Below are 72,089 nucleotides of genomic sequence, written 5' to 3' on the forward strand. Positions count from 1 at the left end.
GGCTGTGGAGGGGGAGAGCGGGAACCCCCTGCCCGCCCCCCCGAGGGGCTTCCAACCGGCTTCCTCGGAGGGGTCCTGAGGGCTTCGCGCTGGGTTTTTTTGTTTTGTTTTGTTTTGTTTTGTTTTGTTTTGTTTTGTTTTCAGAAAAACGCTATCAGCAGAACAATTCCCGCACCACACCCCTGTTATCATTTAGGTAACCTCCCTGTTTGAAATATTTCAAGTGGATCATAAAATAGTCACCATATCCGTGTAAATTCCCGCACCGAGGAGCCGGGATACTCCGCTCCCCCCGACGCACCCCACCCGCGGCAGGGAGGCGGCTCTGCCCGGCGCCCCGGCAGCCGCAACCGGCTGCTTCCCCCCCGTGGGGTCGGACCCGGCGCGGCCCCAGCCCCCGCACAGACACCCGATGTGAGTCCACGGTCACGCAGGGCGCGGCGGGACCGAGCCTCCTTGTCATTAGAAGAATCAATCAATCAAAAAAAAAAAAAAAAATTGGAGAGGGCACTGCAGGTACAGGGTGTTGGGGGGGGGGTTGGTGGCGTTTGGGGTTTTTCCACTGCCCGGTGGTCGGGGGCGGCCGCCCCCTCCGGTCCCAGCGGACCCGTCCCGGTGCGGGACAGAGCGGAGATGCTGCGAGCTACGCGGGGTTCGCCCCGGCCGGGAAACCGGGAGGGAGAAGCAACCGCACGTTACGGGCGGGGAGGCAGAGCGAGGGGAGGAGCGACGGGGCCGGGGCGAAGCCATAAAACCGGCCCCAGGTGCTCGGCAGCCCCGGCGAACGGGCGGCTACCGCGGAGTAAAAAACTTCAGCCCCCCCAACACACCTCCCACCCACGCACCCCCGGCGCGGAGGCAGCGCGGGGTGCGGAGGCAGCGCGGGGTGCGGGCCGGGCGCGGCGGCCCCATGCCGCCCGGCGGGCCGGGGCCAGCCCCGGGGGCTCCCCCCGGTGAGACCCCGCGCAGCCCCCGCCGCTTCCCCCCGGGCCGGGCCCGCGGGAGGAGGGGATGATCAGCGCCCTCAGCCTCCTGGCAGGCAGGTGATCCGTCTGCCTCCCCCCCCGCGCTGGACAACTCCCTCCTTTGGAGAACACGCCCAAGTAGCTGAAGAAGGGAGGAAAAAAAGGACAAAAAAAAAAAAAAAAAGAAAGAAAGAAAAACAAAAAAAGAGAGAGGGAGATAGGTAGCAGCGAGGCCGGGCGAGCGCCCGGATCCCGCAACCCATGCGTTGCCGGCGATAAGGCGCGGCGTGCGACCGGCACCCGCAGGCGGGACAGGGACCCGCAGCCCCCGGGGGGCGATGGCGGGGGGCCGGGGGGCGCGGCGGGGGGCGCCCCTCGGGGCCGCGCGGCCCTGACCCGCGGCGGCAGCCCGGCAGGCAGCGTTTCGGGCGGTGGGCTGGGCACGGCAAGCCGGGAATATGACCAGGAAAACACGGCGCTGGATCTTCCACATCTTCCTCAGCCTGGGGATCGTGTACATCAAGATCGGGTGAGTAACTTTTTCTTTTTTTTTTTTTTTTTGGGTTTTCTTGGTTTTATAACAATTGCGCTCGCTCGCAGCCGTAACCTGCCCAGACCTGTTACTATTTAACTCGGGAAGTCTCCCAAAAAAAAAAAAAAAAAAGATGATGATGGTGGCCGTGATCATTTATTAAAAGACAGGTAGAGCTCCCCCGCACCTGTGAGCGACCCTCGGCGGGGTGGGTGGCGGCCCCCGCGTTGTGCCCGGCCCCTGTCACAGCGGGGGGGACACCCGGGGAAACCCCCCCTCCATCCCATCCCGGGGCAGCCGGTCCCTGTCCGCCCCCGCAGCTCGGGGCCGGCGTCCGCTTCCCCGCACGCAAATCTCACGGCCGGACCCCGCGGCGAGAAGGGGACCAGGGAGAGCGCGGGGCTCTCCAGTCCCGCAGCATCCCTGGCCCGGCCACGTGCGGGCGGGTTGCGGGGGAGGCAGCGAAGCCCCAGGGGGCAGAGAGCTTGGCTTGTACCCCCATCCCTCCCTCTTACTTCGACAGGAGAGGGAAAACCCTCCCAGCTCATTGCCCGTGCGTGGCCGGGACACGCACCGCTGCTGCACGCGCTTTAATTTACAAATCGAGGAAGTCAGGTCCCGTTTTGGCAGGAGCCCACGCGCTCCTGATCTCCGCTTTGGCTGCGGAGAGCGAGGGGAGCGACAGCAGGGAAAAAAGCGGGTGCTTTGCCAGGACACCTGCCAAAGCTGGGTGCCGCGGCGGGGTGTCACATCCACCTCCGGGACGAGCCTCCCCTCAGCCACCCCGGGGCGTCTTTGTCGTTGCAGGGGTTTTTCCTCTGTGGTGGCCCTGGGAGCCAGCATCATCTGTAACAAGATCCCGGGTCTCGCTCCCCGGCAGCGGGCGATCTGCCAGAGCAGGCCCGACGCCATTATCGTCATCGGGGAAGGGTCCCAGATGGGCATCAACGAGTGCCAGTTCCAGTTTCGCAACGGGCGCTGGAACTGCTCTGCGCTGGGAGAGAGGACCGTCTTCGGGAAGGAGCTGAAAGTGGGTACGTTGCCTCTCCGCTTTGCTGCTGAGCGGCTCCCACCTGCCTGGCACCCAATGGGGGGTCTGTGGGGAGCGTCGGGGGCACAGCTGTTGGCAGTGGGGAAGACCAGCTAGCTCCCACAGGACAGGGCGGGACTGTCCCCCTGAGCGCGTCCACCTGCATGCTGTGGCTGTCCCTACCAGCGTGACGGACATCAGCGCTCCCTCTTAGCAGGGTACCTGCCACAGCCCTCGCTGCGGTTTGGGAGAGCTCTTCTGCATGTGTTAGCTTCCACTGCAGGGTTTCACTGTCCTGCTCTCAGAAATCCTTCCTGAAAAATGGTCCCTTTGCATGCAGGGGACAGCAGCCTTATTCCTGCGCTGAAGGATGCGAAAAAGGTGTTTGGTTCTGGTTAAAGGTAGCAGGCAGAAATCGGATGCTGAGCGGGATTAGAATTACGTTTCTGGGGTGCAGCTGCCTCAGCGGTGACACTGGGCTGATGTTTCTATCTGTTGGGACTAAGGTCCAGCAGTCAGTCTCGTTATAAGGGATCTCTACCACATAAACCAGTTATTCTGTCACAACGGTATCTCGTGCCCTCTCTCCCACCAGGAAGAACGGTGCATTCTGGTTTGAGATGTCAGGGTATTTACAAACGGACCATTCCCATCAGCAGGCAGAAGATCCCGCTTCCATTTTTTTTTTTTCCCCAGTTATTGCAACAGTACAAAATATATTTAAATTCTTAACTAAAACATGCATTAATAATGATAAACACAAACACCTCAGGAAAGAGAGCTGAGGTTAAAACTCTCATCCCCCTGTACTGCAAAACACATTGTAGTGGAGCTTACCCAGCCTTTGCTGATTCCGCGGCACTTTAAACGCAAAGAACCAGGAAAAGTCTTTTCCACATACAGATGTAGCCATTTTTAGAGGCATCACTGAAAGCTAATCATTCACAGCAGGGCATTCTGCACCCAGAAGGTGAAGCTGGGATCCGTGGTTTCCAGCCTTTAGGTCTTTCTGCCTCCTCCCCATCTAAAATGTAGGTGCAAAAACCCAGAAAACCAGTCACATGATGCTTAGCGTGGTAGAAAACAGGGGTGTTTCATGAGAACGGAAGAAGTGGCGGAGGACAGAAGCTAGAAGAGCCCCCAGGAGCCGTACAGCAGCTGTGCCTGGCTTCTAGCTTGTTGGGAAACCCTTTGGGCTGGACTGGCTCCAGGCGCTGTGTGGTTATACCCAGACCAGCGGCAGGATACGGCCCGAGTACCTCATTCCTTGCATTCTCCTGAAATGCAGAGATACAGCATGGCCGCTCCGCTCTGGAACTCCCGAGAGCGCCTGGCATTAACCGAACCTGTGTTTTATCCCCCGTGCGCACGCCGATACGTGTATTTTCCGAAACTTAAAGAGATATTTAAGGAAAGAACAGAAAGTGAACAAGGCGACTAAATTTGAAAGCTGCGTGTGAGTTAGGGAGCTTTCAACACCTTTGATAATCAAACAGAGTGAGTCAAGCAGGGAATGTAAAAACCACCCTGCACGACATTGTGAAACCTCTCAAAACGCACCATTTATTCAGATTAGCTCATTGTTTCTGTTCCCTGAGCTGAGCTGTTCCTGTCAGCGATCCATGCGAGTGTTTGCCACTTCTGTCAGTGAAGAGTCCGCTTGGATGGCTGACAGGTTGGGGCTCATTTAGTCTGAGAGTAACGTTTCCTTAAACAGAAAATGTGAGGAGGATTTCTTCTCCTCCAACAAATCACAAAACTGCGGAGTTATTGTGGTCTGTTGTATAAACATGCACTCAGTTCCCCCCCCCCCCCCAAAATTGAATTATTTAGCTAGCAGGTTATATATAGGGCCTTTTAAAGAAAGTCAATATTAAAGGAAGTGGACTTTGATCTGTCTTTGAGGTGATAACTCTTAATATGTTCTTGCTATCCATTACGAGCCTGAGATGGATAGGGCAAATTCATCGCTGGTTTCGGAAGGCAGTCAGGTGTTGAACGGCATCCAAATTATAAAACTCACTTAAAGAATAACTGGAACCTTCCAATTTAAACTGGTTAGACATTTACATTTGAAGATAAACTTCGATAAAAATCGTACAGGTTCAAAACCTGGTGACTTTTACACGCACAACAAGATGTGTGTGGTGTCTCAAGGATGCGCTAGGACCCTCAGACACCGTGAAATATCATAATGTAACTGAATTCCTGCTCAGGCTGTCCCATTCCTCACCCTCTTCTTCTCTACCAGCATGTATAGAAACCTAGAATATCTGACACAGCTCATCTTTCTACGGCTATAGGGAAAAAGCATCTGTTCCCTGCTTTTCTCCCTCTTTCCCCAAGATCTCTGGGTTGGGGTGCGCTCCAGGTTACGGTTCAGGGAAATACAGGGCAATATTTACAGGATAAAGATGTAAGTCAAATTTGGTGTCCACGAACGGAAGGCGATCAGGCCTGTGTGCCCTACCAAGAGCTGCGTGACATGAAGGATGCATACCCTACACGTATATTAGGGTTACCGTGCAAGAAGACCATCCAGGTTAACATTAGGGCAAAGATACCGTACCCTTGTAGCTTTTTTAATTAGCAGCCACACCCCTAGCTCCTCAGCCCTCTGGCACGGTATGTTTTACAAAATGCTATTCAAACAGTGTTAGCACTCAAAGACTGACGATGTTTCTCAGCCAAGTGCATCCTCAATGCTATTACCTTCAAAGTACGCGGGGCACCTTTGTCTTGCCACTTGCAGTGAAGCCAGCGGGCCACCCGTGACCTCACTGTGCTTCGCCCTGCCTCTGGAGTGGCACCGCTGCACTGGCGCTAGGATTAGGCTATGACTTCAGCACGACAGTGATGCGGCTCGCCTTGCCGCTGTGCTGCTGAACGCGTGCGACCAGCAGAGTCTAATATCAATTTGGGAGGATGTGCTTAAGTGACTCTTATGCTAATGGGATTTGCGCGTGTTAGCCCATACAAATAAGTTCCCTTGGCTACCACCGATTCCTGTGAACTATTTGCCAACCCATGCTTTTGATGGCACACCGAGCTAAATCCCTTCCAAACCAGGTTTCATTGCTTTCACCTTTACTGTGTAATCTGTTTTATGAATCATAGGATCACAGACTGGTTTGGGTGGGAAGGGAGCGTTAGAGCCCACCCAGTCCAACTCCCTGCCAGAAGCAGGGACATCTCCAACCAGATCAGGTTGCGCAGAGCCCCGGCCAACCTGGCCTGGAATGTTTCCAGGGATGGAGCATCCACCACCTCTCTAGGCAAACTGGGCCAGGCTTCTACCACCCTCAGCGTAAAAAATGTTACGCAAGGGTACCCACATAATTCAAATTCTCTTCTTGACACTGTCAGGTGATTCAGGAGGCCCAGGTTCTCCTCATGACTCTGCCGCTGCGTGGCTGAGGGACACTGGCACACTCCTCCTCTCTGCTTCTCTTTCCCTGTTTTTCTAATGGCAGCAGGGATGCGAGCCTTGGCGACACACTTTGAAGTCTGTAGAAGGAAAGCATCAAGCAAAACTTTCCCGTTCTGATCTGCAGCACGTGTGTATCTGTATTTTACCAAATTTGCATCTAATCTGCCTTCCAGTGCTAATTTAGTTGCAGAGTTATAATTAGCAGCCATTTAAATTCATCCATCCTTCCTACGGTGTATTTGCCATCACAAACTTGAGTTTCCAGCTCATTATAGCGTGCTTCCAACCAGCATGCAGCGTATGCTCCCCGTTTCTTGTGTCATCTAATCTAGTTTGTCCTTCAAGAGAGATTCTTCCCTGCTGACACACCGTGGATATCTTATCGTGACAGCTGGTGACCACAGTGCCAATAACATGAGGAGAAATAACGGAGCAAAAGTGACATCAGCTGAGGACTTGGTCCCGTTGCGACAGGAAATGATAAAGTCGCAGATTGACAGAAGGGTTTTTTTTTCCTAGACAATTCTGTAGACACCTTATTAATAATGTAAAGTCACAAAGAGTATTTTAAAAATAACCATGGAGGTGACGCAATGCTGCAATTATGGACACTTTTAAAAACAAACAGATTTGTTACAGTGGTCAGCAGTTCTGTTCCTGAAGACGGCCACAATCAAAACCAAGGTTTTAAAGCAAGACAGGGCAAAAACTCCTGCCTGCCTCTCTTCGGGTGAAATGTGGCTGAAGCGTAAACATCTGAGAAACCAGAGACGCCTTTGACAGAACCTGAAAATCAGATCTGGGCTCTGATGGATCACAGCAAGAGCAGGTGCAGCGTGCAACCTTGTGAACAGGCAGCCAACAGGAACTTTGCGGTTTGTGATTATCACAAGCCAAGGAGCAACCATCTCAAATCACTGCTTTGGACACATGTACGTTTCATGGTGTCTAGAGGACAGCACCATATTGGCATTGTAGGGCAGAAATACAAAACAATGTCCATTTGTCATAACTGAGCAGCACTGCCACTGTTAAATGAGACTTCCCAAGTAAAACTTGGGAAAAAAAACCCCAAACTGTTGGGCTGCATCCCTACAAAGTGACACGGCAAAGTGGAAGCTTGTTTCAGCGCAGATCTATGAAGAGAAAGGCATGGAAGAAGATGGATGGAGTCAGCCAAGGGCAATGAAGACACGTGGTAGTCCCTGAAGAGCGTCACAGCAAAACTGGTTTAAACCAAGTTTTCATCCTGGTCTTACTGAAATCCATACATTCTTTGGGTTTTTTTACACTGAAAAATGTTTTGGTATAATCATGTTGATACCTTCATCCACCTGACATGACTCTAAGGAATGCTGAAATCAAAACAAGAATCCACATGGACAGAGTGGTCTTAAAACCTCTGAGCGTAGCAGGCCAGGTCAGCGCCTACGTACGATGTGTGCAGGGATGGTCACAGAGGGACCCAGATGTGCACGTTAACGCAGAAGAGGCTGTTAGCTTTCCTTTGTACACTGTGAGCTCTACACTGCTCACTGGACTGAATTTAGCAGTGATTTATTTTCCATATATTAAAATAAACCTTTCTTCTGTGCTTTCATAGAAGGAAGAGGGGACATTCCCACCTTTGCCTGTTGAAACCAATGACAGCTATCCTACAAGGCAAACTCTACTGAGCTTGTTCCGTAGCTATCAGGAACGCTCTCTTGTGCTGCCACGGACAAAAGAACACGATCTAGCTCATCCTCCTATCTGGTCTGGTAGAGTTAAGAGAAAAATAATACAGTAAAACTTTATTTTGTCACTGTGTTAAACGCTTTTGAAAACGTCCCGGTACAGGCGTTTTAAAGAGAGGGTTTCATCTTCAATCATTTTCTAGAGCTTTTTCATTTTAAATACTGGTGTAGTCTCTTGTGTCAGGTTTTGAAGTCTGATTCTTTTAATTACAAAATAACAGACCAAGCAACCAACCACGGGTAGGTCGTAGTGAAAATGTTTCCTGTTTTGTATACTGCATGGAAGATTTCCTGCACAAATCTGTGGGAAACTAGGTCCCAAGTGCTGCTGTGCTATTCGGTGTGGTCAATATTTAAAAGAAAGATTGATAAATACTCTGTCCTCTGAACCAGTGGTGTTACGAACCTCCTGAGATATACAGAAAAGAAAGATTATAATTAGAATCACAGAATGACGGAAGGGTTTGGGTGGGAAGGGACCGTTAAAGCCCATCCAGTCCAACCCCCCTGCAGGGAGCAGGGACATCTCCAACCAAATCAGGTTGCTCAGAGCCCCGGCCAACCTGGTTCCAGGGACGGGGCATCCACCACCCCTTGGGGCAACCTGGGACAGTGTTCCATCACCCTCAGTGTAAAAAAAATTTTCCTAATATCTAATCTAAATCTACCTCCCTCTATTCTGAAACCATGATCCCTCGTCCTGTCACACCAGGCCCTGCTGAACAGTCTCTCCCCACCTTTCCTGCAGCCCCCTTTGGGCACTGGGAGCCGCTCTCAGGTCTCCCCGGTGCCTCCTCTTCTCCAGGCTGAACAGCCCCAGCTCTCTCAGCCTGGCCTCACAGCAGAGCTGCTCCAGCCCTCCCATCATCTTTGTGGCCTGCTCTGGACTCGCTCCAACAGGTCCACATCCTTCTTATGTTGGGGGCTCCAGAACTGGACGCAGTACTCCACGTGGGGTCTCACCAGAGCAGAGTAGAGGGACTTGCTATCTATTCAAGCAAGGTCAGGATTTTCAGTTCTGTGCTAAGTTTCCAGCCCTTACAACCAGTTTTTAACATCAGTATCTTGCAGGAGAACAGTTATTTGCAGGCAAAACAGAGGCCAGGCTGAAATATGGCCTGAACGTCCAAAACCCAGCATACTGCTGTATGCCAAAAAGTCAATCTTTCTCAGGCGGGACTGTCACAGGAAGATGAAACATTGCCCCAAGGTCACAGTGGTTGGAATTCCCATCAGGAGGTTTTCATACCTGCCTTCAGATGTGTCTTGTGAGTACATGTTTGGGAGAAACAAAAAGATTACGTCTCGTTAGGAAGGCAGAAAAGCAGAAGAGGGTCAGTACGTGGGGTTTTGTAGAGTAAGGCAGTGGCGTGGCGGGATCTGAGCCGCCTGAAAAGGAGGAACTTGCTTTAACTCCAAAATACTGGCTGTTATTTTTGTAACACACATGCCTTGGGTAGTAACTTTAAAAGGCTGAAGAGGGTATTTTCAAAAATAACCACCATACCTGGAGTGTTTCCTCTCCAATCATTTCATGTGCAGATGAAACAAACTTCCGCTTGCAAAAGTGGGCAGTGACTAAAACCCCCCAACTCTCAAATGCCTCTTAGAGTGACTCCGCTTATTTTATTTATCGCTACTAATCTTTGCAAAGAACACGCTGCCGATTTACAGGGAGCCGTCATTTTCATTTCAAGCCAGTACAATATTTTAAGGCACCAAACCCCTCAAAACCTTGAACCATTACAGAAGGGGGAAGAAAACCAGGAGGGGGATACTTCCATGATTTTTTTTTTTAAGCTACCATTTTTATTAATCACACATGCCAGGTTAAAGACAGATAAAAATAAAAAACCCGCAAGACCCTTCATAGCCTACCAAGGAAGGCGGAGGTGCACCCCAAGGTAGGCAGAGGACGAGTGCTGCTCGTCGTTTTTCCTAGCTATGAGTTACGACCTCTATAGCGAGACGTGAAGTAATGTTAGCGATGGCACATAATTGGCAAGGCACGCTGTTTTTTCCATCTTTATATTTTCACAATCATATTTCAGCTCATGTCACTGCAGATAACTCCCTCTCTGACCCTTTGGCTTTAAATAGCAGAAAATACAACCCATGTTTTCCAGTGAGATAAACAGAAATTTGTCTTTTTTATTTCACAGCTTAGTCAATTTATGAGGGGGGACTGGTCGGGCAGGCCAAGCTATTTAGAAACCTACTCAGATCTCGAGAGGTACCGAACTGCTGAGCACCTACCTGCCAGTAAATCCACTCTGTATCTTGCAGGCTTAGGTCCTGCTTCCCATACAACATCAAGGTCTTGTTGTTTTTACAAAGTGCTCAAAATTTTAAGATTAAACTTAAAAAAAATTAAGTCAGCTGAATTAAAACCAGAATGCAGACCACTCTTTGCAGCTGATACACGGGCAGGCCAAAGCCCAGTCTCACAAACGTTTTCACGTTACACAAGAGCAAATAAATGCACGTGCAGGATTCACACTCTGAGGTGTGCATGAGTTGCATATAATTCTGCTCGGTGTTAGCAGAGCCACCCATACTGGTAATATTTATGTTTGCACTTATGTGTGATAATCTTCGTGCTTCCCTTGAGGACATCCGACACTCTGAGAGCTCAGAGACAAAGCTACAGACACTTTGAGGTTGTCATGTGCGACCCAGTGAAGGGTCTGAAGATGGAAACCCCTGTCAGGTCAGCCTTGTGAATGACCAGAGCAGCCTCTCAAAGACTGGCAGATCCTCTTCCAAAGTTTCTAACTCTTGGACTTCCGCTCTGGTGTGTGTTTAGCCTTTGCTTATTTGAGACAGCGAGAAGAACGACAGCTTACAGTTCTTCTACATGTATAGCTAACTCTCACCGTTCTCCACAACTCATGTAGGTCTCGGGCAGCCGTCATTCTTTCTTTTGCTGGTTTACTCATCACAAGTGGTTTTATGTGCACTGTTGCATGTCACTGGCTGGAAAAACCACCTCAAAAATGTCTGTAAGTTAACCCAGCATCTGGGATCGTGATTTTCACCAATCTTCCACAAAGATCAACTAATCTGTCAATTATGAGCATTTTAAAATCAGTTTTTTACTTTTTTTTTCATTTTAAAAAAAATCATAGTTTTCAGTCCAGTTGCAGTTTAAGGATGGATTCAGTGGGACTTGACTGCAAGAAGAGTTAATTCCTGGGTCTCCACCCAGTGCTTCTAGTGAACGGGTCAGAAGATTGTTGAAGAGACAGTTTGAGTAGCTCATGCCAACGAGTACATTTTATTTAAACTCTCTCCAAAGGTCTTTTCTGATCTCACTGTTGAAAACACACCAGTTTACTCTTCCAGCTACTGTCTGATCTTTCTAGCCATCTAGAGAAGGTAATGCCTGCAGATTAGGGTTTTCCGCGCCATGTACAGAAGAGAGAAACCCTTGATGTTACCATCAGCCCACTAACGCTCTGTTCTCACTAGAGAAGTGTTTTGCTGCATCTGGTCATCAGCCAAAGTGGGCTCTGGGTCTCACTTGATGTGATGCACAGCTGCCAGTCCTGTTCTTTCCTTACCCTGTATTTTATACCAGATCTCCTGCTTTACTAAATTCCTTTGTCCTCCTGAACCAGAAGTGATATTTTCACCTATGAAGTATTTTGTGATGCCTACAGCTTAACGTAAATATAAAAGAGTCTCAGTATTGTGTTGGTACTAAAGCCTGACCTTTTTCTAATGCTGCGATCCTGAATTTTATGCTACTAAATTTCCAGAGGAAACCTGGAAACCTGGCACAGGTTTAAGTTTGTTGTCGAAGTGTAGGCTGAAAAGTAAACAAGAAAGAAAATAAAGGAGGATCGTAGCAGGTCATTTCCCAAACTGTTCATCTTTGGGAATCCAGCAGTGGTGAGATTGCACCTTTTAAGCTAGCCATATTTTGAGATTAGACTGAATGTGGAGCATTCAGTCAACCTGCTCTAGAGCATCAGCAGAAGCTTGGAGGAAATGAAGGGTTGCCTGCAAGGAGCAGCGGCATGAGCGTACCTTGTTGAAGTAGTGTTTCCTTCTGAGATCCTCCAAGCATTTCCACCGTCTGCTGGGATCAGGAGTGGAGGAGTAGTATTTGCTATTTAAAGTGGCAGGAAAACCCATTTGGCTACAAAAACCCTATTACACTGTTTTGGTACCCAACGCACCATCACAAGCAGAGGCTCAGAATGAGCTGAGCTTACCCCTAGCCCATATGCTGACATTTCTATGAGCTAGATGAGGGTAATGAATCTTTAAAAAGTGAATCATTTATGCAAAACTGGGATGGTTTGATGCAGAGGTGACAAGCCTGTGCCACTTTATCAATACTGCACAAGTGCCAAGGTGCTTCCCACCTGGATCAATCCCTCCAGACACTTGCTTTATTTACCTTGCTATCACCTATCAAAAAGCTGCTAAACTTTTCCCCCTAGAAGATAAACTTATAAAATAACTTAATTTGTGTAATATATCTTATGACCAAGCTTGATGTTGGATTCTGATTCTGCTGGCACTGGTTTTACACGCTCTGGTTGCATTTTCCTCCCTGCTAAGAAGCACAAGAGCTGCTTAGTCTTTACAACGTTGAGTGTGTCAGATTAAAATAATCTCCCAAAACAACTTGTGCTAGATCAGAAATCATCCAACCAAAGGAAAAACAGAACCAGATGCAAATTTCAACTATTTTTTTTTTTTTTGAGGATGTCCCATTTGCTGTTTCACGAGACAGAAATCTGGTGTAATGCACTGCTCCTCTCTGAGCGGAAAAACTGGGACTTCGTATTGTACCTTCCCCTGTTTATCTGTGTGGTTTTCAGTGTTGTACTTAAAATAGCGAGGATACTGCTGAGGATAAACTGGAGGAGGAACTAGAAAGATGCCCTGGCTGGTCCTTGTGGGTTCACTCTGGAGTGGGACCCCACTTCCACCCACCTCGGTCCCCCCACCTGGCCGCAGGGAGGCACCGAGAGCACAGCTCCAAATCCACCGAAAGCCTGCGATTTCCATCCCACATTCAGATTGTCATAAAAAGCCGCTAGTTCTAGAAAGCCTCATCTGCAAAGTCCACAGTCATAACAATTCCACATTTTATGATTTTTCTTTTTTTTAAATAAGAGAAAGCAAGAAATCCTCTGAGGAAGTCTGTTACTGGCCTACAGGTTCCCCAATAAACGCAGTGCATAGCAGTATCAATAGGAATATTGCCCATGCTAATAAAAGGGCACAAAGTTGCCTATCAACAAACTTTGATTATTTCATCTTGCTTTCCATTTCACTTCCTTGCCATAAGGAAGTGAATATTTTTCATTAAAAGAATCGTTTAGCGACGAGTACAGAAATCTAGATCATATACATGAAAGGGACGTAGCCGAGGATGAAGTGCTTGTAAGATTTTTTTCCCAAGTGATTATTTTTTTGTGAAATCCAATAAACAAGCAGAAATATGCTTGTTTCATGTATAATAAACTACTGCCAGCAGTTGAGGTCTGCCAGAATTTAACTGGCGGGTGTTTGGAGAAGGGAAGCTGATCTTCCCATCTGCCCTCTCCTAATTAAGAGCCTGATCCTGATCCTAATGATGCCAGGGTACATTTTGTCGTTGGAGAAAGAAGAGTAGGAGTAGGTTCTTAATCTGGGAGATGCAAGAATTTTTGAAGGGCTGTTTGATATATGTGGGCAACCTCTGAAAACCTCCTTACGTTTTGAAGAGGCCCTCTCTCAGCAGAACTGGTCCCTGTAGCCTTGCAGATCCCATAGGATCCACACGCGGGAAGTCTGCACACAAGAATACAAGAAAGCTTCAAGAAAATAAATTAAATCATAGATACAAAGTGAGATCCCTGCCTAAAACAAACAGAAGCCCATCATTTTGGCCATATTGCACAAAATAATATTGGCTTAACCACTTCCTCGCAGCCCTCTGGTGAGGCTGGTACTCTGCCTTGCTTTTGTCGTGGTACCTACAATGAGCCAGAATTTTTTTTTTTCCATCCTGTGAGAAATTTTGAAATGAAAACCAAAACTGCTGCCATTGAGTTTGCACAAATGTCCGTGTTGAAAACTTTGTGACACCTACAATGTGATAAAATGTTCCAATTCAGCTAGAATACGTGCAGAACAAGATTTCTAATGGAGGTTGTTTTCCTGTAAAAATACCTTTTAGTGTAGTATTAAATTTTGAAATAAAATCCCATTTCTGAGCTGATTTTTAAAAAAGTTGAACATGGATGTTTAGAATTTAACCCCCAGTTCCACCTATTTTTGTTTTTCCTTTCTTTTTGATCTAGAGCATTTGCCGCCCCACTCTTTTGCTATAGAAAGTTCAGTTTGACTACTTCTAATACCACCTGGAAAGCATATGTATATGAAGTTGCCTAAAAAATACTTTATCTCCTGCTACCTTATGGAGAGCTATCATTTCAGAGAGTGAACATCCGCAAAAATCAATACTTAGCAGAGTAGAGACCTGCTTATGCCTGCAGATGTACAGCATTTCTAATAATAGCCTTCCGATGTTTGCACCACAGGAACTCACCTATCTTTTTCTAACAAATGTCACCGAGTTGTATCATGTATTTACTGCACTTTTTAAATTCCAGGTAGCAGAGAAGCGGCGTTCACCTATGCCATCATTGCTGCTGGAGTAGCACACGCGATCACGGCTGCCTGTACGCAAGGCAACCTGAGTGACTGTGGTTGCGACAAAGAAAAACAAGGACAGTACCACAAAGAGGAAGGATGGAAATGGGGAGGCTGCTCCGCGGACATCAGATACGGAATAGGATTCGCCAAAGTCTTTGTGGATGCCCGGGAGATTAAGCAAAATGCAAGGACGCTCATGAACCTGCATAACAATGAGGCTGGGAGGAAGGTAAGTGCCTCTGCTCTCTGTCAGATGCGGCTGTCTCCGTCCTGGGATCGGAGATGGGGTCAGATCATAAAATCACAGAATCGCAGACTGGTTTGGGCTGGAAGGGACCTTCAAAGCCCATCCAGTCCAACCCCCCTGCAAGGAGCAGGGACATCTCCAACCAGATCAGGTTGCTCAGAGCCCTGTCCAACCTGGCCTGGAATGTTTCCAGGGATGGGGCGTCCACCGCCTCTCTGGGCAACCTGGGCCAGTGTCCTCCCACCCTCATGGTAAAAATGTACAGGGCATGAGAACTGCAGGGTGCTTTGATGCCGACCTCATTTTACAGTAGGCAAGTAAGCACCTCTGCAAGTTATACAGGCTTGTTGGGCCATCTGTCCCTGAAATATTTGTCTAAATGTTACTCTTTGCAATCGTAGAAAGAAAAAAGCAAACACACATTTTATCTGGAAAGTCAAATGGTGCTTAGGATAAAAGCTCGCCTGCTACTGTGTGGGTGAATGGGATTCCCGTCAGGTTCAGACATGAACTCCTCACTCCTGTGAACAGGGATCGTTTTCACCCAGCTGTTTGAACCTTGCTCTTTGTGTGAGGACTACCTCTACAGTAGAAAAATACTTTAGCAGAAAGGCCACAGGCTGATTCACCGCTACACCATTCCGTGGATTTGGTTTATCATTTTGCACAGCGAGATTCCTGCCCCCTCCCCGTTCTTTGGGACCAGGCAGCCGAAGGCGGCTACTGCAGGACTGGTGCTCGGGAAGACAGGAATTCAGTGGCTCCCGGGCACCCACTGCCCTGGGTTCACTGCACTCGGTCCACTTTGGGATTGTCAATGGCGGCCGATGCAGATGCCAGACCCACCTGCTCCCTGCTCCTCAGGGCCTGGGAGGCGGGGCGCTCCCCAGCACACATCTCCGAGCAGTCTGGGTGGCGGAGTGGCCCTGGTTTACACGGGCTAGGAATGGCAGGGCACGTCTGTGTGTAGGTATAGACCGACGCTGCTTTCCATCCGGGAGTCATCCATTCACCGATTGCGTCTTACCTAAACCCTCCTACTTTCCTAGCTCTCTATTTCGCCTTCTCCAGTGTTTGCATTCCCGTGCACGAGTACTGATTTCAGCATGACGTTAGTGCGGCTTAGAAGCAAATGGGAGAAGGAAGTTAGGAACAGCAGTTAATTTGTGGATACTATTTTTGTCGTGGTAATTATCTGTAGGCTCTGAGACATCTCCGCTTATGCTGGAGCCAAGCAGATAGCATTGAAGAAAAGCCATTTCCACCCCAAACAAAAGCCCAACTTTTCTTCTATTTAATGCTGCCGTAGTACTGTCATAGGTCAGGTTATGGTTTTTACTTTGCCTAGTATCCCAGATCCCCATGTCTGGCTCCCGAACGCAAACGCGGCACTTCAAAACACTAGCAAAATTAGCACTGAACTCTGAGAATAGTTTGAGGAATAACCATTAATATTTGCTAATCAAAGTATCTGAGATTCAGTATCTTTAGCACTTGGCTTCTGGTAGCATGGAGGCACAAACTGAAAAGTCTGGTAAAACACCAAGGCCCAGTCTGCTCTGCTCTATAAGCACAAACCCATGGAAATAAAAAATAACACAGGAGCTTCACCTCTGTGGGAAAGCTACTTCCCTGAAAGGCCCGCTTTTATTCGATAGGTGCTGGCAGTAAAAATTCCCACGAAACGACACACCAGCCTATAGAGGACTGCCAGCGCAGATGGAACGGGCTACTGTCTAGAAAGTTGTTTCAATTACAAAGCTCAAAGACATAGACGAAAAAAGAAGCAGCATTTCTTGGATCTGTTATGAGCCAGGTATGGACCTAGGGTAGCAGAGGAGGGATACTAGTCCTGGAGCCGGCGTTCGGCAGCCCCCCCTTGAGGACATGAGCTCCTTGTGTTCCTCACCTCTCTGTGTGCAATTTGCCATCCTAAAAGATTACGGCTGGAAGATTCAGCCCTACGCATTGTTATCGGGGAGAAGAGTGGTGCGCCCTATCTCTGGCCATCTGCCATTTCTCCAGCAGGCTCAGGAACTGTTCTGATCTGGAGATATCTCTAGGCTTCTTCCTGCATCCCTTACAGAGCAAAATTACTGATCTTTGTTCGAACAAATCTCTGTTTGAAATCTGCAGGGGAAAGAAAGAGTAACATGGCTGAGAAGAGGCACGTTACTCCACCATCCTGTAGAGAATGAATAAATGATGTTTTTGCTAGAGAGATTCCTTTCAGGCTTTGCTCTTATGTGAAAGATCACAGTATTTAAAGACAATTGGCAGAGGGAGGCCATTACGAGTATTTGGCAAGCTAGGTCTCTCACAACCTAATCCTTTCCCAACAAAGACTGTCTTGTTTTGAGGTGGTGCTCTCCCTTTTGGAGCAATACGGATCTTATCAGCCTCCACACAATCTATTCTTGGTGGCTTTCCTCTGGGCTACAAATTCTTGTCTAGTTTTACTTGCCCGTGGTTAGGTTTTTTATGATATTTGTGCACCTAGGAGACAGACTGGCACCTACTAGGCTTCCAAAAATAAACTAGATGTTCAATTCCTATTGATTTGTTGTCTTCACCTGTAGGCACTGCTACACTTTTCAAATGTCAGTCCTCTCTACTTCTCTGGTCTGGCCGTGTGAAATTGTGCTCACAAATGACCTGTGAAAAGGTCCTTCTTAGGATGACATCAGCAGCAGGTGATTCAGGATGCACTCATCAGATATGTTATTATCTAGTTGTCTTCTTAAGAATCTCTGGTAAATTAATCTGTCCCATCTTGGCAAGCAAGAGATGGTGACAGGCTTTACGCTGCAGTAGGCAGGCCAGTTGGGCTTACCAGCAAGACTGAGCGTAGATGGGACTGTATGGTGGAAACATAACAGAGGCCCACCAGTAAAAGCCTGATCCAGACTTTTTGGAGACCTCATTTGAAGACTTTCCACCTTTTCATAGTCTTGTTTTACATAGGCAGATGTCTCTCTGCTGCCGGTGGTGCCAACAACAGTCTCTTTGAACCTACCAAATGCATGACTGGCAGAGCAATAGCATGAACGTCTGTCAGCTCTTTCTAGATCCAAATAAAAATCGAATGTGTCAGATGGGGAGCTGTGGTGGAGCAAGTAACAGTTCTCCTTACCGTTAAAGGACAGGGCTCTAGCTCTCTATTTCTCTCTGTCTTGGGACAAACCACCAGGACTCAGTTCCATAGCACGTAGGCACAACTTCAAAGTTCCCAGGCTGCTTGGAGGGGAAGGGGCAGAGTTCAAAATAGGGGTCGCATACACCCTACAAAACTGGCCCCAAGCTGCCGGAGACACCTCCCATCATTTGTCAAACCTACTGGAGAGCAACTATTCCTGACCTCCAGAAACAGAGTTTAGGGTGGTTTTCCTCTTTGAATCAGTATCTCCTGAAATGCTGATTCACTGCAGGAAGAAGCAAGCAGAACAGGGAGAACAGGAGGAGAATTCATTACGGCTGGGTTGGAAAAGAGAGATAAAGCTTGAATTAATTTAAAAGCGTAATCCTGATTTGCCCTGCAAACTTCCACACGAGGGGTTATAATTGCAAGACTGAACTGTCTGTTAGCAAATTTGTCTTCTCAAGTACAAAGTTAATTAAATTACTGTAAGTAACACAATAGTGTATGTCTGAGAGATATTTATGCTCCAGGAAATAAAAATATTATTCTCCAAGTTATCCTGCTGAAAAATAGCGAAGTAGGTACTGAAAGGTTCTACATATTTTGGCTGTAAACTTTCCATTTTGACAGCATGGCGAGGTACATGACCAGATTGCTCTCTCCTCTCTTTTCCTCGGTGACATTGAAATTCCACGAATGGCATCTTGCATCAGCGTTACATCATATTAAGTATAATGCAATGTTATGAGTCATTGTTATAAATCACGGGCACAGGCTGCATTAGAAGGCTTTTGCAATTCAAGAGCACATCAAGGTGGATTTTTATTCGGCGTTTCTCTTTGGAGGCATACCTAGGTGCGCTAGCTTTGCAAGGTACCATCACCCCCCGAACCAGTAGCGTTGCGGTTTTCCCTTTCAGCTCTAAGGCTTGTAGGAGGCATGCGGTACGTGTCTAACAGAGTTGCTGCAGACATCAAGCAAAGCTGTGAGGAACCAGAAGGTGTTTCTGAAGCAGATCATGCAATGATCATAATAGACCAAAGTGTTTCGTATTTTATCCTTTAGGGAAAACCTCAATAATGTTGAAGCATTTGAAAAGGAAGGAGTTCAGGAGTTCTCCCAAGCTACTCTGTAAAGCCTACTCTTGTGACATTCACTCTTTTTACTTGCTAGCATCTCTGACCTCGGGAGGAGATTGCTGCTGTACAACTTTCCTGAACCTCTTGCAGTTCTTGCATAGTGTGCAAGACTTGCAGATGAACCACTTCAAAGGTCGCAAGCATCTAGGGCGTTGTTAGAAAAGAGGCAAGGCTGATAAAAGAGACTGCCAAACGATTGTGCATTTATAATTTTTCTGAGCAGAGGCATGAAATTCTGGAGATTTAACAGTTCTGCCTGAACTAAGCCTTAAAGCAGGTGAAAACACGGCACCGTTCCTTGGCGCGGCGCTAGCAGGGTATGGCCGGTGTGCCACGAGGACACGGGACTGGTAGTGGAGCCAAAAGATTCCTTCTCACATCCATGCACCAGCTGTAATCTGGCCCGGAGCAATCTCTGTGCACAGCACGACTGGCTGATAGTAACCAAAACCATCATCTGCATTCAGCTGTCTCTCAGCTCCATCAGAAAGAATGTCTCTAATGGCACGCGCGCACCAGAATAAAGCTTGCCTGTGTCTGGAGCTGCTAAAAATTACCATAGACTCCAGAGAGTCTAGGAGACCAGCTTCCAGCAGAACAGAACTGGGTGAGGCTGCCCTGATGCTCCTGGCACCGGCAGTCAAGCAATATTATAGTATCAGCAGTGCAGCCACAAGTTTCTTGGCATTCAGAACTTAGCAGTGCCCTTGCAATCACACTTAACATTTTCCAACAGTTTTCACTTTTTTTATTTTTCTGGCATAGACACAGAAATGTTCCTGATTTTTGTATTCAGAACCTTCTAGTTCTTAATGTTAGGGATGCTCCTTAAATACAAAGCTGATGAATGATTTTCCTCTTCACCGGTAAATACTAGCTACTGCTGAAACGATCTCAGCAGTGGTACGTTCCTGACTTAGAGTGACTTGAAGCTGGAAAGCATTTTTCTAGAGTAACGTTCCACTTCCAGTTACGAATTCCTATGAGGGATCCTGAAGAGAGAAAGGCATACTCAGGCCTAGCTGTGATGCCTGCTTTGCTCAAGAGCTTGTTCAGTCACATCCAGCTCCCCTTCCTGCTCCCTCACTTGGATCTCCATCATCAGCTGATGCGTTGAGTGCCTAAAAGCAACAAGCGCAGTGCTCAGCCCAATGCTGCACCTGCAACACACAACTGACTGAGCCCTCTCTGAGGTTTCTTGCCTGGCTGATAAGGGACCATAGGAAAATGGGGAGCTCAGTCTGCTGGCACGTTGTTGATAGTGGCAGTTCTGACAGATAAGGTTGCTAGACACGTTAGCATGGAGCCCAGCAGTGAAGAACGGGGCAGAGCAGTGGCACAACTGGAAAAAGTAATCAGTAATGGAGATACCCATGCTGAAGACACCACAAGAATAATCTTCAGCCAGAGCAACACACAGCACTTCCACTCACAAAGCAAAAGAAGTCTTAACAAATCAAAAATGCATCTCCACTGCTAAAATGTCACATAACAGCTAGAAGATCTGGTGTTAGATACACCAAATAGGCCTACGTAGAATGTCCTGGTAGCTGGCTTCCTTGATTAAGCTGTACAATATTTTACCTGGATTAAACTAGGCAGATGGAGAAGGCTTAGGAGAAGGTTTATACAAGTGGCTTGTGCCCAGTGTGACCAGATGGAATATGTAAAAAACGCTTCTGACCAGTCTCAAACTGACAGGGCTGTCCAGGCAAAGAGAAGCAGTGTCCACCCACAGACCCGGGTCCAGTTCTAGCAGGTTATAGGAGGTAAACCCAGTCCCGTCCCACCCTACGGTTCCTATGTTTCACAGGCCTCTTGCTCAAAGCACCTCCCTTCCCTCCAAGCACTCCAACCTCGAGGCTGGCACCGCAGCTGTAGTTCAGTGCAATTAGAAAAGGAGCATTAGATGCAACGAAGGCTTTCCTGGCAATTTCGTCACCACGCGTTTGCTGGGGGGCAGCAGGATTTCCAGAAAGGCCAAGCACTGACTTTGGAGGAAGTCCAAGTCACTGAATGGGGAAACTCTCACTGAGATTGGTGGGACCACAGGAGACAGCTGAGCGCTTCCCAAACCCCCATCCCTACTGAGCGCAGGGCACAACAAGACTCCGTAGGGCAATTTCCCAGGTGTGAAAAAATATATATACATCCTGTGTACTCTTACAGCATTTTGTTTGCATTTGAAAGGATCAAAGTTCTGTTTTATGACTTTCCTACTTTTTTTTAGATAATAGTCTTAAAACAAGTCCAAACTTGACAGACAAGCTCTGCATCTTCTCAACAGCCCAGAGGAAAGATAAAGGGAACATTAAGGTTCGTCTAAATTATGAGGGGGAATTGGACTGCACAAGAACTGTAATCCACAAGAATGAATTTTCATTCCACTTGTCCTCCACTTCCAGCTAATCAGAAACTGTGATACATGGTCCTACTTGTATGTTGGCTTTCGACTCCCTGAGATATCTTCTGTGGTTGAAAACTGAATTCCTGATTTACGCTGAAGATTAGGGAATGATAAATGCTACCGCTTACCTGCAGTCGCAGTTTTAGAGGATTCTGGCGTTATGAGCAAAACGCGCATTTCATGTATATGATTACCGGAGCTGACAATCCGTCACGCTGCTGACAAAGATAGCTAAGACTGAGGGCCAGGGTCCGTTAATAAATAACAAAGACCTCAAATTCCAAATTTAACATCGTGCACCTTTTAGAAAGGAAATAATCAGATGCTTGCTGTAATTATTAAGTTGTTCAGCAAAGCCACTGGCTGGGTCATGGGTTTTTGGCCATTTTATCATTTAATTCAGTCTTCCTCTTTGGAGAGTTAGCAACATTTCCCTTGGGGCATACGCTTGTCATTCAGTACTCAGAGGGGAACATCATCTAGACAAAACCAGTCGCTGTATAGATTATTGGGCTCTCCCAGTTTTCGGCACCTTTGGGTGGGACCCTTGGTAGGGTCTTCAGTGTCTCTCACATTGCAGAACAAAAGCCCTCATCTCTAAATCAACAGTACTGATTTGAAACAAATGCAGCTATCACATAGCATAAGTACTTCAAGGCAAATACGTGTTATGTTTGGGTGTCATAAAACTTATCCTCATCGTGTAATAAAAGTTAGGAGAAAAAGAAAACGTAGCACTTATTAACCTTAACTCTGACCTATGAGCATAGCTGTTTTGCCCTGTATTACTTCTGTTAACCTGTGTTTTTTGATGTTTTATTGAGAAATTAAATCAGAATCCAAATTTTTGAGCTTCAGGCCTAAATTTAGGCCTAAGTTGATAAGCAGAGTTCTGCTTCTCCTGTATTCGCCAGATGACATTTGTGAAACTTCAAATTTAGGTTCCCAAACCTAAGACTGGTTTACTTGCGTAGAACTAGACACCTCCATCTCCACGTAGAACTAGACACCTCCATCTCCACATTTTAGCAAAAAACCAATAGAAGACAGGTATTGGTCAAGTTAGCAGGAAACTAATGGTTAGGCCAGGCAGTTCGCTGAGAACATTTTAAATACACAAACAGGCAGTGTTTGCACTACACGTAAAGTTTACACTGAATTATGCTGGAAATCTTGGGCTGTGCAGTCTCATTGATTACATCTCTGACAAAGTATGGCCATTACGTAACTCTAGGTTTGTGTGATTGACCCTCTGGTACCATGCTGTGTCAACGGGGACAGAAACGGGAATCTTCTGCAGGTACAAGCTAAACCTCTAGAGTCTGAGCTGAAAGGATCTCCAGGAACATTTTCAAGAGCCTTGCAATGATGAGTCAGTAACATGAACTCAGTTACCTGGGCTAAGTAGAGACGTTTGGAACGATACATAACAGAGGTTTTAGTAAAGATTAAAGTTAAGCCAAGGTTTGGTTCAAATGCTTTGTTAGATACTTGGTGGCAGAACACTCTGAAGCCATGAAGCCCTGAACGCTCACCAAAAGCAATAATTGCTAGCATTTGCTGTACAACTGGAACAGACTTTTGCTTTAATGGAAAGGATTTCCAGGTATTTTGAAGTAAACAATCAAAAAATCGATCAAAAGAAGAACAGCCTTTTAGTCCAAGGACACAAACAAGGCCTGTTTTGGTACTGGAAGAACGTAGAATGGGTCTATTAAAGGATAAGGGTTTCAGGTAATTGCAGAGAGGATGCTTGCTCTGCATGCCCAATTAGTGCCGAAAGGCACTAGTATTTATTTGTATTAGAACTGGTTACTGAAATGACCCTCGGCCTTCTGGGCCTTAAAAGTGAGCTGCACCTAATGGACTACGTTTGGTCCCCTGGGACAAACAGAAGGGAAGTGTGGGTATTTACAGACCCTAAAGCAGATCTAAGCCAACGTCTGTTGCTACCAATGGTAGCATCGGCTGGTGGTCTACGCTAAGGAAATTAGCCTTGCCTTAAGCGTACTAGATCTTACACTAAATATAAGATTACACACAATTACGAGTACAACCACGTGTTCTCTTACAGGGCTATTCCCACATGAGATTTTAATTGAGTCATAGCACATACTGATATCTTTGGGTACACAAATCCTGCAGTCATAAACCAATTAACTATTGAGATGGCACAATAGCTAGCCTGTAAATAAAGAAGTTCAATAATGAATCAAGAATATGTGTCCAAAAGGCTTGGATTAAGACCTTGGTTAAGAAAGCAAAGCCCCAGAAAGCATAAACAGTGGAGATGCTCTCCTGCAAAAGCACGTCTTGCAGGCAGTGGCAAACTTTGTGAATTGCCCGGGATCTAAGGACACTAGTGTTCACACTACCACCTGAAGTATTTATAGGATCTGTATCCTCCCCGTGGTCTTTTATTTCACAGAAGTTTCTTCAAAACGTCTACCCTTAGTCATATTTGGTTGAAATGACTAAAAAGGTGCAGCCATTAGCTATGGGGCTTGAGAAGACAGGAAGGCAGAAGGGAGACAGACACCAAGTGAGCACTTTGGCTTTGTTTTCTCAGGAAATCAACCTGAGAAGTCTGCCTTGCTGTCGGTGGAGCTAATTTAGGCTGAAAGGTGTAATCAAAGAATTAAAATATTTTCCAGAACATTATAGATTTAAATAACTATGCTAAGGAATACCTTAGCATTAAGATTTTTTTTTTTGAGATTCTATTTAACAGACTTATACTTTACATTAAGATTCCTCTTAATGACAGATTTATAAAATTAATATCTGATTAGTACATTAAACATGCTGCAGAGATGCATAGTTTCTTTTATCGATGAGTTTCATACTGGTGAAAGCGGTGCTTAGAAGCTATTGTTACAGGCATCCCATGACCTTCTGAACTAAAGACCTAGAGCAATTGGTTAACCCTTTGTTAAAAACATCAAGTTCGATATCAAGACTCATTTGTACATGGCTTATTAAGAGGAACTATTAATGGTATTGTTGGATGTTGCTACTTAACTCATCTATAAGTAGTAAACAGGCAGATCAAAAAACTGGCTAAGTCTGGTCTGGAGGATGAGCTGACCAAGGAGAATTACGTGCATCAATATGAGGCACCTTAAAGGTGAATTTCTCTTAATATGTGATTGCTCACCTGTAAGACAGAAGCTTCAACTATAAAATACCTGTTAGAATGAAAAGGAGAAAGTCTAATAAGCCAGGTAAGCAAGACAGAAAGCCAAAGAGGTTTTCTTAGACTGCACTAGGCATTATGCCTAAAATTAGGAAATTCCACTTTCTTCTGTATAGGAGGAAATTTTCATTGACAACAGGCCAGAAGATCCTTGTTAAAATTCTTGGCCTGGATACGGGCATGCTGATCTTGGCAGCTGCTAGGCTACAGAGATAGGCGCTGCTGGTAGGATCTTATCTCTGATAAGGGGAAGCTATTTGAAAACATGGAAGCGTGGATCTATTGTCCCAACTGCAACTGGAGGGGGAAAACTCTTATGTATAAAACTTCATTTGAAAGTCATCTTTCCGGAATAATTATTCTCACAAGAATATTACAGAGTGAACACCAAAATCACGTTACTTTATGATAATGTGAATATTTTGCATTGTAAACACAAAGTGTGTGGAAATACCTTCACAATGTGTTATTGCGATCAAGTTTCTGCCCTATGATAACGAAAATAATTGCATGCTGATTAGCTGGAGGAGTAATGGGAAATTTCTCTTAAAATGACGAGGATAGCTGTCACTTTCCTGAGCAGCTGTGGCTTGATGTGCCATCATGGCGATATCCCACCCAGGGTACAGGCATCCTTGGCCATGGGCTTGAAGCCGCTGCCACAGTCTCGGTCATGTTGTCTCTGCAAAATGGTGTGACTGAAGGGAATGGAAGTGAGGTTGAGATAGCTCAGGTGCTCTTTCCTGGTGGAGGAACGGTATGTAGGCAGAGCGGGCAATGGGTACGCCTCCCGTGTCATTTACCAAGTTGTGAAAAGTATGATCGGTATTAGGATTGCCGCTTAAAGATGTGTCCCTGTCAGTCAAACACAAAGATACCTGGTGTTTCTTTCTAGACCACAGGAGTCGATGAAGAAGTTAAGCTAAGAAATATTGCATTTTTATAAAGGCGGTACTGAAAAATTAACGTAGAAGTACTTTGGAATCACCTGAAAAGCTTGATAGGAAGGAAAAACATAAACGATTTGCTAAAACTGCTGTCCTGAAGAGCTAAAATTTATGTAAGCTTTTCAGCATGAGAAATATGCCTTGTGTAGTATTATTTGCCAGCTACCTAAGGGTTAACTCTCATAGTTCGGTATGCAACTAAATGTACCGTAATTAACTGTGTGTGGCTATTGGTTAAAAATGTTTGGAAGCAACATGAAGTGATATTATTTTGCAACCAGTACTCCTGCCAGTACCTGGCTTTATTAGTTTAGCACGAGAGGTGTTTTCTGATGAGTTGTCTGGAACGAGTAAGACCATTCTTTTGGTTTCTATCATTCTTTGGAAACTTTTCTCTCGACAGCTGAAGCATTTGTCAAAATGCTCTACCTGGGTGCTCCTGGTTCTTTACCGTGCAACGCCAGCACCACTTCATTTGAGTGCTTCACTACTGGTGGGGAGAGTTACACGGAAGATGAAGTTTGGTGGGAATGAGTCAGCCCTGCACCATTCCTCTCCCTGTGTACATTAGCTATGACGAGGATAAATTCCAGTTGTGTCATTTCCTGCTTTCCCTACTTTTTTTTTTTTCAGTGAACAGTGACTCAGGCTCCATGACACAGCCTGAATCCCTGCCTGAATAACCCCCAAGACTTTAACTCATTCTGTTCCCAAACTGAGGAGCATAAATAAGTTTTAGTTCATCTTGCTTGGGAGTACTTCCAATTTCTTCAGGAAGAGCATGCTAAAAGATAAACTACAAGTGTAATTACTTTCTTTTTTTAAAATAAAAAAGCCACTCTGTGCTACATTTTGATCTCAGCTTGGTGCATTGATATTTAGAAGCCCAGATTATGCATGAAGATCACTGCCCTAAGATCAAAACTAAAAATGGACGCGCTGGACGTAGGATGCTAGAAGAATTATATTGACTTTGAAGAGGTCCAGGTCGGCAGACATCACTCAGTTGAGATTTCATTGACTTCATTACTCAGATCCATACACTGACTGCAGGACTGAGCTCCTAGGCTGAAGTAGGGATTAGGGGAAACGGACAATGGACATTCGTCATCTTTCAAATACGTGACAAAATACAGCCCAGATCACTATTTTAGAGAGACTTGTTTTAAAAGTACCAGTATTTTGGAGTGATTTTTAATTTGTGACCAGAATGTAACGAAGGTAGATACGACCTAAGAAGAAATGTTATGCTGGTAACACATCCAAATCCAGAAAACTGCTGTCTCATTTTCTTTGTAAGTTTTCTTAGTGTCAGTGAACACCATGTTGTTTCTTCATTTCCAAAACTCCCTGATCATCATATTTTATTCACTTCTGGCATGAACCTGCTATCCAGTATCTTTTTGGAGAGGAAAATACTTACTGTAGAAAACTTACGTAGTGATAGGAAGGTGAACTAGATAATATAACCAAGAACTCTGTCTGTAATTCTGTAACACCATCCCCCTTTCCAGTCTATTTTACAAAGTGCCCAGGTAGGCCAGACAACAAGCCTATTCAGTATTTCACAAGCTAAAATCCATCATATCCACAGTGTCAGTTTGGCTTGGCGGCAGCAAATAACAATCCCAGATAAATTTTCTCTTAATCTCACAATCCCATTTCAGTAAGGAGCTAGGAAATAACACTTTCACTTAAATACAGAATATAAGATAATTTAAGACAATTCAGCTCTAGTCCAATAACGGTAGGTGAAAGCACATTACAAGAAACCAGAGTTTTTTCAGAACTGTTTTTTCAAGTTCCTTTCCGTGACTGATCTTTAAACTTCCTACATGATGACACTTACTTGGCACTGCGTCGATCCGCTCTAATCTAGGTGATAACGGGTCTCCCAAGAGTTATTTTTTTAAAAACAAGTAGTTAATCAAACACAGTAAAGGTTATGTTTTCAAATTATTTCATTTTTTTTCCTGTTAAAATATTCGCCTTTCTTTTAAATAGAAAAATCCACGAAAATAAAACGCGAGTCAGAGCAGTCTTGCAGACAACGTACCACAGCAGTGACTCCTCAAGAAGCTGTCAAGCCAGCTTTCACGTACTGAGATTTTGTCGTTAGCAGCTCGGAAAACAAAGAGAACCACACCAGGAACCCCCCATGTCACCACCTACTTGCCAATAGGAGCGTACTAGGCTCAGTCTATTTCCTGATACAGGACTTACCTAAGCGTTAGTTGCGGAATTCGTAGTTGAGAAAGACTTTTAAAACCAGACTTCCTGCCAACAGACGGAAGGGTGGGTAAGAATGTTTTATATTTGATGTTACACAGAAAAACTTTGTCACCAACCACATCCCTTAAGAGTATGGAAACGCAATCTGAAGCTCGCCGTTCCAGCTGGTGAATTAATGGTTTTGATTTACATTTGGATGGCCAGAGAGAGAGAGGAGGGTGCAGGTACTTTCTCTCTGGGGAAAACTGGAATGCGTTCATGAGAGATGTAAAAAGGCAAGGAATCCCACAGACCAGCTCGCGGCTGTTATCAGATACGATGGAAAAGGGAGGGGGCGAGGGAGAAGAGCATACCTGGCATAGACCTGCTCCGAGGAGGGACTGCCTGACGTGGCAGCGTGGATTTCGGCGTCTATCATTCCTCTCAAACCCGTATCAGATTTTTGCTGAGCTATTAACATCGGTTGTTGCCACATCATGCCCCCTATCTCTGCAAGCAGTATCTTGATGAAGATAAATAAAAACTTAAGAACCTTATTTGACTTTCACAGGCCACGATTAGATTTGCAGAGCTGTCAGAGAAAAATACTGAGGAATGAGCAAGCAGACTCCGAGCCACATACATGGAATCCGCTTTCATAGCTACTTTTGTAAAACAGAGAGGATTTTGGCAGAAGTTTATCCTAGGAGCAGCTACGGTGGGAGATGAGGTGTTCTCCTAGAAGGGCCCTTCGGTGACACAAAGCTGGAGGATTATGACACCTTGTTTTATAGCAGTTCCTACAGTTTGGGAAAAGGCAAGGGTCATGTCTCATGATTTAATTTAAGAAAAGCATTATTAGGTTGTGTGAGAATCTGTCTCATTAGATCTCTTTTTTTTTCAAAACAACCATGTCCTTTTTATCCTAGCTCCAAGTATTCTTAAAAAGTAACAATTATGAAAGCATCCCATGACATTTATTTCCTACTCTTTTTTTTGGTCCCAGAAGTGGTGATAAATCAATTTAGTACATGGCAAGTCATGAAGGTTATCAGAAAAATATGTAGGAGAAAATATTTTTTGCTGCATTCCTCTCAGCTTTTACTGGCCTTGCTTTCAGACTTCTGTGTTCATTCGCTATTTTGCACAGCGCTAGTCATTGAATGAAGGGTACCAGGTCTTCTGTCCTCTAATTTAAACAATGCAGCTTGTCCAGGGACAGAGAAGGACATCTCATTCAGTTTGTGTGTGCTCACAACAGTGGATGAGCACTGGGACCATACTGAAAAACTATTATTTCTTTTCTTTACTCATTTGATATATCGTGGAAATAGAAGCTGCATTTAGAAAATAATCGCTGCATGTGGTCACCTTTTTTTTTTTAATACAGCTGAAGTAAAGGGCAACTAATATTCCACGGCAGAAAGCTTAAAAATAATTGTGAAACTCTATAAAGTGCATGTAAGAAATGTAAGGAGCCCTCTGCTTTGTGGCGGCATGGAGAAAAGTCAGATATAGTACACAAAAGGTTAAACTGACAAAAGTGCAAAATTTCTGAAGTCTTAATTTTTAAGGGTATCAGGAATCAGAACCTGGAAAACCTGTTTCTGCTCTTTAAAACAGGATGTCTGTTGTTGAAGGTAGATGGTGGTATTGGGCATAGCACCCATCCACGATATTTCCAGCGTTATGTCATTTATCAGCATTCTCTTGGCTTGGTTTTCTTTAGACATCTATTCTGAGGAAAGTGCAATGGTGATGTGATTGATGTAGGGCACATGCTGTGGTGATTTCCCAGCCATTTTTTATTTGGAAAAAAAAAAAAAAATTCTTGCAATGAGAAAAACGTTTCAACCTGCCAGGGGACAGCAGTATTGCTGGGAAAGTCACGGCTCATGGTGTTCAGTGTATCAAATCTGTTTGATACTGACTTCAGATATTATTCTTTTCCACAGATTTACTAATCAAAAACATGAGCCAAAAAAAAAAAAAATCTTTTCATTGTGCTTAATAAGGTCTTCATAGTATGTTCAACTGAAATATGAAAGACTGTCTGGAATGAGTCACTCTTAATACGGGATACAATCGGTTCCAAACCCATCCCCAGGTAGTTTGCCATAGGATATCGATGCAAAATACGTTACGTTTCTACAGAACACATTTTACAATGGCTCTATTAATATAGTTAGTGAACATCCACTGATGGGAAATAACATTTGCTGTTTAAATATGCCGTTGCTAACTTTAAACTTGCCTTTGGGTACTTTTTTTATTATGCTGTTTCTCACAAGTTACTTAAGCAGTAGCATCTTTTTGAGATTTACTGTCATACTTGAATAAAACAAGTGGCAGAGTCAGTTCCTAGACATTTTAATTAGACATTGTCCTCCTACTGCTCGTCAGATCAACCTTACATCTACATCTATGTAGATGCCTACTCTCACTCTGGACCTCACTGCCAGTGGCACTAGGTATGATTTGGTTCTCAAATGCGTTAATTTGTGGAAAGACTAAATATGACATAGGTTTAGTGTATTAGCTTAAAACAATATTTTTTACTCAATGAATCCTTCTTCAAAAGCCAAAAAAGTATCTCTAACATCATTCCTGAAGTTTGAGGAGCTTTGTCTTACAGCTGCAATTGCCTCTGAAAGTGACATAAATCATAAATCCTCAAGCTTCTGTCCTTGTGACCACTCTCCAAGCCCTGTGATGTTCTTCTCCAGAGTGAAAATTTCATGCTTGCTTTACCGATAGTTGTGTTCTCTTTGACCTACAGCAAAGGTACATGTGCAGGCACTTGTAGGAGACAGGTATTTCCTGACCCAGATGATCTGATGTCAGACAAAATTAGGAAAGATTATGGCCTTAGTGGGATAGGAATCAGTGTCTGCTGTCTCACTAATTACACCCGCTTCACATGTAGGCTGGCGTCTGGCTTATTTCTGATGGTGCGGTAAAGGTCCCTGGCCAGGACCAGCTGCACCAGCCGGTGCTTTCTGCTGGTTTCACTGGAAACCAGAACGGTTGGCTCAGACAGCCCCCGGCCAGGGTACCGCTACTAGGCACCCTGCCCGCAGCAGGGTTCTCCGGAGCCACAGCTTGCCACCCTGGCGTGACGTGCCCTACGCATTCCCCGCAAAACCAAAGGTGAAGAAAAAACACGTTAAGTTCCTTGTGGCAGTGCCCAGAGGTAGGGTGTCTGCAGATAACATCAACAGAGAGAGCCAGCGCAAGTTCTCTTCACACAAACTATTTCCCAGAGGCGAATGGCGAGGGGGAGAGAGAGAGAAAAAAACAAGTACTGACAGTTTACTGTAGGAGCTCAAAGAAAAAGTGGACAAAGCTAAAAGAACTCCGGCTCTTTGTTCGCATTTAATCCAGTTCAGAGCATTCACTGGTGCATACAGATTGACTTGCCATGGCTGACGGAGCTGGGTATGGTCGTTTGGTAAGCAACAGAGGGCCTAGAATTTAAATTTTGTGCCCTTCAGGCTCTTACATTTTAGGAAAAGTCAGTCTACAACATGTATAAATATTTAATCTAATGTAAAAAATGTGAGCTGCTGGCTAATTCCTTCAAAGAAACAAATCCTGATCTGGAAAGGTGAAGAATGCTTTCTGTTTCTAACACAGACCAAGTTTTTAAGGGGTACAGCACTTCTTTTGGCTCACGGAAACCAAGGTAAAGACCGAGGACTCCTGTCCCTACCCAAAGAATTATCTATTTTTTTTTTTTTCCTTCTCTTTTCGATTCTCATCTTGAATTTATAAAGGCACCGATTTATCAGAGCCTACTAGAATAACGTAACAGTATTAAAATACGACCATCCACATATTTCAATGCAAAAAAGAGTAGTCCAAGCACCTGATATCACAGGACAATAAAACTATTAAATCACCATTGCAGGCTTTTGCTGAGGATAGACGCTGAAGTTACACATAGCCTGTTTTCTAAAGGCTATAGAGTCAAGTCATCAGACTTTTTTTATCCCAGCCACTGGTGCCTAGCCTTAGCCGAGACCAGAAAACCAGGAGCTTGTTCTGGTTTGGCATCGTGTCACCCGGAGCGGGAGACCCACACGTGACACGAGGCCGGCTGGTTGCCGAATGGCTCCAGCCGCTTGCTCAGCTCTTTCCAGTGGAGCTGCTCATCCTCTCGCAGCTTGCTGGCTGTAAATGGGATGCTAATGAAAGAAACCAAAAGGCAATTTAGGCTGTTTAACTACACTTCAGGGAAAAAAGCTCTACCTGGATGGATGACACCAAGCCATGGTGTATTTTGTATAAACGTTTCAAGTTAATTTGGCAGATCTCGATGGAAGGCAAGTTAGAAATATTTTTTCGCAAGTTTGAACATCGTACCAGGATATAAGGCCAGCCACTTGAACAAGAGCAGTGATTGAATCAGGGCCGAGAAATCTCTCCCTGGCTAGTTTCAAATTTAAAAAAAGGAGAGCTTTTAAAAAGGTACAAATGAGGCTAAAAGAATTTATGTTATTTTTCCGGTTTCTGTGCTATAACTCCTTTTCTGTCTCCTCATCTATCTTCTAAGTGGACTGCCTTATGAATGAGTGAGCAATAAAAGAAATATGCAGTGGCTGAGAGAGAAACTCAAGATAACAAGATAACGCAAAGCGTAAGCCAAAGCTTGAGCAGAACTGCAAGTTAAGATGTAGATCTGAATAGAAAAGTTTCTCACACCTGACTTTTAGGGCAGTCATTAGGTCATTTGCGTGAAAATCTAATTTAAAAACAGTAGAAGAAAACGTGACCTAACACATGCTAAGTTCACATCTGCCAAAACCTTGGACTTACATTTTCTAGGGGTTTGAATCCTGTCTTCAGACCACACGTGCTGACACTTCACTCCTGGACTAAAATAAAATTATTTGAATGCCTCTGAAATCCCTGTCTTCATTGAAAAGGGGCAGAGGAAGAACAATGAGTAAGGAAGGAGCTACAAACTATCCTAAGGTTGGGCCATAGCAATTACTGTGCCTAGATGGCACGGGAACAGCCTTGGGACCAAAAGGGATGAGAATTCCTCCTGCTGCTACGTGCAGCCGTTAAATGACTTGTTTTAAGGCTGCCAAGAACGGGATGGAGCTACGTTCGCCAGTGTTAGTCCACTACTTACTGGCTGCTGGTTGCACAACTTCAGACACACTCTTTCTCCTTGTCACTCCCGGTTTATGCTGAGATTTTGGACCTGAAGTCCCAACGCACACGCGTCTAGTCTATGAGATTGACTTGGCTCCTTCCGTGCAGGCTGCCCTTTCTCAGCAGTACCCAGTGATGTTGTCTGCATGGCAGGCTTTCCAAACATCCAAAAACATCCAAAACAGCAAAGGGTTAATTCAAATTTCCATATCGCTGACCTCCCTCCAGCCTTCTAGGCTGCCCAGGTTTGGAGCTGCACAGATCAGCTGGGGTTTCTCAGGGGAAAAATTATCTGGCCACTCCCTGAACCCAGATAATCCCTCTGGCTGGCTTTTCCACTGCTGGTATCTGCCAGGTTAGGCAGAATTTAATAATCAAAATTATTCTGTTCTCTTTCAAGCAAAGACCAGTGGGAAATTAATTGCTGGAATTAGGTACATTTTCTAGCATTAACTCAACGTAGCTGCTAAGTGAGATCAGTTATATGGTGCAGGATTATGACTGGTCTCCAGTTTTATTTGGCAAAGACTGGGTTGGTAAGCAAACAGCAGGAGGTAGAAGATACAAGGATAAAGTTTTGAGGGATATGAAGGTTGAAGGGAAGATGAAGCTTGTTATCTTCAAAAGGAAAGTAGTGACAACTCTTCCACAAAGAAGAGAGCATGAGACAGGGTGGAGCAAGCTGTGGTGTTGAGGTCTTTGAGAATCTTTTACAGTATTGAAGAGGTAGAAAATTTTTAACAAGAATTGATGACAAAACAGGAAACCAATTCCTCATCTTTACTCTTTCTCTTTATGCTGTAAGAGAGCCCTAGTTTTCTTGGAAAGTAGCTGGGGCATTTTGTATGCTCCGTTATCCCTATGAGCGGAGGCAAAACTCTTCAAACCCTCTAGGAAAGACTGTGATATATCAAAGTAATACTTAATTGGAGCATGAACTTGAAACATTTAGACAGATGATGCCTGTATGAATAAATGATCATCTGCTTTACCTTGCTGATAAACGTGAGACCAAGAGGAGGATAAGCATTGGTAGAGTTTATCTGCATGTTCACATCTTGCACCAACTTACATCATTTTCAGGTGCAAGAACTGAAATGCAGTTTATTTTTGAGCCTCTCTTTACAAAAATCAAGTTCTAGTACCTATGGTTGAACTTTCAAAGCATTCTGCTTGTGGCATTTCATGTGAAGTGTGATTTTCTGCCAGTTCCTCATTTCACTGCCATATGCCAAAAGTGGCAACAACAGACAGATCTGAAGCACTGTCCGGTCATATTGCAAATGAAAGCGAAGAAAAGCTGTGGTTGAGGAGGATCCCATTTTACCTGTGGTTTGTGGGGTGAAATCAGGGAAAGTCATTTTCCCTGCTTAACTCGAAGTGCAAACGGGGAATGAGCTTTGCAGGCAGAACTCAGTTGACGCTGGTGAGTGTTTGCTACCTGGGACAACGGCGTCACCAGGCAAGGAAAACCCACAGCTTTGGTGGGAATCTGCCCTATGTCTGGTTGCAACTCATGCTGGAGAGCAAACCCATCCGTGACGGTCATTCAATAAGCATCAAATAACCCTGTTGGATTTTTTTTTTTTTAAGAGACTCTGGTTTGTATTAATGCATCCTTCTTTGTTCTTCCAAATACAGATTCTAGAAGAAAACATGAAGTTAGAGTGCAAGTGCCATGGGGTCTCGGGATCCTGTACCACTAAAACATGCTGGACAACCCTGCCTAAATTCCGGGAGCTGGGCTACATCCTTAAAGACAAATACAACGAAGCCGTTCAAGTCGAACCAGTGCGAGCAAGTCGCAACAAGCGTCCGACCTTCCTCAAGATAAAGAAGCCACTTTCCTATCGCAAACCCATGGATACAGACCTAGTGTACATAGAAAAATCTCCCAATTATTGTGAAGAAGACCCCGTCACCGGCAGCGTGGGGACGCAGGGAAGGATGTGCAACAAGACGGCCCAGCAGTCCAATGGCTGCGACCTGATGTGCTGCGGCCGAGGTTACAACACGCACCAGTACTCACGAGTGTGGCAGTGCAACTGCAAATTTCATTGGTGCTGCTACGTTAAATGCAACACGTGCAGCGAAAGAACAGAAGTATATACCTGTAAGTGAGCCCAGGGCTGGGCAAGTTGACGTGTCCCGGCCCACAAATACATTTGCACATGCACTCAACGTGCCTACGCAAGACTGTAGGAAAGACCTGCTCTCCCAGAAGAAACGCTGATGAACGAAGCCCTTACTTTTCTTCTCGTGTTTCGTTGCTTGGTGGATATACATTTCAGATTCTTAGGAAAGTCAGCCAAGAAATAAAAACAAAACCCCACCCTGAGCCACCTGACACACAAAACAGAGAAAAAAAAAGATTATCTCGGCTGATCTGCACCTCTAAAGCAAGAAACATGGACTGCCTTGTGAGGAGACATCTGTCAGAGAAAGTTCTCCAAGTGTGGCAACTAACTCTTGGTTTGGAAAAGACGGTCAAAAACTTCCGTGTCTAAGGAGCAGGGAGGGGTAGGGGAGAGATCCTCCAATAAGGGCTTTGCACAGGATGGGATGGACCGTGCCCCATGGTGAACTGCCCGTGCGAGCGCGAGGATGACACAGATTTAGGTTTCTACACTTGTGAAAAGTTTCTGCTGGTCTTGCCCATCTTTCCCCTTCGTACCGTGTGCTACAGCGAGTAGAACCGTTGGCAGTTTTCTGTAGACACTGCTTTATCTGCCTTTTTCGTGTGTGTGTGCGCTGCAGATTTTAGCACAGGGATTCGGGACACTTGGGCATAATAATAGCAATATTTAACAATTTATTCAGATAAAACTAATATTAATTTATTTAATTAAAAGAACTCTACCAACCTTTTTTTGAACTATTCTGCAATTAAAGTAGATAGCTGGCTTTCTTTGTGGAATAATTTTGTAGAAACGGCAAGGAAAATACTGGAGCTGTATATATTATTCTTAACTAGGATATTTCTATTAGTTGGACTTGCAGGAGATGTTCTACAGTGCTAGATGTTTAAGTACAAAAGCTGGCATCTTTATATATATGTACATACACAAACATACACTGTTGTTTCGGGGGTGTTTTTGTGTTTTTTTTTTTTGTTTTTAATTTTGTTTTTCTCCTGTTTGCTGCTAGTTGTCTGGAACAAAGGTCAAGCGGTAGGGGTTACAAATCTTTACCAGGTTTGTTTGTTGGTTTTTTTTTTTTCAATTAAAGAAAGAAGCGTTAATAAAATCCTGTTTGGAATATGCCTAAAAATAAGAAAATCCAGACAAACTTCCATCTTTTGGAAAAATCGACCATAGGATAAGAGAGTATATTTTGTAAGAGACTATTTTTATATAAATATTTTATTTATACTACGTCTGCTTGTTCAACCTGTACTTTTTCTCAAAACAGGCATACAATTTGTAATTCTTGGGCTATTTAACAGAGAAAGGGTCATTAGTTTGTGGACACAGCAGCAGCAAGCTGGGTACATTCAGCTGCGACGGGTGGATGTGTCGGAAAGCAGGATGAACTTTCTCTCCGGATGTGTGTACAAACCGGCTCTTTTCCTGCAGCTCGATGTGCAGAACGTGCAAAACGAGAACAGGGTATGTAGCATCAATTTTGTCACATGGCTTGAATTCGTGATCGGTATTAACTGGATGCTCGTTTATCCCATTCAAGGGAAAAAAAAAAACAAAAATCCGAATTAGCTTCCCATGTGCGTCAGTCATTAAACGGTGGCGTTATGACCAGGAAATGTGCTGTGTGCGCTGTCAGTTAAACCTCTATATTGTGTTACTGTCAAATTTGATTTTAATCAGTGGGAGACTGTAGACTATGACTGTAAAAACTAGCATGACACACATCGTCTGATTCTCACAGATAGGATACAAAGCTTACTTTTTGTCCAGCTCTTTTTGGCGTTTACATTAGCCTTTCCTCCCAAAAGGCCGGAGCACAAAATCCAGAAAAACATCTAAGCAAATTTAAAACCTGCTCACTTGTTTTTCGGAGCCCAGCTAAGCCATTTTGCATTCCCTTTACAGTATTCCCTTCTTATCACTGCTAATTTCTTCGGATATTTGAGTGATAAATATTCCTCTGTTTTTAGAATTGTTCTGTTCCTCCTGCTTCACTCATTTGTGACCAATTAAAAAAAATACTTGAATGTTTTTTGTTGGGTAAGAAAAGTGGCCCAGCATTACCGATAATATTGCATGTTCTGTCTGGGACAGAGCAGATCCTTCCCTAATTCCAGACTACAGAATCTCAGCCTTTAATGAGGTTCAGAGGGGCATCGGTGAAGGCAACAAGCCACCATCCAACACCATTCACTGATGCCTCACAGTAACGGCCAGCATTACAAGGAGCAGGTGATACAGGTACATCTTTCTGAGGCAAAGCTCCCGCCTAGGATGGCCAAAACAGAGAAAGTTTTCTCAGAAAGTAGAATCACAGGATGGTTTGGGTGGGAAGGGACCTTCAAAGCCCATCCAGTCCAACCCCTGCAAGGAGCAGGGACATCTCCAACCAGATCAGGTTGCTCACAGCCCCGTCCAACCTGGCCTGGAATGTTTCCAGGGATGGGGCATCCACCACCTCTCTGGGCAACCTGAGTAAGTAAGCAGAGGTATCACAAAAAATGTCGCAAAATTTCGCTCTAACAACCCAACCTTTTAGAATGTGTCTGAATGTGGCACGGTGGTTTTTCTAACTCACTTGTATATAGGTTATTTATGTAAGAACACAAGCCCATGCAGTACCTGGCCCTAGCAATGTATAATTAAGATTAAATACAGTTTCTTTGCAAACCTGCCACTTAACACTAAATAGAATTTTGATGCAATTCAGACGCCAGCATGGGATATCAAATTAAAACAATTAACCTGGTTCACTTTCAAACTGATGACTTGTCAATATAAAGCGATGCAAAAGCAGTTTTTTGGGGTTAATTGAGCCGCTGCTTTTAGTTCTTCTAAATTCCACACGTCAAGGATTGACGATACAAAATGCAATGCAGTTCCTACAGTATGGATGTTAAATACTACGCTCTATTATGGTTAAATAATTCAGGTCTAACACTTGATTTTGGAATCTCTGCCCTCCCCCCCCCCCAGTTTCTATTAGTTTTTTACTTAATGGATACGATATCATAGTCAAAAAGTATGTTTTCTTCACTGATCAGAGTTATTTTACAAATTATGACCTTTGCAGCATGTTTTTATTATAGCAAAGTAACCTGTAAAACTCCTGCTTTCTGTATATTCCAGTATGCAGTGATGTGCAATGTACAGCTAGCAGATTAATTATTGAAGGACAGATATCTTTAAACCGTTTTACTCACAATAATAAAGAACTGGATGCAGAACGAAATGAATTTGGTACACGTTTTCCCTGTATTTTACATTATCGCCAGTGATCAGTGCATTAATTAGAGAAAATGTCGATTTGTTTGATAACCGAAATATCAGTATGAGAACTTTGAATTAACGAGCAAGGAAAATCAAACGCTGTGTTCAACTAGAAAGTATTTGGAAATTTGGATGTGTCATCTCAGATAGGAGAACTCTGGCCCATCAGAATCTGCCGTGAGTCTGGAGTTAACTGGTCATTCTCCAAATGAGCTTGAATGGCATGAAGAACAAACAGGAGAAGGAGAAAGAGTTACGATTCTGTAGATATTCCTCCCCTCGACAACAGTTTGTTCTTTGTCCTCGGGGATAGAAGAGCTCTGTTTTCACTGGGGGAAGAGTCACACAATGGGAGTGAAACGCACACAGCCGCGGAACAATACGGCTCTTAAAAGAAAATACATCTTTTCACATCCGCGAACCAAGGGAAGCGCTGGGTTGCTGTCCGCGTTAATAACCTAGCGGAGGCTTTTAAAGAAAACATACGTTCAAGGAGCAGGAAGAGTAAGAGGAGTAGGACGCGTAAGAGAAAAAGCAAATTGGGAAGCTATTATTTATGAAATCTCCCTTCCTCATTTGATAGCGGAATCCTGACTCATGGAAATGAAGCGGTTCTGCCTTGGGATTCCTAAGCAAGTTGTAAGGATTTTAGCTCTTGGCCTTTTCAAGAGGACAACTAACCTGAATGCAATTAGCTTCAATACTGGAAATACCTACATAAAATGTGAATCAGTCAATGATTAAGTTTTCTTTGCCATGTATGCACAAACTTAATGGAGATATGTCTTTCAACAGTGATAATTAAACTGAAAACATCCTTAAAATGTACTCTTAAGTGGCTCATTTGGTGAAGTTACTGTAAGGGTACACAGTTACTTAGAAAAGGAAAATAATGGACACGTACCATATTCCACAAAGCTCTAACCCAATTGGCGTTCTTCTGGTTAAAATCATACCAATAATTCCTCAAAGGTGGGCATTTTAATCTTGAACGCAAATTAAGGGAAACCTTTCTCTAGAAACAAACAATTAATAACACGATTAAGTCAAAATGATGAAGAGAAGTCCTTGGATCTAAAGGACTCCAGGTGTTTGAAGAAGGGTATCAGAACTTTGTGATACCAGAGGTGATGCTGTAAACCCCTAAAGGCTTCTTTTGATGCTTTGGAGTTTTATGAAATTACCGATTTATCCATTTTGTTGTTATTACATATTAATAGATTCATCAATAGCACACATTATGTAATTTGCAACTGGGAGGCCAGAAGCAAGTCCCAGAGGAATCACACTCCTAGGTGTAGCAATATATTTACTACTGGTGCTCTCAGGTTGATATAATTCCATACCCTGATCTTCCATTTTTGTTAGCAAAGTCCTGCATTACACTCTTGTTAGGAAAGATGCCTGCTTTATAAAGAGGTTTGATATCTCTGCGAGAAGATGAGATTATATTTACCTTAAAAAATGTTTTCAGGACTGTGTGCACACAAAAGAACCCAAAATTGAGGTAAAGAGGATGGTATCAAAATTGCACCACTCACCTAAGATTATTAACACGTAGCCAAACTCTCTTAGAACAGAAAACTTAACCCTAGTTTTTGTGTTTCCTATGCTAGTTTGCATCCTTCCCCCATACCCCCAGAAGACACATTGGATATATCATACCAGATCCACAGCTGGTTTTGTGGTTGCTGGCACAAACAATTCACTAGCAGTACATCACAAGCCCAGTGCTACCAGCATAGACAACCCTGTGCAACTCTAATTTATGAGTATGCACAGAAGTTTTTCTTGGGAACAACACATCACACGCAACTTTCTGTTGCTGTGGTGCTTCACCTTCCCATCTTCACCAGTATGCCAGCCTGCAGCTTGTACGTCCTTGTTATTTTATTCTCTCCAAGCACCTGGAGTGTTAGCTCTCTATTTTATCTCTCCGATCCATTCCCAATGACTGATGGTGTGTGAGTCTTGATTTTTGATCTGTATATGGGGTTACGATACAACAGAGGAGTAGGACACTCAACACAAAGCAAATCCATCCTCTCACAATGTACCTTTAATTTTTCAGGCCAATACAAGAACTATGGAATTACTCCAGTCATCTAATACACCATGTCCTCCTGACTCACCTTTCCAATATTACTGAGAAAGCTGCACTAATCTTTTTTTTAAAACAAAGTTAAAGAGAGTGGACCAGAAGGGATGTTCTCTAATTGGCCAAACTTGCGTAAGAAATTGTAGGAAAACCCTGCAAAGAGACAGTGCTGGGTTTTGCTCTTCATCAGGCAGATGCATCGATTTAAACGGGACTTCACATGAACTGTACCTTAGAAAGTGCCCAATATTATTGGTTAATCATATCTGCTCATATCTGTGAGCCTCAAAAGGGTTCACAACCCTTTTCCAGTTCCTAATTTTTGTTATTCTCTCCATGTTGTTGAGCTTGCTTCACTCACATGATGTCACCAAACACTGCTTTTATTATGAATATTTTACAAATTAGTTTGGCAGATCCTCCTGGATCCTCTATGCCATTTCTCCTTTTATCATGAAATCCTTTCATTTTTACACAATAAGAGGCCACAAATGTCATAACACTTCGCATTTAGATGATAAAAAACCTCCAAATTTTTTTTTGGCCCTGTAGTGCTTAGAAAAATGAATTAAATCACAATCCATTAGACACGTTTCTGGTATTTTCAAGGGTTACGTCTTATTATCACATACTTTGACTCATTCTCATCCCTGGAGCACAGAGATTCTCCAAGTGATGGGAACAGTATTTCGAAGAAGAGTTCTACCAAACTCCATCAGCTTACTTTTCAGTATGGTCATTAGACAGGAACCAGTCCAACTAGGAGACAGATAAAGAAACCTGAAAGAGAAACTAATGGCCTGTTACAGATAGTGTGCAGCCCAGAAATGCTTTGGAAAACAGTGGGAAAAGCACATAAGGTGAAAAACTGAATGCATAGAAGGCGCACTACTGAGTCTACCAGGGAACACGCAAAAGGCTTGGCTAAATGGACAGATTTCAGCCAAAGCTAAGCCCTGCCTAGTTGTTACATGGCTCGTAGCGCAATTTCATTTGGCTCAAGCCAAATCCCAACATCTATCCCGCTGAATCGCAGGAAACCTGGTTTGTGAGTTGTTTCTCGCAGTTAATGGCTTTCCTAGCAACTTTTGTTTTGCACTTGGGTGCGTGGAAATATGCACTATGGGCCTCACATCTGTAAACGTATGGCTTATTTTTAAATTATTTAAATTTGATTGGAACTGACTCAAACTACAGAGGATGTTAAATATCTGGCACCTTGAGAAAGAAGTTAATGATGAACAGAGAAGACACAGTAGAGGGAGTAGTGTTAGACTGTAATGCCATTACACAGGACTGAAGATAGATAATTTATCACAAAGAAAAGTTTTTTCATATATATATATTTTTTTTTTTAAATCAGGATAATTCCTTTTGGCCTTCTACAATGCTGTGGTGTGAAGCTGTACAAATGTTCTGCGCTGAGCCTGGCCTCGGTCAGCCACTATTGTCCCCGTCAACAGACAGGAAATCAGGAGACACAAAGCACAAGAGGGTTGGCCAGTGGCACAAAGGAAGTCTGTGAGAGTCAGGGCTACGGCCCAGATTCCTCAGCTTTTGCCATCCTGTTTTAAGGAACTCAGGCAATGCCTGGTTTGCCTCAATTTATAAAATACACATCCAGATTTTAGTGTTTTGGGAATGCATTCACTGCATGTTGTGTATTGCTGAAATGAGGAGATTCCTTCTTCTCAACCTCGTTAAATGCACAGAGTAACTAATATAGCCTCCACATTAAGGATGAGTCATGCACCAGGGAAATCATAGAAATCAGGTCTCATGGTTTGTCTCCCTAAGTTAAATGATTAACAAAGACGTGAGGTGAAGGAGGTAGCAGAGAGGAGGCTTTTCAAGTCAGAAGTTGCGGACAACCGTTCTGCAGAGGGGAAAAACAACCTCCGGCACTCAATGCGAAGTCTGAGGGTCTCCATAAAGCAGGGATAAGTTGCCGTGATGCTTCATCCCTGACAGCACATAAAAAAGTTAACAAATATTCTAACGGAAAGCGTTTAATAGGACAACGCTAAGCCGCACTGTATTTTCTGCCACCAAAAGCGGAGGATGTGAGGTGACTCACTCAGGTCAATGAATTGTACCAACTAAGTACAAGTTGTGAGAGTAAGAAAAGAAGCTAAAAAACCCCTAATAAATGGATTAAAGCCTTTCTGAGAAGTTCGAAAGGCAATTAATCTGCTTCTGTCTCTCCTTTTGTACTCAGCTTGGGTACCAGTCAGAATATTTTGATGCTTGCCCATCTTTAGTTGCAAGCCACATGAGCTGAATTCAGATTAAACAGTAAGGAAAAATAAAAACAAAAAAACCCCCAAAAACCACCAACTTCCCAGAATATATATTGTGTTTATTTAGGCCAGGCCGACTTGGCCGAAAGCACAAAATAAATCAAAGCCTAAAAGGAAGCTGGCAAACTGTCGGTGCCTCGGCACATCCTAGCTGCGCTTCCTCCGTGAGAAAGGCAACGGTGAGAAATTCTTAGCGTTTCTAACATCACACTGGTTTATATAACAACGAGATGAGATAAGGTGATACGCAGACCTTAATTAATGACTGCACACCAAAGTTGTCATTTTGATGACTTGTTTGGGCAGGAGCGGTAGCGGCTGGGTGATAGATTGTTCTCCCTTTATCCCGCCACAATGACATCTGCTTTATTCACAGATCAGCCACCAGTTGCTACAACAACGCCAGCGCGCTGTAGAAAATGTTGTTGAGCTGCTGAGAGAATCTTGGCGACCCATTAGCGAAATGTTAACTATGCAAAACCAAAGAGCGTTGGGTTTTGTGGCAGGAGAGAAGCCAGTGCTCCGCAATAAGTAAGAATGTCAGAAAGAATTTACATTCAAAAAGTAGAGAAGGGGTTTAACTCATGATATCACCATGATTCAAAAATCCCCCTGGAATTCATTAGTGAGACATTAGGCCTGAAGAATAGAGAAAATAAATAATGAGTTTGAAAAAGAACGAACAAATACACTTTCCCCTGAGCGGCTTGTTGTCCGCAGCATTTTAACACGTCCCTTGCCCCTTCACTTTTCCTCTTCATTGTCTTAGATTTTTACACAGTAATCCTTTGCTAATAGGCTTTTATTTATTTTTATTTATTTCTTTTCTTCCCACTTAGCGCTTTGAGGTGCTGTTAAGCCATCCTAGGGAACTGATCGGGCTGCCAGTAATGCCCCTTACTCCCACTTCGGTAGAAGGTGAGGGAACATCACGCTCCAACATATTCCTTCGAAAGCCAATTACAGAAAAGCATTTGCAGGCATTTGTAGGAGGAACAGCTTTGTCCTCCAGCCAAAGAACGTGGCATCATGTTCGGAAGCCAAGCAGGCCATGCCGTGCCTGGGGAAACAGGAGCAATGCTGGGAGCAGGTGAATGTCCCACCCATATGTTAACTTGTCTTCACATAGCGAAGAAAAATGGTCAAAAGCACTGAAATCCAATCCCCAGTTTCCAAAGTAGCTACTTTGTGGAAGAGGCGTCCGAGCTGCAATGTTTATATTGAAATTCCTCCAATTTCTAGGAAAGTGCTGCTTGTCATGTCCCAAGGGATTAATCTTGGGCTGCCTGCCGCTGACGGCAGTCTTAATATACGTTGGACAGCATCTAACACAGAGAGAGGATTCCCCTGCTCCCGATCCCTGCTTTCCTTTGACACAGAACAGGTCTATCTGTCTTGGTTGTAATTTTTCATCCGCCTCAAAGTTCAGTAAATATAATTCTTAATTTGTTTTCCAAATGACTCAAACAATTTTCCTCCCTTTGTCTCCCTGGCAAGATCAGATCGATTTTACGATGTGTTGTACTTCAAATTTAACTTCATTAAATGTTTATAACATTAAGAGACTAATGACACAAGCCCTGTCTGTGGTATTTTCGGCTTTTCCTAAAGACTGAAGACCTGAGAGAACTGAAGTTCAGGTCAATTCTCTGAGAACTAATTTCAACACCTCTTCTTATCTACAAAACACAAAATACCACTGCTATTTCAGGGCTATCACGTGAATTTAATTGCAAGTTTATCAGCCACATTTACCGCTGAAGTTGGAAATTTAAAACTAGCCCACAATAGACCATTGGTGTATTGTTTTTCTGTCACAGTAAACAGGTCCCAACTGTTAATCTAACGATCGAGTTACATAACCAAGCTCAAGAAATTTTAAGCTACTGATTACTGGAAGAACATATGTGGAAAATTGTCAGTTGAACACTGGCCCAGGTTGCCCAGAGAGGTGGTGGATGCCCCATCCCTGGAAACATTCCAGGCCAGGTTGGCTGGGGCTGTGAGCAACCTGATCTGGTTGGAGATGTCCCTGCTCCTTGCAGGGGGGTTGGACTGGGTGGGCTTTGAAAGGTCCCTTCCCACCCAAACCATCCTGTGATTCTGATTCTATACATTTTGCTGCTCAACTACCATGCTTCTCAGTCCTGAGCTTTCTGCTTCTTCCAGAGATTCTCTCTAGAGAGGCTGATCTTCAGTCCACGGGAATTAAAGGGAGATCATGAACACTGGCGCTTATGCTGAATTAGCCCTAGTTGAATGTTATTCCAATGCAATGCTAATTTTCAAAGGAGTACAACTGGGAAGCAGTTTTGGAGGGTTTTTTTAATTTGGTTGGGGTTTTTTTGGCATTTTGGTTTGGTTTTTTTGGTTTTTTTTTTTTTGTTTGGGTTTTTTTGTTGTTGTTGTTTGTTTTAGTTCCTAGTATAATCAGAAGTGCCAGTGGAAAACTGTGTTCAGAAACTGATGGCTGCAGGAAGCCATACCTGATGCGGACATCAGAGCCGGCTTCTCTGAGCACTGCCTGTCCCCGTTGTCCAGGGAAGCCACTTCTGAAGCACGAGAGGGGACATACCCCTACACTGCTGCTGTAAGCACTCAAGCGAGTAAGGATAAAACAGGGAAACAGGCATGTAACAGGCAACTACTGGGTTGCTTGAAGCTTTTTAACATGTTGGATCATACCTTCACAACGTCACCTAGGAATATCAGGAGACATTCTAGTGTAGCTGAGGAGTAAATTCAGATTTCAGTTGGTCTCACCTATATCTGGAATGAGCATGTGGGACTTGGTGCTGTTCTTTTAGATGTAATGCAGGTCAGGACTAAGTTCAGCAGACCCACACACCTACCCAACACGCTGGTGATTCACTTGGGGTTTCATCTTTTTAGTGGCTAAAGTTCCCTCCCTCAACTTTAAAGAAAGAGCCCAGCACAAAAGGTAATTTTAAAAAGGACTATGTATCACAGGTACAGCAAGCAAAGAGAAAAGCAGTATTCACCAGCATCGTTGTCATGACTACAAATTGAAATCTCTATCTTCCCTGTGTATGGGATGTAATCTGGGAAAAGTCTAAAGAGCATCCTTAAAAAGCCACTAATCTGATCACAGCCCGGAGCGAGAAGCGGAGGCGGTTGTGCCGGCTCAGCCCCGGAGCCGATCTCCGGGTGCCACGCTCACTTGGCCATCACCGGCCCACACCAACAGCCATTCTGTCTGCTGTACCCCATGAGTACATGCAGTAGAGGCAAAGAGGGCAGCTTCCTTCACAGCTATCCAGTTAAAAACCAGCACGTCCCCCCACTGCCCCACGGACTGCCAATTTAAGCTTAATTATACGCTAGGAACTTTATTTCCTGAAAACGTGTATTGCCTCACCACGAGGTATGGATAACATCTTCATCTGCCAGAAACAGGATTAGTTTTGACAGAGTTATGTTTACAAACATAAAATTTATCACTTTTTTTTTTTATTTTAAATAGCACCTGTGTACACCTGGAACAAGACAGTAGCTAATGATTTATGTCAGACAGTAACAACGGCTGGTTTTGCTGGAACTCTGCCATAACTTAGTGTCTGTTACTCTGCCCTGTTGGGTCAAGACAACACATCAGTCAAGTAAATCACTTAAGTAAATTATTGAGAACTTAAATTGACTTTTTCTACATAATATGTAATTACTTCCTTGAACCAACATTCCCTTACATCACCCATCTAAAAAGCTTTCTATTTATTTTTTAACTGAATATTGATTGAATTTAAATTACAGCCAGCGTGTGCAATTTGTCTGAAGTTCAGCTTCTCGGGAACAAACTTTCCAATGACTTCGTCAGCCTTTGCTTGCAGTTTCTTGCCACCCACGAGCCTCGGAGCCACAGATTTGCCCATCACGTTCGCAACGCAAACACGAGCCTGATGCATCTGCTGAAACCTGCAGTGCCAAGATACTTGAAATGAAATTGCTGGGAGGCCTGGAGATGCTGAAGGTAATGTGGCAGCACAGGGAAAGATGAAAGACAAGTTTGCAACGTCAAGTTCTCATCAAGATGTTGTAACGCAATAAGGATTTTTGCTGTAGCCAGCGAGGCAGTTAAAGCCCAGAACTGAGAATTACAAGCATAAATCACCATGGGGACTACAGAGATTTAGTCCCACAGGGCTGTGTCTGCCACTGACTTCGCCTCTGCTCCTATCACGAAGTCTAAAAGAAAAACCAAACATGCCAAGATTTCTCATGTCATTACAGAACGAGAGCAAGAGAGGTTTTGAGAGATCACATTCTGCTCTTGCGTAGGGTGCAATAGCGTCAGAGCTCAGCAGCCCTGAGTCAGAGAAACTTGGCCAGGTCAGCTGCTCTGCCCAGATTTTTGACCCGTGGTCTGTAGTGTGAAGGCAATTCAGTTAATACGATGTGGGCCTGTGTCCCTGGAATCATCTTAGATGTTAGGAAAACCAAACTCTGAGTGCAAATATCCTTCTGGTCAGATAGCTCTTGTGTCCTGTCCTCAACCATCCTCCCCAAAACTACCCTTCCAAAACCTATTAAAAAATAATCACTCTGTAAAGTATTTTTCCTTCCAATCATTTTCAAATGCAAGTTTGGTGGAGAGGAGGAGAGAAGAAGCTGGACTTGGAGAAGGAACTTTTCAAGTTGGAAGACTCTCACCATAAAACCTCTCACACAGACAGAGATCCTGTACCCTGTGCTGCCTTGGGCATAAATAAAAAGCCCCTTAAATTTAAGTTTGAAACTGTGGTCAGATGACCCTGGCCTGCAAAGTAGGTCTAGCTCTAAGAAAAGGCCAAGGAAGTGGCTGCCGATCCTAGCAAGGGCTAGCAGGAGATCAAATCTGTTGACGTGCGACATTTAATATTCCTTAGTCAGAATAATTTCCGGTTAAAATTGGCAGAAGTGGTGAATATAATTCTCTCTGTATTTTATTAGCGAGATGCGAAGTTAATGGGAAAGGGCAGCTAAAAGTCCTTCTGCGAAGGCTAGAAAATACATTAAAGTCAGCGCTATCATGGGCTACACCCAAGGTCACAGGATTCAGGCACAGGAATTGATCAGGGATATTTACAACTCAACAAATTGCTTTAAGCAAGCGTGACATCATGCCCCACGCTATTTACCAGAGGAACTACATACGAGGAGGCTATAAAATACCTCATCAGTCCGTGAGTAGGTTAATGTAGCTAGTGTGATCTTCAGCTAGGATAAGTACAATTCCGCTCTCCCAACCAATATTCTGTACGTAGCTGCAACCACGTGAAGCTGGGAAAGCATGAAGAGGGGTGTTAGTCGAGCTTAGACTTTCCTGAGCACTTTGCTGACTAACATTTCTAGCAAACAAATGTGAGAGGAGAGAAAGCTGCTTTCCAGTTAATGCATTTAATTGAACGTTAATTAAGAATAATTTCAAAAAGCAAGGTCCTACTTGTATCCATTGCTACAGCATAAAGCGAACGCTCTCGGCACATCAGCGGACAACACGGCATGCTGTGGCCAAGTCAGCTCACGCCTGTATCCTGAGAAGCTCTCACTAGCAGACAGTTACAGGCGCTTGGACTGAATCTCTGGTTCACAATTTTACGTCAGGTTAGTTGAACGTGTTGGTGCAGACAGACACCGGGGAATCCTAAAACAGGAGCGGTTTCCTAGGCTGCCCAAGGTCTGTGAAGACAAACAGCTGGAGGAGAAAATTCCTCACCTGCCCCAATGGGGGTATATCATGGCGCAGGTCCTCTCCAGAAGAAACCTGGAGGACTCCCAAACCCGGCAGACAGCAGCGGGGAGCAGACGGAGCCGGCTTTGGCTCAGAGAACCAGCCTGGCCCTGCGACCGAGGGAACCGCTCCCGCCGCGCTCTGCGTCCTGCCCTGGCGCCACGCAGCTCCTCCGCAGGCCGTGGGGTGTGCCCACAGCACCCCACTGAGCTGCCCACGGAAGAAGGGTCTTCTCCAGCCCTGACCACCTTGCTCAGCAGCGCACAGTTTTCACTATAAAGAAGAGGGCAGGTTTTTTTTTTCCAATGCCAAAGGAGGCAAATCCCCTTTCATGTAGTTACAAGCTGCGTGTGGACTTTGACCAACTGGTTTTCTCCTCCCCGTTGGAATCTGTCATTTTCTAATGCATTACATTACACAGTAAATTGAATGTGGGTTTGGTTTTTTTTTTTTGCTAACCTTTATGAATCCTTTTGAGTGATCTGTGGATGGGATCAGCAAACAAATTTTGTTCTAGCTCTCCAAATCCTGACACATGAATTGATTTTAGCAGGACACATTAAGTGAATGATGGATCTCTGCCAAAAGGGCATGTAGGATTTTGCAAGGGGGAGGGGAAGGAGACTTTGCTTTCTCCCTTTTTTTCTCCTTCTTAGCCAGTCTTGTTAAGAAAGGGCAAAAGCACTTAAATTCATTGCTCTCAACGTAAATTGGTTTTCTTTTCTACCCTCTCAGAAGTCCTTTTTCTTCCAGGCTGATCCCATTGTTGCCTTCCTCATCCTTAAAGCAAGAAGAACTGAGATGCCTGCTCTCCCCCAGAGCCGCGTCCGCCCCGACGCACGCTCCGCGTGGGTTCAGTTTCCCTTTGCCATCTCTGCTGCTTGCTTTCCACGGCTCAGCTGAACGGTTTCTCAAGCACATCAAGGCTGGCAACAAGAGCGGGGCTGGTGTAATGAGTGACAGCAAGATCACAAGCTTGAGGGAGCTTGTTCCTCTCCGTTCACAGCTCTCTCAAGAAGTTTTCGCCCTGTTCTGTATGCCAAGCCAGAGCTATCAATGCTAATTTGTTGGCACTGCAAACGATAGATCCCATGACCTTCTTCAGTTACAGATAACACAAACTACCGTTATGTCTAAGTGGCATATTGGTTAACCTCAGTGGCTTGCGATACTTTCATCTGACTCAATTTCTCTCATTAATAAAGGGTTACGTTACAAAGGCACCTTGGAGCTTCTCGCAGGGAAACCTAGCCAACAAGTGTGCTCTTGTGAGCGCTTTTCTGCACCGAGCTTCTGTTTTAGCCAGGCTGTGCATTACAAGTGCTCTGAAACACCAGCAGCAACAGAGACATTAAAACTGCATTAGGAGAAGTAGGTATTCGGGCAAAAATGCTTTCAAAATTAGATGCACTCTGTAGCAAGCATTATTGCTGCTATCATTTTCAAATCCTCTGAACAGATTTGTGGATGGAATCACCGCATAAAATCTGGTCTGGCTCACCACATCCAGTGGGACTACTGGATAAATAAAGACCACTAACAAGAGAAAGGGTCAAGGAATGCCTAATAGTGACAAAGCCTCTCTCAGATGCGTCACAAGGTGGTGACAGTCAGCATTTCAGCTCCAGGGGAAAGCTGCAGACCAAACTGACCGAGAACCTAGGAGCAACAATAGGGCCAACAAGGATATCTGGTTGGAGATGTCCCTGCTCCTTGCCGGGGTGGTGGACTAGATGACCTTTAAAGGTCCCTTCCAACCCAAACCATTCTATGATTCTATACCTTTTCTGGAAAGACTTGGACAGGGTCCTTTCGTAGCTCTTCCACTCTTAAAGCCAACACACTTCCATCCATTGAAGAATATATTTTTCTTTCTTATTTAATAATAAGACAGCAATGAGGGTGCAGAGTTTGGGTTACTAGAAAGCAAGCCTTGTCCCACTAGTGTATTTTAATAAGCTGCAAAACCTAATATCCCACACCTTCTTCTGGACACTGGACATGTGGATGACCAACCCAAAACTTGCAACACTTTCTGCTGTAAAAGCCTAGGACACACCATTCTTCAGTACTACTCCCAAAAGCCTATTTCCTATTGTCCCAAGCAGTTCACAAGAAAAACAAAAAAAAATTTCTTCATCTCCTCTCCCCCCCAGTAACAGAGTAGTGACATTCTTTCGCTAATGGAGCAAGGCAGTCACCACAGGCTGTAGGTATTGCTTCTGCTTCAGCCCAGTTCAGAAACTGGAGGAAGGGGTTAACCCATCTAAGTTCTTGCTGCCACTGACATTTCAGTCAAATTTTTCTATGGGTATTTGCTCAGAAATGGTACTTGAAAGAGGAAAACTGGTAGTGTCCACAGAGTGTGCTTCTCACTAGAGTTTTATATCTGCATGGGCTTTTAGTCACCTTTGAAAGAGAGTTGGTTTCACCCAAAAGCAAAAGTCAAAACAGAGTTATACAGATTTCTCTGCTTCTCAGAAGGAAGGACACATTCAGTACCAGAACAAAATATTCAGTAACTCTCAAATTTTACTTCATATGGCTATGTCATATACTTTCACCTATAACTATGTCTAAAATCAACACCTATATCTAAAAACCTATGCAGGATTTCAGTGGACAATGACATTTTTGTCTTACTACTGGTGGTGGTGTGCAGCTGTAGTAAATTTAGCCCTGTATGTTGTACACTCTTTAGCTTGTACATTAAGAATGGAATTGTCTTCATCACAGAAGCCCTTTTCCACACCAGAGTTGAATCCACGGCTCTAGATCTCAGGAAGTTATCATTCTTCTGAGATAGAGCACAGCAGGACCTGCAGTATCTAGTGATAAAGTTTACAACAAACACATTCACAGCCGTCAGCTTACAACAGCGTTTCAGGATGCCATCAATCTGTGCAAGCACATAGTATTCAGGCGATGACAAAAGTACAAAATTTGAGAAGTATGGAAAAACCAGTGGGTTCCAAACTTCAACGATATTTTTATTTCTAAATGAGGATGTTCTTTTACTGTTTAGTCAACATGGCACATAATTTAGAGCTGCCCTTCACTCTGGTGTGCTGCTACCAAAGGCAAAGAGGGTGCAGACAGCTTCCCACTCCTTCTCAAGATAAACAAGTTCTAGATCATTTACTGTGTTTAAAGAAACATGAAGAGTCTCAAAAGCAAAAAAAAAAAAAAAAAAAAAAAAGGTACTGAAAGGAAGCTTCTCCCTCTGGAAAACAGAGAACAAAATGAACGGTTACCAACTCACACAGATAAGATTTAATTTACAGCTGTGATTCTTATCCATTCTCTTCTATTCTCCATCCCAGTACAATCATTTTTCACACACCAGCTCCTCTCCCCTTGCTCTTATTTCTTTATTCTCACTAGTACCATCTCCCCGTTCACTGCTTGATCATACAGAACCAGGTAAATTCAATCCAGTAAGGCCAATTCGCTCCTTGTTTCCAACATATCACACCTGAGTCAATTACATGCCAAAGCTGTCTTAGACCTTCCAAAAGATGATGTCGTTACATTAACAAAAAGTCATTATTGAACTGGCTACAGATCTGCTCACTCATCTAATTCCTCAATAGTTTGTTCAAGAATGTTAATTATTGGAAACTTATCATTAACCAGCTTGCTTTGGTACCAAGATTTGTCTTTGGTTTGCCAGGGACAAGACTGTTGAAATTCTGTGGTGTTTTCTGACTTGCATCTTCTTGAAGGTTATGAACAGGATTTATACGGCATGAAGTGATGAATAGGGATTGAGTCATTTCATACATCGGTATTTCATACTTGCTTAAATGAGACAATTAATTAAGATAATTTCTACAACACGTGTAATTGTTCCTATACATCTCAAGCAAAGAAATACTACAACTTCACTATGTCATCGTCAGCCGGAGCATCCAAACATCTTTTAGTCCTTTCAGTGAGATTTACGATCGTGCAAATGATACATCTTCTTGTTACTAAAATAAGGCACTAGCATATGATTGACATGCTTAGCACCTGATGAATCTAGAATGATAGTTAAATGCACAGAGCAACGCACCTACGCTGTAGCATGTGCACTCTTAAACAAGTGAATCTCCTGGAGAAGATTTTTCTCCTTTTTGTTCTTCCTGGAAATATTTGTCATCAACTCAATATATTTCAGGAAAGCATTCTGCTTTTAAACATGCTAGGTCAGATTATGCTGCCAGGAAACACGGTACTTGGGTGCAGTAAGGCCAAAAAGAGGTAAAGCCGATCATTACTCCTGTGCCGCAGTGCACGGGAAGTGCAGAATTGTGGCAGTTTACAAATGCAGGAACCATCCGCTGGGGATGAGTTATCCAACTCACTTTCCCTTTTCTCCTAGTTGCTAAGGTGATGAGCAGGATACAGCAACCAGTAAGATAGAGAGGTCTTAAAAACTGACAATTAATAGAAAATCAGAAGGTCTTCCCAAATGCTGAGTGCCAGGTGTCACTCTATTTCTAGACCAAGCAAAGAAAGAGAGAGAGAGAGAGAGAGAGATATCTGCTGGCTTCCATGAGCTTCCATATAGCACCAGACTCATTTGATGGCACCCCACTCAGTCATGCGGTGTAGGTAATGCCACTGACCTTTGTATTTTATGCAGCTGCAAGCAACGTTGCAACCAGGTACTGTTCTGAAGCAATCATTGAGCTACAGCCCCCTTCCCTTGGCATCCATAATTCCTGGCAGACCCCAACAGCTCCGTCTCCCATGCACATCGCTTCCCTTCTCCACCTTCTTGAATGCTGAAGCACCTTGAACTCTTTCTAGAGTAGCTCCACTTCCATAGCAGTCTCAATATGAAAGGTACTTTCTTGGACTGATAGTAGCAGCACAGTATTTTGAGGTAATTACATTAGAGTCGTGCCCTCCTTCTTCAGTTATTGCTTGGGCAATTAAAAAGCATTAACTAACAAAGTCAAAGATCAGTGGGTTTACTGAATGACTGAATGTTTACAAGTATATTGTACTTTAAATTATTCCTCAGCTTTCAAGAGTAACTGTTATAGCGTACATTAATGTATTACATTGAGCACTTCCTCCTATTAGATTCTAATGGAATGAGATAATTTTCTTCCTTCAAGAGTAGTATCTGTAGGAGAGAAAACACGTTTATTCCTTTCGTCAGTGGGTTATCTGGAGTAACTCCATGGTCCATTCTTACAATTGGTTATTAAAGCACAGGTAGTTCAACTCAACTAAGAGGACTGGAATGACACACAAGGTTGAATAACTAAGGAACGCAATCAAATGGCGCTCAGCAACATTTAATGATGAAACAATGGAAGAATAAACCTCAAAATCCCAGATCATCCCTACAAAACACATGGTGGTAAAAACTACATTACAATATGAGACATCAGGGCGTGTATTATTCAGGACAGCTGAATTCACATAGCCAAATATCATTACATTATTACTACACTACTTAGGTTTGCATTTTGTGGGGGGCCTATTATTTAATGAGTTAGAGCACATTGCCTCATTCTCTAAGCTACATCACAAATAGGATTTGGAGGATGGCTGTTTCAGTTCTTAAATGAAAACTTTGCTTTAAAGCAAGAAAAATTAAGATCTGTACATCTATGTGGGAAGAGCGAAGTCAAGTACAGCATAAACATTGTGTTCAAAGAACATGTAAATGTGGCACTTCAGGACATGGTTTAGTGGACATGGTGGTGTTAGGTTGATAGTTAGACTTGATGATCTTGGAGGTCTTCTCCAACCTTAAAGATTCTGTGATTCTATTACCATAATCAGCTGACTCCTGTTAGAATACTTATTCAGGTTACGGTATCATTTAGTAGAAAGACACTCCCAGAAAACAAACAAAGAAAAAAAACCCCTCCTCAGTGAAATGTACCTCTAATATAAGACTGCACAGGAAAATTATTAGTATTCTCTACCATGGCTAAGATCATGCACGAGCACTGAAGAACCATGACTGCATCAAGAGCAAGTGCAGGGCTTTCATTCTGCAAGACCTCTGAGTTCACCTAAACGTGGCTTAGTAATTGCTGGCAAGAGACTTGTACTGGATCACTGAATTCTGGCATGTCCTGTCATACAAACGTGCCATAGTCTTATTGTCTAATTAACGAATGGTGATCTGGACCGTGCTCTGGTGCGATGCAGACCCGTGTATTTGATGTAGTCTCACACTGAAGTCTGAAAAACTTTCATTTAAGTCTCCTCCTGTGCTTGTGAGGTTGAGCATAGTAGCCAAAATATTTGAACTGGATAAGAATCTCTTTGAATTTTCCAACCCAACTTTTGCAGACCAAATTGGCACAGATAGTCGTGTCACAGTTATCATCTGTCCTGAAACCGAGCCTTGCGAGCCATTTCAGCACAAGTTCTGAGCCCGCCCTTTGAAACACAGATAAAGTCCTTGACTAATACTGTTGTGAACTAAAATAAAATCAGATGCTGTCAGGGTGTTTTGAAATGCAGGATTTGGCTCAGAACAGATTATCTTCCAACATTTAAACATTTCACTCTTTTCTTGGATTTCATTATCTTTCATTTGTTGGGATTTAATCCAGAAACAGGGAATGACCAGGTCCTTTCGAACTGCCCCTTCCAATGGCTTATTTGCCACATCACTCCCTATTCACTCTGTCACTTGTGAAACCATTAAAAACACCTTTTGATCTCACTGGCCACATGCATTTCAATAACAGGGACCTCCTTCTGCTTGTTCTCCATATTGTGCCTTATCCCGGACTTAAGCTGGTTTGCGGTTCAGAAGATTCTTGGAGAGAGGAGGAATGGATGCATTTTGACTTCGCAGATCACACTGAGAATTTTTTTTGTTGGTGGTTTTTGGGTTTGTTTTTTTTTTTTTTTTTTGAGTTTTTGAGTTCCAGTGGAGTCAAAAAAGTGTTACAATTTGTGACAAAAGGGAGTAATTTTTTTCCTGAATTTCAAGGGTTGTAAAGGCTGTTACCCTTTTCTTAAATTCCTTAAATATTTTCAATTTTTTTCCCCACAGCACATCCTTACTGGTTTCGCTGAAGTCTTTAACAAGTAACTCTCTGGAATCACAATAGCACCTGAGAAATATTCAAGGTGCTGCTTACAGTCTCCATGGAATTACTCTGTTGGTTGGTCACTTCTGTCTTGTCAGTGTTTAAGACCAAATTAAAGGATGGAGACTAAATGGGTTTGGGTACCAAAACACTCTAATAACAGCTACATACAATTTTATGAATTATACTACTCCCTGTTCCCATGGGAGAGGCAACGTGGTTCAGAAAAAGAGTCTGGCAGGTCAGTGTAGTGGGACCAGCGGTCCTGGTGCAGGTTCTCCCTGCTCTGTTGGTGCTGGAAAGATCACTCCAAATCATGGGGCAGGACGTTGGGGTCCCCTTGGAGTAGCTCAGTTTCTCCCTCCTTTCTGGCTTCCCTCTGAACTTTCCCTCCTGCCATCTCTGACAGTAGTTTCCCTCCTTAGAGCACTGGGCGGAGGAAACCTCTTTGGCGACCGATCCATTCAAATCACACAGCTGTATTCTAACTTGCTGCTGTTGTCACTGATGCTCACAGTTTGCTTGGTCAGAACACTTCTGGACAGGCTCGCACTTCACGATGAACAGGTTGTTGGGGTGGTTTGGCTATTTATTTCCTTGAGCATACAAACACAAATTAAGGTCAATTCTGTTTGGGACAAGTGATTGGTCATATTTTGTGTACTTCCATTAAAACATCCATGTAAAATGGATAAATTTACTTTACCAGTGAGGAATATATATACACACATCTCCTCTAAAATGAGTGATGTATGAAGTGTTAGATTTAAGTTCTGCGTTTCATGAAACTTAGAGAAGCATGAATTTTGTGCTCAAGGAACAAATGCTGATTACTGGAAGAAGGGAAGTGCTCACACCGGGCAAAGCAAAGAAGTTCCACAGAAAATACACTCATTCTCTCTGCAGGGTCCCATGTGTCAAAATTTCGGTGAAGTTAATTGCAAGTCATGACGGGAGTCAGAATGAATCTGCTGAACTGCTTTTCCCATCTATTCACAATCTGCGCACTAGCGATATCAAACTGTTCAGAGCTCTTCATAGGAGCTGTTGTTAACCAACTCAGATTTGTAAACACTTTAAAAAATTCTTGCGACTTCAGGAAATCTTGTTATGATTGGGGAAAATTCCTTTCCTTTCTCCTCATACTAGGCAGCCAGAAAACTAGGATGCTTTAAATTCCTTGAATTTAAAGGAGTTTGAGATGTATTTTGAAATGAGAAATGTATTTCCTCTTCCTGTCTCAACTTCCATTCACTCTGAATGGCTGAAGTTACTCTAAAAACGTACGTTTAACAGAAAAATTAACAGCAAACAGAGCAAATGCAGAGAATTTCAGAGTCTGGTTTTTGGTTCCCTCCCCAGTTGCCTCTATGCCAGTGGAAAAAAAAGGAAACGAGGCCATCATGATACGAAGAAAGTCCAAACCACACCAGGCCTGCAGGTGTATGCAGATGGAAAAGGGGAAGGACCATACGAGAGGAAATACAGTTCTCATTCCCTCTTGTGATAAACCAAATAATTTTTCCCTTCCTATGTGCGACAGCACATAGCCTTGGTGAACACGGTGACTCTCCCCGAGAAACCGAGGCATCCACCTCCATGGGGCTGCGTGCTGGACTTGGAGAACAAAGCCATGAATCTGGTCCTTCCACAGGCCCACCTTTTGGCCCAAGCAGATGGTTACTCAGAGTTAACAGACCAGAAAAATCTTTTAGCACTTCAGTTTAAATTAGCATATCCTCATGAAAAGTTTCCCCCAAATACTTTACAATCCAGTGAAATACAGCGTAGGTCCATCCAAGCTATGTAGAGCATCTGGAAAGCCTCGCTCCATGCCACACGTCGTGAGCTCGCCCTGCTGAGGCAGCGCGCTCTCCCCCGGCACGGCCGTGCCCTTGGTCCGACAGCCAAGCTTGTTTGCCGAGGCCGAGAGCGCAGTCCCCAGAGGAGCTCTCATTCCTTGCATTTTTAAGGGAAGAAATTCTGACACTTAACAGAAGCAGAACCAACAGTTGGTTGGTTCTCCTCCTCTCTTCTCCCAACAGGTGACTTTGAGCTGAATATTAAAATGGGACTTGGAATGAAAAATAGCCACTTTTGCTCTGCAGCCTCTAATTACTCAAAGCCATTAAGAAGCTCTTGTAGAATGGAGAAGCTGCAGTGTTATTTTCCCTTCTCCTTTCCCTTGTTGGTAACCTCTGCAGCATCTGAGGTGCTCTCTTTGTGCGCGCCGAGCTGGATCTGTAAAACAAAGTCTGGACAACGCACTTCGTCTAACGAAGCTGTTGGAGGTAAACAGCCCCCTGACACCCTTTGAAATTTTCTCTCCTCTTACTTCTTCTCTTTCTTAATTCCATCTCAGCCATCGCTAGTGCTCTGGCTGAATGCAAGGTCCTTCCTCTTCAGAAGCCGATTGTAGCAAGACTTAGATTGCCACCCCTTTTGGGGAAAAATGCCTCTTGACAGCTCTTTGGAATGAAGGGGGAGTTACGTGCAGGGGTGACACTGGCAGAAAGAGTTGGCTCTCACCGTTTCGTGCAACTGCATAATGAATGAAATGTTTAACAGAAGAGAGGATGTAGGGCTGGCAACACGTATTAGTTAAAGGGCTTTTTGAAGCCATCTGTCCACCAGCTTTAGCCAGTAGTGAATGAAAATTCATTTTGAAAGCGAAAGGGATGGACACTCTAATCTTCCAGCTCTTCATCCTCCACTGCGAGCCAACCAAAGGCACTGGCAGCGCTTCAGGAAGGAATGCGCTCCTCAGCGAGGGGAGGACTGCCTTGCAATTGTTTTAAATTGTGATGCTGGCCATACTTACAGCAGTAATTATTTATAAATGCAAAGTATCACTGAGGACTGAAACAATCAAAGTCAGCTGCGTAAAAACCAGCTACCCTTTATGTGCACGTCAGTGTGAATTAACAGAATTCTAGGTAAACCAGAAACGGCTTCAGTCTCTTTCCCAAAAATAAAACCGCAGTTTAGGGCGCCAGTCGGAAGCCCTGGCTTTCAGCTCCTTTCTTTAATCACTGAACCAAAACTTCCCTGCTATGGCTGGCCCTGCTGATGCTCGTTTTGGAGGTGCTGTTCTTAATGATTTCTGCTCATCTCTATCTCCACACAGACTGAAGGACAGAACAATTCCCATATTGTGGGAATAATTCCTCGTATTTACTCTTCACAGGACATAGAGCAAATAAAAAGCTTACTAGTTGGTCGGCGCAAAACTGAGGTTTACATACAAACACTTTAAAAGCGTATGAAGCTACCAAGCAAGAGCACAACTTGCAGACTTAAGGACTCTCTACCATCACAATTTTGAGCAAAGAGTAAGAACCAGAGACTGTTTCACACACCACAGAACAGGAAAATGCAGTTGCTCTCTGATGAAACTCACTGTACTCGCGGCCTGCTTCCTACCCAACGCTGCGCGCTCTTGATTCAACACAAGCGCAAAAGAGAACGAAACCACCTTTAACTGCTAACCCCGTATTACCAAATGTGGGAAAGTGACGTGTTAATTTATGCAGCAGGATCTGAAGAGCGATGTAAAAGGAAAGAAAACCATCCAGGCAAATGTCTTGGGTGCGCCCTGGCCTACTGGATCCGTGCACCTGGCAAATCAGCAAACTAAAGCAAACAAATGTGGGAAGTAAGTTCATGTTCCTGAAGAAAAGAAAATAAGACAATTTCCCTCGCCCCCATTCGAAGTTTGCATTATTATACTTTCCCAGGGCTATTCCATGTTAGTTGTTACCATCGTTCACAGCCGTTGTTTAGACAGCTTGAGCAGTGGCAGCAGAAGCGGAGTAGATATTTATGCAGTTGAAACTGTAGCATACAAGTGCATCTTTGGTCCTAATTTCAGCAGGAAGAGATTATACACGGAGAGTTAAAACGGATATAATGCTGAGGGAAAAATAACTCCTTGAAAGCTTTGTCCCAGAATCTTAAAAAGTGGCATTTGAACAATGCATTCTCTTAATGGTACCTCACTGGTTGGGTTGCACAGCTTGCCATCTGGAGCCCAAATAGCTCACACAAAACTACAGCCTGGAGAAAAGACTGTGGAGGTCCAGCCCTGCTAACAGAATATTTTGCAAAGGGCTACTTATTATTTACAACGGGTATATGTGCGTGGCTAGAAGAAACAAGGTGACATTTGGAAGTGTTTGCACTCCTCTGTTGGCAAAGCACTGGGAATCTGGACGTGAATCACGGGCCTGTGAGACAGTTCTGGGACTCAGGGCCTGGATGGCGTCACATTGAACCATCAACAGGGATCGACGCTGGCCCGTATGGCTGGTACGCCAGGTAGAAGCCCCAAGGGGATCGAAGTTGAGACCCTGTGGTGAACGATCAACTTATCTCCCAGGGGCCTGGAAAGCTGCCCTGAGGAACTCCAGCAAATCTGAGCCCAGGCTTGGCTGGAAGAGCATGAACAGAGAGGAGGACTTGTAGATCTTTGGAGACCTGGAGGTGTTAGGAAGCTGTAGAGCTGCACAGCCCAGAGCGCAGCCGTTAGGAACAGCTAACCGTTTGCTATTACCGCTGCTGTATTTATTTCCATCGATCAAAATATCTACCTGCAAAGCACAAATTTATTGAAGAGCTTAGTCCTTTGCTGTACTCAGAGTACCTAATAATTACCAGTCTTTTCAAAATAGTACATTGCAGAAAAATAAAGGAAAAAAACTGGAAGTAAAGAGTACGATCTACCAACTCCATCGGTGACGTACTAGTCTGAGTAGGGGCGTGCGTAGCAGACTGCAATGCACTGCTGGGGGAGAGCGGTTGCTCTGACTTGTGCGTTTCATTTAAGCAGGGTTGGACAGAAAAGATTAAAGCATAATATAATGAAAGACAGAGAATGTGCTTTGTCCACATGGAAATGGAGTTTGAATGAATAGTCGTATAAAACGGAATGCGTACTCTTGTTTATGTGAAACCAGTATCTATGGACTAAAATGACTGAAAAGTATCTATATAGGTCTATTTAAAACTGGAAAGAGAGAGGCAATTTGAAAAATAACTATTTTATCTGCTAGCAAGCTGATAAGGGAAGTGATGTGACTGAATGCTGCTTTTGTTCAAAAGCAACTGAAAAGATAAGAACCAGAATCCTTGCAGAGATGTGTGGCCGGGCTCCATTACTAGCTGGACACAACTTAAAAAAACCCAACCCCTAACTAAAATGGCAAATTACTTATTTGGCAAATACAGAAACATAGCCCTGGCTTGTGCCAGCTCCCACTGCCGGCTCCAGCGAGGCACCTGAACAAAAGCCTTTCACAGGCGGTGTAATTGAGGCTGCCGAGTTGGTGGGGATGCTCAGGTGTATAGAGGGGCCTCACGGAGCGCCAGACAGAGAGAAATTCACATGGAGTAAGCGAAGCACTTTGCTGGCATGTGGACGCGGGTTCCGGAGGCTATTCCCAACACAGAAGACAATCACTGGCAGGTAATAAAGGAGGCATTTATGCGATATGTCAGCGGTTAGTGCAAAGCTTAAAAGAAATGAGATCATGTGGCAAGATAGCATTCTCCGCCGTTCCCCCCGGGGAAGGAGCATTACTGTTATTACTATAAGCCATTGTTACCGCTACTTCTTTGAAATAAAACGTGACACAGTATCGTCAGCTGATACTTGTGCGATCGCAGCTATCATAAATTGTGGTTTCCAGAATATTAATCTCCGGTTACACTGTGCAACTACCACACAAGCGTGCAGCACGGAGACAGACAGATCCCTATGAAAAAAAAAAAAAAAGCCCTCCGACAACCCTCGAAACAAGACTGCCTTCCCCGAGATACTGCTTTACTGTGAGCTTTCAAAAGTTAGAAAGAAAAAGAACAAACCAAAGAACAGGTTAATACGACAAGTTTCACTTGCCCTCTTGGCATCGACAGTGTCACTACAGCATTTCAGCCCAAGAAGGCCAAAAGAGACAAAGATTATCCAGTTCTCCATGCCCCATTTACTAGACTTGATCAGACTAATTTTCCATTTATTTTCTGCATTTTATATAGAAAAAATAACTCTAAAATAATCTTTCATTTGAAATGCAAGTCTGATGGCTTGTTGTAACGGACACGACGGTACAATGTGGCTGCTATTAAGAATATCTTGAGCAAAACAGCTTCATTTGATTTCTTAGTGCATGGAGAAAACATAATTGAATGATGTAAACATTGAAACATCTGAATTTATCGGAAATTTCAAATTAATTTTTATAGTATCCATAAGAATTTCAATTTTTCTTTAGAAAAGTCACAAGTGTGCTATTCTTTTATTTTTAAGCTTTAAATGAAGCATATGTAAAAAATATTTGAAGAGATATTAAGAGAAGAACAACAGATGAGCACCTTCTGAGAATGAACAGTTGTATCTCTGTCAAAGTGCTTGCTAAACCACTAAACACAGAGGTGTAAAAGCTAGCCCTGTCAGTACGCCATAAAGCAGGTCGCTTCAGCTATTATTTAATTACGTCCGGCTAATGGTAAGAAGGTTTAACCACGCTAAAAAGTATTAAGCAAATTAAACAAAATAAAACAGTGTGAATGATTGTGTTTACCCCTCTGTGATTTGCTTTTAACTATCATTTTGTTTTTTGTGACTGTAATTTTTTTGGTGATAACTAAATTACATCATTTATTGAATGGAAACGTTTTTGCCCATGGATTCCAGGCCATAAGTCAATGATGTCAGAGCAAGAAGTACCAGATGGAATGAAATTTCTGAACTGTGGGAAAAGCATGCTACTTATTTTCAACATAAGCATAGGGAGTGGAAGTAAGCGAGTATATAATAGCATCAGAGCTATATAATAGCATCAGAGCTGAGTTCATTAAAAGAAAGTTTCCCACAAGAACCCCATGTCAATTCAGTAAAAAGTTTATATTTGGTTTCTCAAATACTTCGGCAAAGACGTTTCCAAAAACCCCCTTGATAACCATTTAACTACCTGCCAGGGCTGGTCCCAATGCAGTATTTGTCACTACAAACCACCTGTTGTAGTTGGATCACCCCAACTACAACAGCTTCGTATTTTCATCTCTAAGAGTCAAATACAGAATAAAGGCAACACGCGCAGTTACTGTTTCATTTCTGCTCAAAATACTCCGTTGTTTCCCTGAAATTTGCAGTTACACGAGAGATGAGCGAGGAACATCCTACAGTCCAACAGCTACTGAGCTCAATTCCTTGCTCTCCAGGGAGTGATTGACTGCAGCTGTACAGTTGTAGGTGTAGAGAAAGTTTCATGTAGTATGAGATGCTACAGCCGACAGACTCGCACAGTGGCCACAAACTGAACTAAGTCTGAAGGGAAGCTGGACTAAGGCATCTATTTCCAACTACTTATATGTTGTAAAGTATTTCATACAATAAAACTCCATAGAATAAGCCAACAGGCTTTTATGTATATTATAATGCAACCAACAGCCCCATTTTTCTAAACACAAGTGGTCATGGTTTCCACTCAGGACAGTTTAAAATCTTGAAGCCAGGTGGAAATACATGGAAGGACTGAATTGAATAGCTAGATATAGGTTTATGCCACTTTTAAGATTAACAGCGTAAATATTCTTAATTAGCTACCTGCCTAACTGTCTTCAAATTGGCATTTTATTACAGATCTCTCTGTAGAAGGGGTTGGAAAGAGGGTCTTAGAAGAAGACAAGCTGTGCCACTTGTGCACGTAATGTGTTTCCCAAACCAAGAGTAGACAGGTGCTTACTGAAGAAACAGTCAGGTTGTGGATGGAAGGCTGAACCAAAGAGATAAGTTTTGTTGACCACCTCTGGTGTTACACTACTAACTCGAAACTGAAGGACTGGAGAAAACGATGGTATAACAGAAGCACTTCAAAGCAAAAGGAAGTCAAAGGTAGATTGCCTTGCAGTGACAGAAAGGAGAAGAGGAGGCTCCGGGGAGACCTTATAGCGGCCTTCCAGTGCCTAAAGGGGGCTGCAGGAAAGAAGGGGAGAGACTCTTCAGCAGGGCCTGGTGTGATAGAATGAGGGGTAGCGGTTTCAAAATAGAGGGAGGTAGATTCAGATTAGATATTGGGAACAAATTTTTCACAATGAGGTTGGTAGAACACTGGCCCAGGTTGTCCAGAGAGGTGGTGGATGCCCCATCCCTGGAAACATTCCAGGCCAGGTTGGCCGGGGCTCTGAGCAACCTGATCTGGTTGGAGATGTCCCTGCTCCTGGCAGGGGGGTTGGACTGGGTGGGCTTTGAAGGTCCCTTCCCACCCAAACCATTCTGTGATCCTATGACAGAGGGAAGTGTGGCAAGGAGATAGGGAGCAGGGGAAATATAAAATACAAACAGTGCAGAAGTGGGCAGGAAGAGGCAGAATCAGCTAACATATTTGGAGAGATGGAGAATATGAAATAGATAAGGAAGTTCAGGCAGTAAAAAGCAAGGGCTTAACAGATAAGCCAGCACAGTAAGGCTGAAATGTTGGAACCTGGTGAGGGAAAATTAACAAAAGCCAACATGCAGATTGTGAGGGACGTGATCTGGCTGACTGGGGGGTGGGACTGTTTCAGCAGAGAGCTAGGGAAGTTTGAGGAGGACGATAACCTGCCTACCTTGGACAGAGGAAAGGAAGCCATCAGCAAAGCTAATTTGCTCACTCTTTCTGGTGGTACAGCAGTGAAGGAAGGAGATGCTGGAGATAAAGCAGAATTAGTGAGACAGGCTGACAGGGATGAAAAGACAATGGCATGAAACTCAGAGCGGAGCAATTCCATAACAGTAAAAGAAGTGCAACCACGAGCCAAGAAATTGCTTATGTTCTTCATGTGCTGGGAAGGAAGAAAGTTGAAAATTAAGTAGCGGGCACAGGAGTGCACTCTGCAATCCAAACTAAGCTCTTTCTTTCCTTCTTAACCTGTCCTAATTTACAGTTTTATCGTATTCCTTAGCTCACTTCAGTTCAGTTCAGGCTGCTTCATTTTGTTCATAGCAGCTTTAACACACTTGAACCCTCAGATGGGTCTTAATGGACCCCCAGATACCCAGACACAACGATACTGTAGATGAATGCTTATTTTGAAAAGCATTGCATTGCAGCGCACAGAAAACTCACATCTCATTTTACTGAAAAACCTCACACTTCCCTCCAGGCAGCTCACAAAATTAAGAAAGCAAGTGGGATTTCATTTCTAGCTTGTACTTAGCAACCAAATTGCTATGCAAGTTTGGACAGGAGATCCAAGTTTTGCCCCCATTTATGCTCCTGCAAGGTGGGAAGAGCGGAGCAGCACAAGCGTAGCTGTTGGCAGAGCTCATCACCAAGTGTGACGTACAAACGCAGGAACAATTAGAAACTGCAGAGCTCAGGTTGTGTACGCTAAGGCGGCAGACAAGTGAAGATAACTGACAGCCTCTCCTAGCAAGCAGGGCTATCTCAACGTGGTTTTATTGCCTCGTTCAAGGAACAACTCCTTGAAATCAGATGTTTCAGATAAGAAGCCTCTTGGATTGGTGGCTGATCTCAAACAGATCAACCTCTGTGGTTCATTTGAGAGGTCTCCCTTGGAACTGCAGCTTCTGGAGAGAGATGGCCAAAAGTCACACATTTTCTTTCATGCTCCTTTCCAGCCACAGCCAATGAAGCTAAGATATAGCTCATTTCAATCTGCCGGAGGAGAGATCTACAAAAAGGGAGAGAGCGTAAAGACTACAGAAAGAAAGAAAACCTGTAACTAAAACATAGCCCAGAAGCAAGAATCAAAGAGCTACGCACAGTCAGACAAGTCTGTAAGGAGTCCCGCGACTCACAGGCTTTATCGGCATCCAAGAGGACGCTGACTGAATGTAGTTGTCTTCCAAAGACAGATTATTTGGATAATCAGAGCACATCTTAGGCATGCGACAGTGTGCAGACACGCATGGTACGATGCAATATTGCTGGTATTTCAGAAAAGCATATTTTGCCAGAGTTTTACGCACCAGCTAGCCCAAACCAGACATTGCCAAGGCACCATGTGTGCTTTGCAGAAACCCAACAAGGTCTCAGCCACCCTCAGTTCTGAGAGGAGGATGAGGAAAGAATTGTTTTATGGCAGCACTGCAGAGGTGCTTCAAGAATCGGTGTTGCTATGATCCTCTGAATTACTTATCTTCCTGTTTTTGAAATGTTCTTTGTCAAAAAAGCAGTGGCTGACAGAGTCTTTTCTGACAGGAACTAATGATGGGCGACGTCCACCCTCAGCACCTGAGTTTCTGAGACATCAATTTGTAATTGCATGGAGCATAGGGTGAAGAGAGTAGTTCAGCCTCTAAACAAAAAATTAATTTTGCCTGACCCCAAGCAAGATAATTGCTTCTGGTATTCCAGTGGGAGTTTTAGATCCCACCACTTGTCTTCACAAATATAGTGACCTAACCTATAGGCAAGACTAGCAAATTGAAAAATAATGTGTTTATATATATTAGATTGTAACTACGTAGACAGTGGCTCTTATTTTCCCTTTGATAATATCAATGCAATGAAATCTAAAACATAATCCCTAACAAGACACAAATAAAAAGATCATGATCTCTAATTAAATGGAATTTTCTTGTTGATACAACATGTACAGATGCTTCTCTTATCAGATCCACCTCAAATACCGTTGGATGTGACTTTTTTTGGTCCTGCTTTTGGCCAAAACCTGCAGGACTGGCTTACAAGAAATCAAAGAAAGACTTTCTAGAACAGCAGCTCTGGCACTGCCCAAAGATCTACTCATTCAAAGCTGATTCCCATAAATTGCAAGATTTGCCAGAAATTCCCTCTACATCCCTGGAATCCTGGGAATGACTCACAATTGCTGTAATACTCTTTAGTGATAATTTTATTCTTTTTTCTCCTGCAGTTTAGCTCCAGTAGGCTCTATTTTTTTTTTTTTAGTAGTGGAATAAAAATTGGCCTGAAGGTCAAGCATTAATTCATAGTAAGAAAACACATTTAAAACTTGATTTTTAAAGTTATCATTCTACTAAATATTAAAATCTGCAGTCTTAAAGAGAGCGGGAAGCCTAATATGGACTCCTCTGCAGCAGACTCCTCTGAGTCTCCCACAGCAGGATAACTGACCTTGACTTTCATTACGTTTTCAGTCTGGGACGCATAACTCACTTTGTGGTTAGTGATTTTGCACTGGAGTCCATGACAATGGTTTGAAGGCAGAGCTGTTGTGGGTACAACCAGATCCATTAGAGGCTCGCTGAGTACAGGAGCAGACCTAAGCTTAAGAATTTACCAACTCACGCAGTATAATTACTGTCAGCCTGAGGCAGGCTGGTATGGAAGGAGAAAGAGAAGGATTTTTTTTTTTCCCCTTCCCTGGAAAGCGCCCGATTATAAATGGATGGTGGCACTAAGGTGAGAACAACCTGAAATTCCTGTATGAGGAGATAGGGTTTATTTAGGCTCTCAGTCTTCAATTTCTCCTTCACATTTGCCACTTTGTAAATATCTGAGCTAACCTGCAAGTAACTACCAGACAGTTTAAGTGGGGTTTTTGTTTTGAAAAGGTGGGAAGTTAAGGATGTGCTGTTTCAGAAAGGTGATGAACAAATATTAGGAAAAGTGGTAAGAAGATGCAAAGGATACCTTCCAATTCTTTCCATTGTATTTATGAAGCAGCACTCGCAACACTGCAGGCAAGCCTTGGCATAGAAGTCACAGGAATTGGAGATAATTCTGGTTGCATTTCAAATATATTAAAAACTGTCTTGCAGTTTAACATACATATTAGGTTGAGCTGAAGTGCACGCAATTCCCTGGAGAGGCAACCTCTGCAGGGTGGCAGGTTCCTTTGGCAAACATGCTGAGCTATCATCTGGGCAAAAGTCAAAGGACCCAGGCAGAAGCGGCCCATTTCTAATCACAGACTGGTTTGGGTGGGAAGGGACCATTAAAGCCCACCCAGTCCAACCCCCCTGCAAGGAGCAGGGACATCTCCAACCAGATCAGGTTGCTCAGAGCCCCGGCCAACCTGGCCTGGAATGTTTCCAGGGATGGGGCATCCACCACCTCTCTGGGCAACCTGGGCCACTGCTCCACCACCCTCAGTGGTAAAAAATTTCTTCCTAATATCTAATCTGAACCTATCTCCTATTTTAAAACCATGACCCCTCATCCTGTCACAACAGGCAAAGCTGTATCGCAATACTGCTGCTTGATAAAACTGCTGCTCCAGCCAGGGTACCAGTCAGCCCAACAGTGGTGACCTGGAGGTCTTGGCCCTTCCACAGGAGAGGCCGTGTCCTGCAGGGAGGAGTTTTCACCAAGGTCGGAAACCCTCTCGCCTGCGCCAAGAGCATTGCCTGGAGTGGGCCAGGGCGGCAGCAGCGAGCGGTGGTCCTCGGCTGCCTGCACATCTGGAGCTACTGAACCTCAGCTCCTCTCTCCAGCAACACCCCGCTGTTTGCTCAAGCCCACAGGGTAAACCCCACAGCTTTCTGTGGGAAAAGAAGCCGCCGGGCTTCGCTCTGTAGCTGCCAACAGAAGAGGAGCTGTCCACCAAGGCCTTCAGTACCAGCCCACCATCTCTAGTGCGCCCCAGAAAATACACGGCTTCTGAAAACAACCACGATAATCATGCTGCTGTAAAGTGTTACTGTTACTAAAGACCATAAAAGTTCAAAATACACATTCAGTTAAAAAAAAAAAAAAAAATCACCTTTTGACAGTGAAATATTTGCCAGCCACTGCATAACCTGCAGATTTCTCTTTAAAGAAAATGACAGAGTCTGATAACTATTTATTTTCAAGTAGATGTGATCACCCAAACCAGCTTGGGTAGATGTCACCCTTTCTGTTTGACAGTAGAATGTCCCAGATTACTTTTGTTTTTTGGCACTGCCACTATTCACTGCGGTTTGCAATCTTAGCAAGGCGGGGCGGGAGAGAGGAGAGAAAAGACCGCACAAATCTTATCCTTCAGTAATTTTTGCCACAGCAAGCGCTGAGCTGTCACAGGAACAGGGGCGAGTTCCCGGGGAGGCACTTTTTGCTGCTGCAGCAGGCTCCTTGCATTGTGTGCCACTTTGCCAGTTCAGCTCACAGCCAGGGGATAGCAGAGTCAGCCAGCCAAGCAGCTCCGGGCTCCTCTGATCCCACTGAGCCCCTGTTCCCTGTCTCCTAGGAGACCGAATCCCTTATTTCCCTTATTTCCCAGTACCTACGCTTTCCTCTGTAGCCTCAAGAAGGATTCATTCAACGCTGTTCCGCGAATAGTTTGAATATTCAGTTTGCAGTAGCTTTATCGAAGCCTGTGATAAAGCTTTTAAACATTTAAGCACTTGTCCGGTTATACTTGGAATTTACTTGAAGTATTAAAAAAAGATTAGTACAAACATGACCTGTGCCTATATAAATATTTTCCCATATTTGGTTAATGTTTACCTATATAATTTCTGAAAAGCTCCTCTTACTACAGCAATTTCAAGGTTTTAAAAAGAAAAAAACCCATCTTTCCTCCCCGCTTTATTCACACTGTTACAGGAAATTGGTGGTTAAGCAAACTTTTCTAAAAAGGCTTAACAAAGCATGTTTTGCCAGTTCATTTCGTTTTGAATGAACTTGACAAATTTTGAAAGCAAACATCATTGGAGTTTGACCAATTTCAGAGCAGCGAGGAAAGCCTCCCTTGCTATTTGAATTTTAAAAATTGGCCAAAGTCTTATGTCAGCTGCCTTGTTCTGCAGTCTGTCTTTGAATCCTCTTAGGAAAGTCAGGGATACTCACAAACAATAGAATTAAAATCTGTCTTTAGGACTGGCAAACCATTCAAAGTTCTGTCTAGCTGCTTAGCATAGACTGTGCTAGGCCTCAAGAAGAGAATAGGCCCCTAAAGAAGCAATAATTTTCAGATTGTTGTGTACAATGCGGTGATAAAGCTCCCTGTCACATTTTTCTTCCCAGTTACTGAAGTTCCCATTCAGATGAATTGTCACAGCTTCTTCAATCCAAACAAGCACCCTTCCGGCCTTGTTTGCATTAAAATGTGATAAAACTAAAGGTGACTTTAGCACAGCTGTGCAGAAAAGTGGATTAGGTCAAAGTGACAGCGTTTGTTAGGCCTTGCCACAAAGGTGGTTCAAGATTTGTCTAGAGCGCTAATGTGGGAGAAGCAGAAGTTTCTTAAACCCAGACATTTGTAATAAGGCCACAAACAAAAAATAGTATTTCTTTCATCCAAACGTAGTTTCCCAATGGCAGTAGGCCAGCCTGTTGACCTGTTGTCACAGAAAAATTTGAAATGGCACCACGAAACAAAGTGCCTTGTATTTTCTGTCATTCCCGCCAGCCATCACGCAGAAATCAAGCGCTGCTGTCAATACCCAACGGAATGAAAAGGCCAGGCCGGCACCCTGACAGCACAGCGCAGTGCAAACTCCTCACGGACAGACAGACACAGGCTCCCGAGCCCTGCCGTGAGATCCCAAAATGCGAACGTGTTTTGTAACAGTACTTTGGAGGGAGAAGCAAAGAAGGCCTGTTTTTCTTACAGTAAAGCCATAATCAACAGTCTTTCAGCAAAGAGGGCACGTCTCACTTCACTGTCTTTCAAGCTCCTATTTCCATTTTGTTTAACATTTAAGGGGAGATCCCACCAAAGCAAAAAGCCATCGGAAATAGCACCCTTTGCATGCCACCTGCTGGCAATTTTTTGTATTTGGCTAAGATAGGGGCAGAGCATAATTTTCTCCACGACAAGAAACACACGTCAAAGGCTGGCAGAACAATCGGTGAAAGTCCCAAGTACGAGTACGTTGGGCTGAGTAGGACCAGGAAGAGGCCACCAAACCCCACCTTCTCGCCACAACTCCATTTTTATTACTTCAGCTCATTTACGGTTCCTAACCCTCGCAGAGGCGGAGACACAGAGATATGCCATTCATCTTCCCAGTGCACAAATAAAAACTCTAAAAAATACACAACGCAGTATTGTTTAGGAACAAGATTTATACCTCAGGTTCTACCTGATGCACTTTTACTTGTTAAAGGTAATAGAAAGCTTCCATATTTATGGGATGTATTTTCAACCTCGGTTTTACAAATAGTTGTCATTATTTCCATGCCCTGCAGTAGCATTACTTCCAGGAGACATGGCCTCTCAGCAGTTGTGTTGCTCCATCACATGGAACCAATTGGGTGAGCAAGCTCCCTGTGAGGCTAAACTGAAGGAAAAATAATAGAGGGCACTTGAAAGACTCCTGGGCAAGTCAGAAAAATAAGAAATGTCTGAAGGAGAAAGCTCTGCATCAGGACATTCTTGCTTGCAGAAGAAAACACTCATTGGATCTGCTCCAACCAAGGTACTATGAGCTTCCTTTGATGTAGGTCACTCATTGTACAGTCCCAGTGAACGCAAAGCAGAAGCACGTCTTTATTTTCACATGTCTAACCAAAGTTAATTGCACATGGTTCTCCTCAAAGGTTGCATTCAGCTGGTAAAAGCAAGAGCAAAACATATCCTACTGAAACAAACACAACTCTTCCCATCAGAGAGCAGACATAGCACCACTGGTAGGTGGGCTCCAGCACCAGAGAGCTGATCATCAGAAGAGCACCAGAACATCCAGGGTTTTGGTGAGGTACGCTGGTTTATTTGAACTGGGCTCCTGGATTGCAGAGGTTAGGCATCTTTTTGATATAAACTTAGACAATCTATTGCACCTGCAAGAAAACCACTGTGTTGCATATCTGCAGAATGTGATAGCCGTGGTGACAGCAAGCCTAACTGCATTGGTAAGAAAGTCCAGGAAACCACTGTCTTATGGAGCTGGCCATCACCAGCATAGTTCTCCTAGCAAAGTGCGGAGGAAACAAAATCCAATCCTGGTTTACCACAGGGCTTCCCAACCCCTTACGGAGAAAGGAGCCTAAAAGATAGGTCTGTCTGAGGTGGGGTTGAGATTTTTGGAAAAGATTCAGAAATTCCAAAGGCTAGAACCTGAAAACGGGACAAAAACCTGACTTTAGAAATTAATATACTCTGGAAGCAATTGTGTCTGAAGCCTAGCCAGACAGCCAGCCAGCTGACATTTCAACAGCTCTGTAGCTTGGCAGATGCTCTCACAGCTAACTGTGCGTACACGGCGCTGACTTAGAAATGTGAAAACCAAAGCCTTCTGGTGTAGCGCACGGGAGAACAGAGCTCAGCACATGGTCCTGCTAAGGCCAGCTGTGTAACAAGACAAGGACAGATGAGACAGATTTTGATGACAAAGTTGTCTACAGAATAATATCTAAATGTATCTTCCATGGCAATTAACCCTGAGTGCCAACTACTGGGGGACTACGCAGCTACTGCTGCATTTTTCTCATTAGTTGCTACAGTGAAGAGATTTCCTCTACAGATAATTTTTAAGCTCTCAGACTTCAGGATCCTCCTTCTCTGGTGGTATTTTTCCCCACAGAAGATTCAAGACTCATTCCCTTTTCATTATTTCGAATGTGTTGCTAGGCTTGACTTTGAGCTCATGTTAAATTACTACTAATTAACTTCTGCTCACTTGTGCCTTTGTAAACACTAACTAGGCCATCCACAAGTGCAAATGGGCACAAGTTACCCTCACTTTAACCCAGAAAAAATATTTGTAGAACATCTAATTGGCATTTCTTCTTCCCCCTTAGAAATGGAGCTTGGAGATCCCCCCCATGTCCACAGACT

General features: G+C 43.9%; 1 protein-coding gene across 1 annotated transcript; it reads left to right on the plus strand.

The window, feature by feature from the left end:
• The first annotated feature begins 776 nt into the window (after positions 1–776).
• WNT7A (Wnt family member 7A) lies at positions 777–39,044 on the plus strand. Its single transcript, XM_086755305.1, has 4 exons — positions 777–1,494; positions 2,305–2,531; positions 14,311–14,582; positions 34,444–39,044. The coding sequence occupies exons 1-4, from the start codon at positions 1,424–1,426 to the stop codon at positions 34,921–34,923; spliced, it is 1,050 nt and encodes a 349-aa protein (XP_086611431.1). The 5' UTR covers positions 777–1,423; the 3' UTR covers positions 34,924–39,044.
• Positions 39,045–72,089: the final 33,045 nt, after the last annotated feature.

This window comes from Chlamydotis macqueenii, chromosome 10 (assembly GCF_036417535.1).
Source record: "Chlamydotis macqueenii isolate bChlMac1 chromosome 10, bChlMac1.mat, whole genome shotgun sequence".
Classification (NCBI taxonomy): Eukaryota; Metazoa; Chordata; class Aves; order Otidiformes; family Otididae; genus Chlamydotis; species Chlamydotis macqueenii.

Excerpts from the sequence above, each read along its gene's own strand:
- WNT7A (XM_086755305.1), top strand. The coding sequence starts at position 1,424 with ATGACCAGGAAAACACGGCGCTGGATCTTCCACATCTTCCTCAGCCTG. Across the intron at positions 1,495-2,304 it reads ATCGTGTACATCAAGATCGG|GGGTTTTTCCTCTGTGGTGG; the intron begins GTGAGTAACTTT and ends TTGTCGTTGCAG. Across the intron at positions 2,532-14,310 it reads CGGGAAGGAGCTGAAAGTGG|GTAGCAGAGAAGCGGCGTTC; the intron begins GTACGTTGCCTC and ends TTTAAATTCCAG.